Source organism: Salvia hispanica, chromosome 3 (assembly GCF_023119035.1).
Source record: "Salvia hispanica cultivar TCC Black 2014 chromosome 3, UniMelb_Shisp_WGS_1.0, whole genome shotgun sequence".
In the NCBI taxonomy this organism is placed as follows: domain Eukaryota; kingdom Viridiplantae; phylum Streptophyta; class Magnoliopsida; order Lamiales; family Lamiaceae; genus Salvia; species Salvia hispanica.
This window is the reverse complement of record NC_062967.1, coordinates 22549012-22604787: the sequence shown is the minus strand read 5'-3', so window position 1 is coordinate 22604787 and position 55776 is coordinate 22549012. Positions and strand designations below refer to the sequence as shown.

The 55776-nt window shown below is 36.5% G+C and overlaps 6 protein-coding genes, 2 long non-coding RNA genes and 1 pseudogene across 17 annotated transcripts; 5 read left to right on the top strand and 4 right to left on the bottom strand.

Moving 5' to 3' along the window:
- Nucleotides 1-3510: 3510 nt before the first annotated feature.
- LOC125213458 (protein phosphatase 2C and cyclic nucleotide-binding/kinase domain-containing protein) lies at nucleotides 3511-12833 on the bottom strand. 7 transcript variants are annotated; one of them, XM_048114019.1, is made up of 16 exons: nucleotides 12573-12833; nucleotides 11132-12274; nucleotides 10334-10465; nucleotides 9986-10216; nucleotides 9761-9886; nucleotides 8539-8601; nucleotides 8285-8367; nucleotides 6886-7117; nucleotides 6471-6793; nucleotides 6249-6336; nucleotides 6045-6111; nucleotides 5549-5826; nucleotides 5398-5463; nucleotides 5188-5309; nucleotides 4193-4346; nucleotides 3511-4112 (listed from the first exon to the last, which is right to left on the bottom strand). In XM_048114019.1, the coding sequence occupies exons 2-16, from the start codon at nucleotides 12164-12166 to the stop codon at nucleotides 3870-3872; spliced, it is 3243 nt and encodes a 1080-aa protein (XP_047969976.1). In that variant the 5' UTR covers nucleotides 12167-12274; nucleotides 12573-12833; the 3' UTR covers nucleotides 3511-3869. The 7 variants fall into 7 exon arrangements, 6 of the variants coding, with proteins under 6 accessions (XP_047969976.1, XP_047969975.1, XP_047969977.1 ...); XM_048114018.1 differs by having other exon boundaries at nucleotides 12610-12833; XM_048114020.1 differs by lacking the exon at nucleotides 12573-12833 and adding an exon at nucleotides 12453-12471.
- A 1075-nt stretch (nucleotides 12834-13908) lies between these two features.
- Nucleotides 13909-16614, top strand: LOC125210707 (putative aldehyde oxidase Art an 7). The gene is made up of 2 exons (XM_048110283.1): nucleotides 13909-14416; nucleotides 15204-16614. Exons 1-2 carry the CDS (start codon nucleotides 13919-13921, stop codon nucleotides 16536-16538), a joined length of 1833 nt encoding a protein of 610 aa, XP_047966240.1. The 5' UTR covers nucleotides 13909-13918; the 3' UTR covers nucleotides 16539-16614.
- A 190-nt stretch (nucleotides 16615-16804) lies between these two features.
- Nucleotides 16805-19685, bottom strand: LOC125209078. The gene is made up of 5 exons (XR_007174298.1): nucleotides 19291-19685; nucleotides 17615-17694; nucleotides 17451-17530; nucleotides 17208-17291; nucleotides 16805-17112 (listed from the first exon to the last, which is right to left on the bottom strand). It is a non-coding gene; the product is annotated as an uncharacterized LOC125209078 (long non-coding RNA).
- A 3494-nt stretch (nucleotides 19686-23179) lies between these two features.
- Nucleotides 23180-24155, top strand: LOC125209609. Its single transcript, XM_048109200.1, has 2 exons — nucleotides 23180-23230; nucleotides 23772-24155. The coding sequence occupies exons 1-2, from the start codon at nucleotides 23180-23182 to the stop codon at nucleotides 24153-24155; spliced, it is 435 nt and encodes a 144-aa protein (XP_047965157.1).
- A 3967-nt stretch (nucleotides 24156-28122) lies between these two features.
- LOC125210893 (2-oxoglutarate-Fe(II) type oxidoreductase hxnY-like) lies at nucleotides 28123-32627 on the top strand. 4 transcript variants are annotated; one of them, XM_048110519.1, is made up of 11 exons: nucleotides 28128-28325; nucleotides 29020-29149; nucleotides 29241-29339; nucleotides 29474-29525; nucleotides 30381-30502; nucleotides 30591-30691; nucleotides 30772-30830; nucleotides 31250-31306; nucleotides 31560-31605; nucleotides 32215-32294; nucleotides 32433-32627. In XM_048110519.1, the coding sequence occupies exons 1-11, from the start codon at nucleotides 28206-28208 to the stop codon at nucleotides 32509-32511; spliced, it is 945 nt and encodes a 314-aa protein (XP_047966476.1). In that variant the 5' UTR covers nucleotides 28128-28205; the 3' UTR covers nucleotides 32512-32627. The 4 variants fall into 4 exon arrangements, 3 of the variants coding, with proteins under 3 accessions (XP_047966476.1, XP_047966475.1, XP_047966478.1); XM_048110518.1 differs by having other exon boundaries at nucleotides 28129-28325; nucleotides 28954-29149; XR_007174422.1 differs by lacking the exon at nucleotides 31560-31605 and having other exon boundaries at nucleotides 28123-28325; nucleotides 28954-29149; nucleotides 32433-32460.
- A 3697-nt stretch (nucleotides 32628-36324) lies between these two features.
- On the top strand, nucleotides 36325-39578 carry LOC125216856 (ras-related protein RABA5a-like). Its single transcript, XM_048118628.1, has 4 exons — nucleotides 36325-36657; nucleotides 37760-37852; nucleotides 37992-38695; nucleotides 38892-39578. The coding sequence occupies exons 3-4, from the start codon at nucleotides 38359-38361 to the stop codon at nucleotides 39221-39223; spliced, it is 669 nt and encodes a 222-aa protein (XP_047974585.1). The 5' UTR covers nucleotides 36325-36657; nucleotides 37760-37852; nucleotides 37992-38358; the 3' UTR covers nucleotides 39224-39578.
- A 6145-nt stretch (nucleotides 39579-45723) lies between these two features.
- On the bottom strand, nucleotides 45724-46566 carry LOC125209607 (annotated as a pseudogene).
- Nucleotides 46567-48912: 2346 nt separating this feature from the next.
- On the bottom strand, nucleotides 48913-49950 carry LOC125216459. Its single transcript, XR_007175419.1, has 2 exons — nucleotides 49715-49950; nucleotides 48913-49139 (listed from the first exon to the last, which is right to left on the bottom strand). It is a non-coding gene; the product is annotated as an uncharacterized LOC125216459 (long non-coding RNA).
- A 2251-nt stretch (nucleotides 49951-52201) lies between these two features.
- On the top strand, nucleotides 52202-55551 carry LOC125216167 (heterogeneous nuclear ribonucleoprotein 1-like). The gene is made up of 5 exons (XM_048117808.1): nucleotides 52202-52500; nucleotides 52579-52715; nucleotides 53018-53250; nucleotides 53981-55088; nucleotides 55204-55551. The coding sequence occupies exons 3-5, from the start codon at nucleotides 53029-53031 to the stop codon at nucleotides 55215-55217; spliced, it is 1344 nt and encodes a 447-aa protein (XP_047973765.1). The 5' UTR covers nucleotides 52202-52500; nucleotides 52579-52715; nucleotides 53018-53028; the 3' UTR covers nucleotides 55218-55551.
- Nucleotides 55552-55776: the final 225 nt, after the last annotated feature.

Below are 55776 nucleotides of genomic sequence, written 5' to 3'. Positions count from 1 at the left end.
CATATATAGTAACTTTTTTCTCTTTCTTACTTTATTCTCTCTACTTTATTTCCCTCTGCCTTTTTTCTCTTTCTTACTTTTTTTATCTATTTATTTAACACACTAACATTTCTTTCTTAAACTCCAAATTATGAGGGAACGGAGGGATTACTATATTTCAGTATATCCGTATTTCAATATGCTATATTGAAATTTGACATACCGTGAAAGTACGATACACTAAATTTTGGAACTCCCTCCGTACCCATTAAGTTGAGTCAAAATTTTTGAGCATGAAGATTAAAAAGTTGTATTGAAAAGTATGAGAGATGAATAAAGTAAGAAAGATAAAGGGAGAGTAAAGTAGGTAATGGAATAAAATAAGAGTAATTGGGTGTTTTATTCTTTTTAAAAAAAATGAAATGACTCAACTTAATTGGAACATCCCAAAAAAGAATACGACTCAACTTAGTTGAGATGGAAGGAGTACACCATAATGAAAAAGCAGCAAATGTCATATTGAAAATTTTGTATTCCTAAGATTTCAATAAAGAAAAAATTATGATTTTTTTTCATACTAAATTTTCAGTACGACATACAATATGAAAGATTTGTTACGGAATATCGTAACACACCCTACTAGAGATGAATGCAGATGGAGCAAGGGGTAAGAGATGGGCAATGGTCTTAGTAGAGAGATCATATATTTTGATTGAGTATTTTGATTGAAGAGTGTCTGTTATAGGAGAACGACGAGCTGGAGACAGAATGACGGATGGGGATGGAAAACAATAGTGGTTATAATTGCTGTGTGCAAAAATCTAAGGTTAATTTTGTCCATAATTTTTTATTGATATTTTTTAATGAAAATCAAAATGTTAAGTATACTTATTTGCAATTATCTTAAGATTGTAGTAACAATAAAATGTTAAAATAATAAGATAATATCTAATAATTTTTAAATATTTTCACCATGACACACGAAAAAGAATAACAATATATCTATAAATTGAAATCTAAAAGAGTATCGGGATTGGATTTCATTTGATTTTGGAACAACTTTTGGTTTGCATTTTGTGTTAGAATATTGGAATCAAGTTGTGTTTAATCTACGTGAGGCTGAATCCTCAATTAATTGAATACAGGAGAAACATTTTTACAATTAAGCATAAAAACGTATTTTATCCTTTCACTTAAAATAGTATTTGCTCCGTCCTATATCAAGTAATCAACTTCTTTTCGGTACATAATTTAAAAAGTTACATTTATTTAGTTAAATGAAGAGAATAAAGTATGAGAGATGGAGAGAAATACTGTAAAAGAATAAAATGTTGCTCTTTTGTTAAGAAAAAAAGATCAGTCACTTAAATTAGGATAAACTAAAATAGAAAGTTGATCGTTTGGCAAAATGAGTTTTAAATAAAAAAAATTAATTAAAATATTGACGTGGAGAAGAAATTTTAACTTAAGTAGTGTTAGTAGTATTATGGGTGATTATACCTTACATACAAAATGTTTCACCAATGTTTCAATTGAGTACAAAATATTTTAAGTTAGCAAATATCATACAAAGAGTTTGATTAGTGTTACGAATTAGTACATTACGTCTAAAAATCACTAACATCGTTATTTTTTCTTATTTTTCATCCTTTCGACTCTAAAATTAGCTACAAATATTAGCTGAAAGTTAAATGTGAATTCACTGTTTGATAAAATGCCCATATGGGCAAAGCAAAAGGTATTATTTAGAGAAATAATATCATGTTTTTTAGGGTATAATTTTGGAGAAAAATAAGAAAAAGTAATAGTGTTAGTGATTTTATATGGAATGTACTAATTCGTAACACTAATCAAACTTTTTATATTATAGTATTTGTTAACTTAAAACATTTTGTATTCAGGAAAAATATTGGTGAAACATTTTGTAGGTAAATTGTAATTACCCCGTAGTATTACCAAATGTATTATGAATAAGTGAGTATTAAAGGTATTTACTGTGTTGTAAAATGAGAAACTAACCGCCAACGTAACGCAAGTTTAAACACACAAAATTTTATCAATATTGTAAACGAATATTTTCATATTTCTCCATTCTAAACGAAAATTAATTTGTATTAATAGATATAAAAATAAATTTGAAATTAGACATTGATTGTTTGAGCACACTTCTCCATTCTAAATTACCAAATCTCGATCTATCTTCACCGTCGCTAAAGATAAAAATAAATAAATAAATAAAATTACCAAATCTCGTAGTCTCAAAGTTTATTTATGGTAATAATAAAATAGGTAAAATCTGATATGTGACTGTTGGAAAGCGCGGACTAGTTAAAAGCTAGAGTGCTTGAATACAAGGTAATCACTCATTTATTTCCTTTTACAAACATAGCTTCCATAACTCCAACTCTCTCATTTTCTATATATACCTGCATTGTTCAATTCAATCGAACCACAAAACATTTCAAATTCTGTGTGATGATAGCAAATATGTCTACAGAGTTGCGCCCTTTCTTTCCGGAGATAAATTCCTGTAGCAAACACTTGGATCAAACCCTCACCTTCTCTTTCAAGGATGACAGCGTCGACACAACTCTCAAGCTTTCCACCGCTGTTTCCACAATTCAAAATCATGTTGTTGCCGGTGATCAAGAGGATGTGGATACATCTCTATCGCTGTTCCGCACAATTCCACCAGTTTCCGAGCCACGACTGAATTCGAATTCCTCGATCAATTCTTCGTTGAGTTTTAGCCCTCCTCCTTCTCCCACTTACAAGAGAAAACGCGGCGACGAGGCTAAAAAGAAGAGAGGAAAGCGCTGCAGTGACGAAGAAGAGCGACGTCGGCCTCCTCGTATAGAGGAATTTCCGGGGCTGGTGCTAGCCCTAGAGGGGAATGAAGCGGTTTTCTTGTATCGGAAGAGGCTGGAGGGTTCGGATGTGAAGGGAGACCTGAACAGGATGTTTGTGACGAGAAGGGAGAGGCTGATGGAGGCGTTGACGGAGGAGGAGACGGCGGGTATCAATGGCGGCAATGAAGGGCTTGTGGTTGTAGGGTTGGATGAAGGTGGGAGAATTTACAAGTTGGGATTGAAGAGGTGGAGGAGCTTGAACATGATGGTTATTAACTGTGATTGGAAGAAGATGGTTGTGGCAAACAATGCAGCTAAAGGCCATGAGGCCAACATTTGGGGTTTTCGTCGACTTGGCAAACTTGGCCTTGCTATCGCATTCAAACCCTAATTAACTTGATTTGTGCTCACTTTTTGACAGAATGTTAGTTAGATGTGTGAGTGAATTTAATTGATTATGTTTTCCCCAAAAGTGTACATTTTGTTTCATGAATGTATTGTCTTCATTAACATCATCTTCTTCATACTAGCATTTATTAAAATTATGATTTAAATCACGTTTGCATCTAAGAATTTTGATTGATTGATTTCGAAATAATCAAATAAGAGAAATTCAAATCTTCAACTATATTAAGGGTTGCAAATGTCATGAAATTTAACATATCGAAAACAAGCATTATGGTTAATGCAACAACAATGCTTCGATTATGTTCAATAATAATCTAGGATACAGAAACCTATTAATTCCGTAAATGGCTATAATTTTATGATTTTAAATAACTTAATTTACTCAGACGTGGTATGCAAACCAAAAGAGAGTTCCTTCATTTACATATATATCTACCTACTCACTAAACGTAGAGAACTCTAAATACTATCCTTCCTCTGTGTGCACTGAACAAGCAAGCGGCAGCTAATTTTCCCTCCGTGCTGATTGATTGATCATAGTGTGAAGAGGGGACGGACTCTTACCGAAGGTCTTTACAACAAGCAAGTTCTGCAATGTTGCAAACTCCACAGAGACAAATTTCAACTGCTCCCCTACCAATCTTCAAGCCATTCTGGCACATTAGGTTCTTCAAATTCCCGGAGAGGGGAAGATGGAGCAGCCGCATCATCAAAATGGGTTTCAAGGTATTGATTTATACGGAAGATAATATCAGGGGGAACCGCAACCCTGCGTTCTGCTAGTCCTTCCCAATCTATGTCATGGAACCATGGATGGGCTTTAATGGAGTCAATGCCTTCACTTCCAAGTCTTGCACTTTCTTCTACTTCAAGTAACTGAATACTATATTATCGTTAGAATTCATGTTCATATGCACTAACTGCAAAAGGTAAGGAAATGGCATTGATGATATAACCTTAGTGATGATATCAACAGCTTCATTGCTAAATTCTTGTGGAAGTGTCAATTGTCCTTTGACAATTCTTGCGAATGTGAGCTCACTCTCTCTCCAGGATCCAAAAGGCATTTCACCTTTCAGCATGAAGTAGATCAAAGCTCCCACTGCCCACCTGTACAACTAGGCTATTTTAAGAAAATTCTAGGATGGCCAATATAATTAATTAGCTGCACAAAAGTAATCAGACAACAGCACAAAATTAGCAGTTGCACAAAATTCCAGAATGCCATACATACAACATGCAAGTATACGCTGGGTCTACAACTATCCAACATGAGGGCAATACTGTGATATCATCTTTAATTAGTTTAGATCATTGTCAAAATTTATCTTTAGTTTATCCTTGGTTGTTTGATTTTATCTTTCAGGAGACTTTAGTTGGTATTTATCTTTTTCCTAGTTTTAGTATGTTCAGGAGTCTTTTGGTATCTTTAGTAGATAACTATATAATTGGGCTATGTTTCTCAGTTTAAATTGTCCAGAAATTTAGTTGAGTTTTGCCAAGCTGAGTGTTGCTGGCGATTGCCGTGTGTTGCACTCCTTAGCTGTGGCCTTTTCGAAGGCGCAATCCTGTGATTATTTTCAATTTATTGATATATAGAACTACTATACTATTTTGAGTCATATTCTTTTCTGTTTGGTGGTTTTACTGTGCTCCTTATTCTCTGCAACCGATTATCCATCTCCTCTGCCTTTACTCTTATCGTATACAAAACATAATTAGTCCAAGAAATAGTCTATCACTTGCTTATAGAAGGTGCAAACATACCAGAAGAACTAATATCATTCATTGACATGGCAACATCACCAACTAATGAGAGGCCTAAAAGGAATATTAGGCTGTCATCTTCGTATATTACGATAGCCACAGAGAATAAACATTTCACTGTCACATTTGAAAGAGTTTTTTTTATGGCAATTGTAATAAAAGAAATCTAATCTAATTGTCATACCAGTCAGCAGGGAAGCCATGGCCTTTCCCTTGGATTATTTCAGGAGCCAGAGAATCTGCTATACCACAAATTGTGAATGTTCTTTCACCAGATAATTGCTTCCCAAATCTGAAATCCACTAGCTAGATTGAAATATTGCAAACTCAGTATGACTTAATATTTCCTTAAAGAAAGGACGTGTAATGAATCTGGAAATAAATATCATCGAACCTGTATATATCCTGTATGATCAAACACCAGAACATCAGGGGACACTCCTCGATACAGAATTCCGATCTGAAATATGAATACCAATCACAAAAGCAGAATTGACACAAGGAAGAGTTTCAAGTAAGAAATCAGAATTTTCAGTCAAGCACACCTTGTGTAAACCTTCTAATGCAAGAACAACAGAGGCAGCACAAAATTGTGCAGATGTTTCAGCCAGTGGGCTGTGAATTATTGATTTCATACAGCAAGCAATACGTGTATCAAGAAGTATGCCAGCATATGATTCATCGGCAGAAGTGCATACAACTTGAGGCACGAAAACAGACTGACTTATAGACATCATTAGGTTCTTCTCCTTCAATACTGTTGCTTCTTTACCAAGGTTCCTAACCTTCTGCTTTGAGAATCTTTTTAAGGTAAACAACTTCTCTGCAGATGAAAATGTACAACTTTTTTAAGTTCATTAACAAAAAATCTTCCTTATCATGACTGTGTAAGAAATTTTCATACCGACTCCAAATTAGGCTGGTATAAGTATAAAATAATGTAAGCAGCTGGACAATAAGCGCGCCAGTGGGAAAATCCAGACTGATATCACAAACATTTGTAAAATGCTAAACATGCAAAACAAAGTGAATAAAACTAACCTGAGTCAGGCACACGTATGAGACCAATATCACTGCAATCTGTGCAATACAAATAGTTTCTCCACTCCTGGATAAAATAAGTAAAATTATTGTCTTCCATAGAAGTCATTAGAAAGGACAATGTTGCTCTCAGGTTCGAGTCCTCCGTGTGGCGGCCTTTAAATTTAATCCAAAAAAAAGAAAGGACAAATGTTGGCCACTTACCAAATCAGAAAGTTGAACCTTGTTTATGGTTGATGTATCTAAATCTTTAACAGGTTCAGGAGATAAACTAGTTGAGACTTCTTTTGACCTATAAATTTAAAGCAAAATAAAAAGTAGAGTTAGAAAACAGGTCTTTCTATCTGCAGATATCTAGACATTATTTTTAGACAGCTAGAATGTTACATGAAAAGAGTAAAGTATTTAGAGAAAATGATGACATACTTTTGATCATGATCATCCTGAGAAAGCTTTGTTGGAGGCCCAACAACTGAATCAAACTTTTCCTTTGTTAATACGGAGCACACCACGTCTCCAACAGCAACAGCACTCAAAGAAGTGATTTGCTCACCCAGAAGTGTCCATTCTCCAAAATAGCTGCCTTCATTCTTCTCCACTGAATAGCTCTTACCAGACATACTATCATCTTGCTCCTCAACTGCAGGCAAGATGAGACTGGACAGATTGGCACTTTTTACCAAATCCATCTCACAAGTAATTTTTATGATTCCTTTCTGTATGACATACAAACCCAAGAGTTCCTCATTCTGCATAGATGAGTCAAAGAGAATTTGAGAGAGAGTTGCAACTAAAAACCACAACATTTTTAGAGAGGAAAAAAAGGAAAGAGGAAATGTACCTTATCAACTATCTTCTGACCGTCACAAAAAGTCACCTCTAAAAGTGAATCTGCAATACTACTCAGCTGTAAGATTGTCAACCTTGAAAGAAGATCTACTGATCGAAGTAACTTTAACGATGATAAATTAGAAAATTCGGACATGAGAATTCCTCTAAAATCTTCTCGTTTAAGTGCCCAGAGAGTTCCATTGGTCACAGCTTGAACAGAAGCTTGGAGTGGCTTGTTGTACCTGCAATTCAACACAAACAATCTAAGTAACGAAATTAACTTATGTGTAAAAACAAAGATATACTGACTACCTTACAGATAAAGAAAAGGATTCTATTTCAATTGAAATGGGATACAATACCCATATTCCTTGGAGACCTTTCATTATCGCCCATTGGTGGAGACCATGTGTCACATTCCATACAGAATTATTTACTCATTTAAATTATTTTATAATACCCTAAGTTCAAACTACACAAAAGCCTAGGACCAATAACAAGCAAATATTGAAACCAAGAATGTTGCTAGCAAAAGAAAATAAACAGGGTTCAGCATCATATGAACTTCTTGTGTCTAAATAACGATCCTAATTTACGAAAATTTTGAAGTCCAGCAACTCAATGATGAAAAATATAACTAAGATACTGTCATGTTCCACATGCACCCACTTTTTACGGCATCTTGATAACTTGATGTAACTATGCCGCAGTAAAGATTAATGTGGCTTTTGTTTTTCTCACTTTCATCAATGATCAAATATTAGGATTTAATGTCTCCAGTTCATCAGCTCACTTGAGAAATTTCTTAAATACATATTTAGAACCCTCTTGAGGTATTCACTCTAAAAACTCTTCAGAATATGACACATGGTAAATTCCTTTAAAAATCTCAAACTCAACCCTGATTGATTTCATATCAATAAACAACATTCTTGAGTTGAATTGTCGAGAGCATTAAATTTGAGGAAAAAGATGAGAATGACATGGATGGAGGAATAGAAAGGATGAATTGGATTATTTAAGAGATCATAAAATGATTCTAACTGAAACATGGTTGGTTAAATAAGGAGAGCAATAAGAACTGAAGGACTTTATGGGCTTCCACAGGAAGAGGGATACGTACTACGTAGAGTAGAGTATGTACGGCATGTTACATAACATTAGTTATTACACAAATAAAAGTCATTGCTAAACTGGCGCTATGTACTCACTATCACAGAGGGAAGGTTTATAAGTCTTACAGGGAGTAGATAATATAAACAAGAGAAACTGATGCAATCTCTAACAAATATATGATCAACTTTTGGCTGGCTGAACCCTATATTAAGCCTTAACTTAAAAAAGAAATTCAAATGAGTGATTTAAAGATTTTATTTTAGTATGAAAAAAGGAGGTAATCGACATCTCACATCAGTGCCAACTCTCCAAAGGAAGATAGCTTTTCAGCGGTGTAGCGCTGTAGCACCCTGGGAATATTGCTATCTTTCTCTTCCTGGCATATAAGTTCAGAGTGAGAAAATTCACAACAAGAAAATTAAGATATTTGGTTAATGGTTTTAACCACAGACGAAAAGTCTGGTAACAATAAGACGGCTTTTTTTATCAGCTAAATAGCAATTAATAAAACACAATTCTTTCTGTACCATATAGCAAGTAAATTCACCTGAGTAGCCAAGACCTCAAACTCTCCATCACCAACAACAAAAAAACAGTCACCTTCTCCACCCTGAAAAATACAAATTAGTAACTTATACAAGCAGCAACAGACTAAAATATGTGCTAAGACAGATAGATGAAGGTGGCTGTTGGCTGCTGGAATCTTAAAAGAACGGAACAAAGAATAGGAGAGCAGCAAATATAGAACTGAAAATAGAAAAGGACTGAAATTAAATTGATATAACCGAACAGATTAAGTAACAAGCATAACGCCACCTCTGCTGAGGGCCTTCACAGCAAATTGCTGGACTCGATTATTATTTTCTGGACACCCTTCTCTGTAAACTCAAGAAGGTATTTAAATAGCAAGACAGACTCCTACTCCTACTCCTACTATAATACTACAAGATAAACCTAATCATATAATAAACTAAAGACTCTTAAAGATAAACTAGAATAGCAACAGAAAACAAACTAATTTAATCTTCTAAAGTATGACATCAGCATGTGGATTGATATGAACTGCCCAGCTGACAAAACAGTTTGGTCCTCAAGGCTGGAGTTGGAATCGTCCATGGGGGATCCTACTCATGCTTAATGACATAAGACAATGTATAGCACCGCAGAAAAACCAAAAGAGCAAGGAACGAAAACTGCCTAACAAGCGGAAGAGCAGCAGGCGTGGGCAGTTGGATGGAGGGTAATGAATAGAATGGAGACTAAAAATCTTCCGCTTGCTGCCCATCCAACCTCTCAAGCAGAAGAAGAAATCTCTCAAACTGCCCCACAAGCAGAAGATTTTCTAAATGAACTGACTAAAAATCTACAGGACAGTAACTAGATCAGTTCTTTCTCGCTCAATCTAAACCTCTCGGTGACTCGCTACCCACCTCTCAACACAGTTCCAACCTAAGGTAGAGTTTTATACTAGCTGGGCCTTAGGGTTTCATATACGTGTCTTTAGTGCAGGGATTTTAGTGTAGTGCCAGAATGAGCTTCTGCAGATTAAAAGTACTTTTATTTCCTTCCACCTGGTTTGATGCACTTTCAGAATGAAATTCTGTGTTTTTCACTGAAGTTGTAGATTTATTTACAAATCCAAAATTTGACCATTAGGTTTCATGTACATGAACAGGTTTAAATTATTGATGACGAATAGGGTACCAAAGCACCTCTGTTAAGCGCCTAAGTTAAGCACTCAAGGTGCTAGGAGTTAAAAAGAGAATCACCTGCTTTACCACTATGTCTCCTGCTCCAACTTCAATTCTTTGCATGCAGTCCAACAATACTTGACACTGTGAATCAGTAAGCTTTCTAAAGAGAAAATGGTCCCGCAATGCCTGTTCAATTTGAGCCTGCCATATATATGTTAAATGAGATCAAAGGACAATTGAATTTTAAAAAATGAACATTTAAATAATGTATAGGAGTAAAGTTCACAGAAAGGGATCTACTTCTTCTTCCCAGGTCTTTCTATGGGCTGGGGATGAAGGAACCCAAGCTTGACCATTCTCAAGAGAACTTTCAAGAGCACGCAGTCGTGCACGGGATATATCATGCCTTGCACGTTGGTTTTTGGATCTCCAGTTCATAAGAGATGGAGAATCGGATCCTGATGCTTCAACAACTTGAGGTAAAGATGGTCTTGAAACTGGATCCAAGTCTGCTGAGTGACCAAATGCAGCCTGCATGTACACATGAAGTTATCAGTAAGAGTTTAGAAAAAATAACAGAGATGAAAACAGAAACATTAGAATTACAATGAAGGTGGCACAACATAAGGCAGTAAAGTCCATGCTTACATCATTTAAACCATTTACATGAACAACTATAACAGTTATGTCATCTGTACGGGTTTCATATTGTAGCCAGCGACGATATGATTCAGCAACAATTGCAGCACAAGCATCACGCGGTTCCTTATGTTTTGCAACCTGAATGAATGACAAAAAGGAGGCATCAGTGGTAGAGAGGGGAAAGATTGCATAGAGCACTGTCAAATAACACTAAACAGCAATTCCTTTAAATTTGCTGGATACAATGGAACCTATTACATTTCTAACAAGTTTGTGTGATTATTCTACTTTAAAGATAAGGGTCAGAGGGCTAAACTTACGAACCAACATTATCAAGGAGCAAAAAGTTTTGCTTTTAGACACTGAATTAGGACAGTTCTCATAACGATATATAGTGCAAGAGGCAAATGAAAACAGAGCAGATATATTAGGGTCATGTGGTTACTGAAAGTTATTGTTAAATACTCCCTCCGTTTCTTCATAGTTGAGGCGGAATTTTTTGGCACGGAGTTTTAGAAATGAATGTTAGGTGTGTTAGATAAATAGATAAAAAAGTAAGAGAGATGAAAAGGTAGAGAGAATAAAGTATAAAGTGAATAAAGTAGAGAGGATAAAGTAAGAGAGAGTAAAGTAAGAAAGAGAAAAAAGTTACCATATAAGGAAACGACTCAACTATGAAGAAACTTTCCGAAATGGTAAAATGACTCAACTATGAAGAAACGGAGGGAGTACTGAATAATGTCACGATATATTATTCCGGGGTGAACTACTGTAGCATGACAAGGGAGGGAAGACATAAATTACCATGTCCACCACAGTTTGGCTGGAAAGAAACTCAAAGACACCATCACTTGCAATAACAAAGAAAGGATGACTCTGTGTAAGCTCCAGGACAACAATTTCAGGGTTTGCAACAACGCCTATAGTCTCAGCAATAGAATCACCAATGCTTCTTGTGAAAGCTGTACCAGGATACATACCATTCTGGACCCACAGTCTAGGAGGATCACCATCATCATCTTCTTCAGTTCCCCAACACTGCACGTGTGGATTCTTGAGTCCTTCAATCTGATCCAAAGTCAGAACTCTAGCTCCACAAAGCTTCACCCTTTCAAGTTCATCAGGCCGAAAAGGTGTTTGATCAATAGAAAGATCAACAGCTACAATGTCATTCCCCCTTTTCTCGCCTACGACAGCCCTCGAATCACCAGCATTAGCGATATAAAGCGTCCTACCACGAACCAGGATTGTTACTGCAGTTGTTCCGCTCATGCTGTCATCCAGCGTGTCAGCATGCAATTGGGAGTTTGTTGTCAAGAAAGCTGCATGGCAGGCTTCAACTGCATCCATGTGAAATCGACTATTCCTGAGCAAATTTTCACATAACTTCTGTTTCACAAACTGCGAGCACTGAGTTCCGTATTCGCCATGACCATCAAAAACTCCAAAAAAATGGTCATCTGGACTCGTTCCAAATGGAGCATGAATGCAAAAACTATCTTGGTTGGGCTTATCAAGAGCATCAGGGTAGTAACCTCTCTGAGACAGAAATGAGTAGTGTAATTCATATTCCCCAGATGGAACCTTCACATACTTGGAGCCATCAGGAGGTAAGAATTGAGCTGACACCCTAGACAGCCGAGTAATACCCACCTCATGATCACTGGTTGAATTAACCTGATTTAATTGACCTTCTTTCTCTCCCTCACTCTCAGAACTGGCAGGCGAGAACACTGCAAACTCACTTGCAGCGGTTTTTACAGCTCCACTTCCTTGCAGATTAACATCTCGAGGGGCACACAACTCACCAATACATGTCTTAGAATAAACACAACCCATCACTCAGAACTCCAAATCTCCAAAATCCCAGGTGCATTAGGTTTCCATAATACACAATTCTGTCACAAAGCCCCACAACAGTTGCCGACTTTCAATGGAAGTTTTTTTCTGTAGTCAACAAGATCAAATTCAAAATGCTATCAAAATCAATTGTAGCAGTACAAAAAATCGAACTGGAGGGTTAAAAAAGATCAGCACTAGTTCATTTCCTCATCAGAAAATCGCAGAAATTAATTAATCTTCAAACTAAGCAACATAACTCTTTTACTACATAAATCACAGTTACCATATTCCGCCAGCAATCAGGCATCACAACGAAACAGTGGCATATAACAGTAGAAAACAAAGCGCGATAAAATTAGTAATAACAGTAGAAAAGAGGCCTAATCTGAATGCGCGAGCATACAAGCAGTGAAGTAAGCAGAGTAGATGCGTATACATACAGGGGGAGTGGAGGAAGAAGGGGATGAGGATGTGAGTGATGTAATATGATTGATGGTAAGTAGATGATGAGGGAATTGAGGTGTACTGGATGTGGAGAGGAGTGAGGAGACGTAGCAGCAGTGCGTGTGTGAGTGTGAGTGTGTGGGTATGGAGTGAGACTGGGATGGAATGGGGTCCATTCTCTCTCTGGGTTGGATTGGAGAGCGATGGAGATAAAGCTGGACCCATGCCAGACTTCGCCCATTCCCCCCAACCGCTTCTATTTATACAGAATGTTTTATTATCAATTTCTATAAAGTAACTTTTTTTATTATATAGATTATAGCCTTCATTAATATTTAACAAGCATTATAAAATATAAAGGGAAGATGTGTATGTTTTGTTTTTATTTCATTTAGCAATTTTTTGGCACATGTGCTTTGTCTACATCCGTTGATTTTATTTTACTTGTTGACATTACTTGAATAGAAAAATTAGTAAAAAATAAATGACATGATAAAAATTGAAATGGATGTTACGATTATTTTAAATTTTCCATAATATATAGTATGTCTTTGTTTTTTTTCTTTTTTTCATCTTTTCCTCTCCAATGAATATAAATTCAAGCGTTCTATTTAATTCAGGGTTCTAAATGATGCATACTTTTATTTACTTGAATTCTCATAAGGACTTCTTAATTTTTTTACTTTCATATTCTAATCTTGATCTGTTATCCTTCATCAAATTTTGATATGAAAACTTATATAAGAGGGATATCTTATACTCTCTCGTTTAACCAGAATGTTAATCAAGCATAATTGTGTTACGATTGTTAAAGTTTGTAAAAGGATTATTTTCTACTCTCTCATTTAACTTCATTTTAGATTTTTAGTAGTCCACACATATTATCCATCGTAGAAATATTGAAATGCAAAATAAAAAACCACACTATAAATAGTCTCATTCTTATCCATTTTTATCGGTCCATCATATAAAGAAAAAAAAAAAAAAAAGAAGAAGAAGAAGAAGGGCAAAGAACGTTTACGAGTAAGTTCTTCTCAAATAAATATATACTCCTAGCTAGTTGGAACCCCAAATAAATATACCACCAAAAAAAGTAAAGACTCATATTTGCTGTTGATCAATAGAAAGAAAAGTAATACACTAGAAATAGCAACAACCAATCATGTTTGATTTTGAAGTAATAAGTGAGAGTCAATCCTCAAATCTAGGGACATCTTAAGTTATAATCTCCTTTTTTAGACATATATATAAACCATGACACTAATGAAGGTAACAAAAAACCCAGAGAAAGCAAACTACATTCACATGGGTAGGTTGTTGAAATCTCTTCTCATCCTCTCTCTCTTGCATGTCATACATAGTCAAGAAGATGAGGCATCTATAAAACCCCCAAAAATAAAATTTGGATTTTTCAAAGGATTCAGCTTTAGTATCCCATTTGGGAAGAAAGAGCCGGAGCCGGCACCGCCACCAATTGCAACAAGCGATGTCCCTGACCCTGAAGACGGAGGCGGAGGGACCTGGATGTATTATGGCATCGAGAAACTCGAAACCAAAAATGAAAGGCTTGGGAGTTGGGAGATCCATTCGCAAAATTCGGGTGTTTCTGCAATGCACATTCAATTGATGCCTAACAACAAGGCTGCATGGCACGATTCCACCAGCAATGGGCTGTCGGAGATCGATAATAGTCCGCCCTTTTGCAGACCTCGGGTTGGGGGGAGGCAGACAGATTCGAAACAGGACTGTACGGCTCATGCCGTTCAATATGATATCGAGACCGCTCATGTTAGACCCGTCAAGGTTCGTTTCTTCCATCAGCTTTAAACAAATAACTTGTGAGAGCATAAACAAATTTATTAGCTTTAAAAATGACTCCAATTAAGCTCGAGTAAAAGTTCTGTACATATTGCTGCATGGTGTGTCCAATCAATCACAATTGCAGAACTATGTCCTTTTATTGAAAAGCTTCCAAAAATAACTTCTGATGCAAATACTTCGACAACTTCCACTATATCACGCTATATAAACTCTAGATTCAATTTGGTGATAGGAGGTGTGGTTTGTTAGATTTTATAAAGTGATTTTATTTCTCTTTTTTACACTAATATGAAATGTGCGAACAACTTTCTTATCTAAATGTTTGGTTTTTATGATTAAATTTGTACTGAACAACTCAAGCTTTAACTCTATCTATCAGCCCAAAATATAATAGATTGTTTAATTATCTTTTAATTCATAATATAAAAAAATAAAAATATTCTCCCAAAATTATTATTGATTTTGTCTGTCTTGGCTTTTATGTATTTTTGCAAGAACATAAACAACAAATTAGAAGTTTTTTTTTTTTTTTTCATTTTGTTACAATAATTCTCCAATTTATCATAAGTAATTCAAAACTAAAACCAAATAATCCAAACAATCGAATTTTACTATCCTAGGAACGATACGAGTTTTAATACGAGAGAAACAGAAAAACAAATGAAGTGTTGTAATTAAGTGGATAGTAGGATTGATAGTTAAAATTATTTAAAAAAAATAGAAAGTGGACTAATTTTGTGAGACGGTTTAAAATGACAAAATGAATCAGGTGGACTCAAGCCCTTGGTGCTCATCCGGCGGGCTTTCGCGCAGCGGAAGCCTGATCTCCACCGGCGGCGACAAAGACGGCCTAAAATCCGTGAGAATTCTAAAGCCATGCAATGACTGCAATTTCGAAGAAAACAAGCGAGCCCTCTTCTCCAACCGCTGGTACGCCACTCAACATACCCTCGACGACGGCAACTTCGTCCTCGTCGGCGGCCGCAACGCCTACAACTACGAGATTGTCCCTCCAGACACCCTTACATTCACACCCCAGCTCTTCGAGCTCCCCCTCCTCGAAGACACCAACGATGACGCCGGCCGCGAGAACAACCTCTACCCCTTCGTCAACCTCCTCCCTGACGGCAACCTCTTCGTCTTCGCCAACCACAAGTCCATCATCCTCGAGCCCCGCACCGGCAAAACCGTCCGCCCTCTCCCCGATTTAGCAGGCGGCTCCCGCAACTATCCCGCCTCAGGGATGTCCGCTCTCCTCCCCATCGATCTTAGTACAGACAACCCTAGCATTGAAATCCTCGTATGCGGTGGGAACACCCGCGAGGCTTACATACTGTCAGACTTGCAACAGCCGAAAAGAACATTTGTGGAGGCTGCACGTGACTGCGGGAGGCTGAACCTCAACATGGAGGGAGCTGATTGGGAGAAGGAGGATATGCCTACGCCGCGGGTGATGGGGGACATGCAACTTCTCCCAACCGGAGATGTGTTGATGCTTAATGGCGCGAAGTCGGGGACTTCTGCTTGGGATGCAGCGGATGTGCCTAATCTCACCCCAGTTTTGTATAGCCCGAATAAAGAGAAGGGGGTACGGTTTCAAGAGTTGGCTCCTTCCGCTGTCCCGAGGATGTACCATTCATGCTCTACAGTGTTGCCTGATGGGAAGATCCTTGTTGCCGGTAGCAACACTAACGCCTTCTACAAGCTCGAGAAATATGGAGACAACTTCAAGTTCCCTACGGAGCTCAGGGTGGAGAAGTTCTCACCGCCATATTTGGCGCCAGATATGGTGATCAACCGTGTCGAAATCATGGATGGAGAAACCGAAAGGGAATTGAAGTATGGAGTAGAGTTTGATTTGGTGATTGGATCACGAGATGTTAAGCAGGGTGATATTAAGGTGACGATGTACTCGCCGCCCTTCACCACACATGGTTACTCTATGAACCAGAGGTTGCTGATTTTGAAGCTCGTGAGTGTGCAGAATGGGAGGATCAAGGTGGTTGCGCCGCCCACAGCAAGGCTTGCTCCGCCCGGGCACTATCTTGTCTTTGTTGTTCATCGAGAGGTTCCGAGCCGTGGAATATGGGTACATATTGAGTAGGAAAACTAATTGTATTTGGTGCTTGGTTATAATCTTGGACATGATTTCTTATGGGACAAATTAAGTAGTGCCAAGAAATGCCTCTACATCCTTTTATAATGATTGAATCTATATAATAAGAGAGTTTGGAAATTTAAAGTGTCATTTTTAGACTCTGAGAAACACTTCAGCATTATTTTTATACTTATTGACTCATGTTATTATGTCATTAACATCAATTAGTTATCCGTAAGTTATGAGTATACATAAGGTGTATAACTATTAACTAGCACCAAAAACAGAGGCCCAGATCTAAATCAGTTATATTATCATTACATGTTTTTTGTCAACCACCTCATTCGCTAAGGTTGCCAATAAAAAATTATTCTAAACATTGCTCAATTGATCAAGGGGCCTACAAATATCACAAGTAGAATACCACAATATCTTCAATTAATCATTTTCTCTTTTCTCTATATGGAACATCAAAGTCGTCAGACCCTTTATCCTAATGTATCATGAGCAAGGGTACTTACTGCCATGGATTCTTCTTTCTTGCTCCACTTCTTTTCGAGCTAGTCGGAGTGCCAGATTTCTTCGAATGATGGTACATGTCAGTCACTGATGGTGAAGTTTTGATATTGCATTCACTTTTAATTTAATTCAGGTAGTATGTATTGTATAGCATACCGATTTGGATTTCTTGGTTTTCCCATGGGGGACTTCAATTTGTATATCCGGACCATCCAGTGATGAGTGGTGTAGACCTACATACTAGACATAAAAAAACAGAAAAAATAAGAAAAGAGCGAGCTCCACTGATGACACCAACAAGATAGTGTTGCATAGCTCGTGCGAATGTATTCTCATTAGAGCTATCTCCATGTGAAAGAATAGCATCTCAGTAGGAAATTATGTGGGGTCGGAACTTACCTCTTCAAATTGAGTGAGTTTGAAATGCTTTTACCCAATTTCAGTGTTCCTAACCCTGTCTCCCTTCTGTCTCTACAAACCTACAAGACAAACAAAGTCATATAGCCAATTTTTATGTGGTAAGAGGGCACTATCTATACATAAAATCAACAATGAATTCACACCTAAAATATGAAAGTTTTTACATGAGGCAGTTGAGCATGGTTGGAGTAGCTTGAGAATCAATCAGGTACTGACCATTTCTCTGTTCAATGCAAGAATATAATTAGTGAAACAAGCATAGCAGGAAACACAAAAGTTTGATAAAAACACAGGCCATTGATAGCATGGTGATCCACATAACAATGAAAATGTATAATACCCCTTACTCCCTGGAAGGAGCTTCTGTACTGATAACAATAAATGCCAAAACTACCCTTTGAGAACCAGGAACAAGACGTCATTTGAATAACAACAAAGCACATATCATTGATCAATCAAGCATGTAATATCCTAGAGTTAGAAATCACATTCAACTTGCCACGGCATGCCGAATGATAAAAATTGTGCACATAAAGATAAAACTATCACATATAGTGTTTTCTTGATTGTATGGTCCATTATTACAGATTTAGTTTTTTTTTTTCCCGCTCATTACTCACTTAGGCTGAGAGATGCTGCAAAATACATAATCACGTTGCCACATTACAAATGTAAGTATATGATTATAAAAACAAAGTTAGATTAAAAAGTTGGGATATCCCAAAAACCATAAACTTTGGCGCCAAATTCTAGTATTTCTCATGAACTTTAAAATTGGTCTAAAATATCATAAACTTTATATTACGTTTGTTATTTTCCACGACGGGTCAATCACCATATTCGAGTAACGTACATGGATATTTTATCCTACTCGGCAAAACTAAATTAACATGGATATCTTCTACGTGGCTTTTTATCCTACTTGTCACAAACATAAAATGTGGTCGAAAATATTATAAACGTTTCATGGTTGCCCATGTAGAATAAGTTTTTGCCGAAAATATCTTATTTGGGTTGGTTTGGAAAATAGCAAACAGAATGTAAAGTTTGTGATATTTTAGACCAATTTTAAAGTAAGTGGAAAATACCAAAATTTGACCAAAGTTTATAATTTTAGAGACCAATATCTCTAAAAAGTTCGAACGAGTATATATACATACTAAACTCTCTTAGAACATACTGCTTGAAAGCATATACAATTTCATAAAAACAAGGAATTGTGAAAAATAAAAGGAGTAGGTATCTAATAAAGTATATAGTATAATAAACGCTATTAATTAGAAACAATGACTATCCATGCTATCAAGGTTACATGAACTCTATGTTCTTAGATTGGTTACATGAAGAAGAAGAAGTAATTGATTGTTAGGATTTAGATCTGCAAGTTGCTTTTGTTTCTTTTTGCTTTTCATAGCTTTCCTGCCAGGCTGGTTAGTTTAGGAAATGTGTCCCCATTTTACTTTTTCATATTGTCGGCCTATTTTAGGAAACTTTCCAGCATTGTCGGTGCTCCTAGTGGGTTAAGGTTTTGAACGCAGTCTCCGATAGCGCGTCCAGCGACACGCAGATAGGTCTAGGCTTTGCTTGACAAGTATGGTTCGGTGATTCCGCTTGACCTATTAGTGATTCTACTTGTTTAATTGCAAAGAATGCACACTGTGAGAATCCTGCGCTTTCATTACACAACTATTTTTCAAATACGAAACACTGAAATCGGAGTTTGTTTGTGAAAAAAAATCTTCAGACCCCACCCCAGAAAACGGATAAGAAATCACAAATCCCCACACCAGAAATATACATAAATAAACCACAAACTTACCATTTGCAGACGTTTCAACGCCGTCAGTCGTCGGAGGTTTCAAAATGTTGAGTCTTTTAGCCACTTCAAAACAAACTGAAATTGAAATTTAGATTAAAAACAACGCCGGAACTTCTGGGTAGAGATGGAACTTCGGTTCTGAATTTCATGATTAGTTTTTGACTCGGTGATGGAAAAAAAATGAAGATTTGCAACTACAGTTTGTCAAATTTGGTAGGAGTTGAGATATGTGAGCGATTTTGCAAGGAGTGGAAAGATTCAGAGAGAGAGTTGAGAGGTTCAATTGAATGTGAATTGACTGGGACGTGCATTGAATGACCCCTAAAATTCCACACCTTCAACTTAGAAGAAATCATTTTCATCCATGAACTGACAAATTTACTCATCCGATGCCACGAAATGAATAAGCGATGCAAGCCAGATTTATGGAATCTACTCCTCACATCTGGAAATCAAAAGGCTCAAATTGGATGGATGTTATATCTCTATAGGAGCATAAGGACTGTAATGCTCCCGAGAAGAGTATATTCATTTGTATTCATTGATAAACCCATCATTTAATATAAAATCATCACTTTGTTGCAATCAAAATTTCTTAATCAACGCAAAGATGAAAAATAAATAACATCTTAAATCAATAAAATTCCAACACAACCAAATAAATATTGTTCATTTGTATTATAGAACTCCGATACAATAACAATATAAAAATAATATAATCATATCCCAACAAACTCCATCAAACAAATATAAAAAGTTTGCATCATCTTGATTCTTAAACACAATGTCCTCCATCCAACCGAAACCATCTTGAACAATAACTTTCACCAAGAAATTAGAATTAAAAAATGTAAAATAATAAAGCCAAACAAATAGATTAAAAAGAAATTAGAATTAAAAAATGTAAAGTAATAAAGCCAAACAAATAGATTAAAAGGAAATTGGAATTAAAAAATATGAAGTAATAAAGCCAAACAAATAGATAAAAGTCCAAGTAAATGCAATGCAACGCGTACGAGCATTCACAATGGTTGGCCGATGGAGAGGCCTTTCCGATCGGCCAACCATTACACGGAAAGGGTCGATCAACCGCCCCCTCCCAAAGGCCGATATATTAGCCCAAGCCGATGGAATATGGTCGATGATAGGCCATCCATTGCGGGGGGATGGGCCGATCATCGGCCCATTCTTTTTTCTTTTTTCTTTTTTTGATTTTTTTATTCTATTTTATCTACTATAAATACCACATCTCATTCTTTACATTTCCCACACCAACATCTTATATTATCTCATTTTATACAATACTCTTTCACACTCTAGTAGAATATTAATGTCTTTCGGGGTAGTGATTCCGACGACGAAGTAATAAACCGAATGGTACAACGCGTGCTTGTGAGGGCGGAGCGACGTCGTGAAGAAGCGAACCAGGAGGCGGTTCCAAGCCAATCTGCCACCGTCAATCGATCGTCGTGACCACACTGAGGCTTACGACCGGCTGTATGCGGATTACTTTGCCGAGGACCCACGGTAGGGCCCGACGGTTTTCCGTCGGCATTTCAGAATGCGACGAGAGCTATTCTTGCGTTACCAGGACTTCCAGCAGCTTTGGGATGCCGCCGGCAAGCCTGGACTGTCACCACTACAGAAGTGCACAACTGCAATTAGGTAGTTGGCATACGGAGGATCGGCCGACATGTTCGACAAATATTTTCACGTCGCCGACACGACTGGTCCCGATTGGATTGTCTGAAGAAGTTTTGTAAAGGCGTGATCCAGACTTTCGGGCTCACCTATTGTAACACCCGCAAATTTTTGAGTAGTAAAATTTTTTATATTGAATGCGATATGTTGATTAAAAATGAAATTTTGAGAAAAATTAATATTTAATTTCTCGCGAATGGGGTCCAATGTTTATATTACAAAAGAGGCTTTGGGCCTATGAACTAAATAAAATTTACAAGTGGGGATCTCAACTAAACGAGTCCAATTAAATTAAAATAAGTGGGACATCTTAGAGCCCGTTATTTTTCCTCTTCACGGTAGATTCACCAATCTGCTCTCCAAGTGTAACTCCTCTTAGCAAAAATACATCAGATTTGTTCAGCTTCCATTCCCACGCTTGAGCCGTTACCTGCGGGATTAATTCATCCAATTAATCTCATTCATGGTGATTAATTACAAAATAAATCCACATCAATAGCCATTAAACCAAATTAATCACAATTAAGGTGATTAATCGCTAATCATTGCAGCCACCAATTACCCATTAAATCACCCAATTAAGTAGGAGTTAATCCTAATCAACTTCAGGTTGTTTCTCTTTTAAATTCACGGTTACTTCACCATCATTCTCACTTTCACAATATGTAAAGCAGTAGCAAGAAAAAGAGAGTGAGACAGAACCGATGGAGAAGGAGGAGTATTTTGGGCCTTTTTCTTTTGATAGAGGAGAAATAAGGATGAGAGTATAGTTGGGCTACTCTTTTGGGCCTCACTATTTTTTTGAATGGAGAAATAAGGGGGGCTAAGTAAAATGATATGTGTTGGGCCACTAATTAATATAAATTGTTGGGACGATAAATAAATTAACCGTGGAGGAAATACAAAGAGCCAAGGGAGGAATTTTAAGCGTGAGCGGCCTACCGGCGTCGCACGCGACACCTTGGGCGACTGCCGAATAATCGAAAATATGCGAAAGATGATAAGAGAGATAAAAGACTTTAATTAGGGTACATGCATTCTAACCAGTAGTTTTCTCGCGCTGATTGTTGTGTTATTACTTTGTGATCTAAAGAGAGTTGTTCCGTGAGACTCTAAGTTCGGAAAGAGGAAATACGCAAGTGTGAGATCTTTTAAGTGAACGAGGTGGGCTTTCGAACTAAAGTTTTACTGTGGGCTTTCGGTTTAAATACGAATTATGTGCCAAGTCTATCTTATATAGAAATTGGTGCTATGTGTGGGCTTTCTATTTAAGAGATGTCCTTTTAAGTACGATCGAAATTATTATTATTAACCCATACGATGCGATATATGTGCTTAAAGTGGAAGTGATTGTCATGTGTTGCTATGTATAGCTTCTCCAGTGGATTGTGAATCGCTTGGCCTTGCCGATATAATGTTATACGATGTTCGACTTGGTTAATATGATGTTATTCGATGCTCGGTGCCGACCGATAAACATGCGTTATGTTTCAAACTGGTTTTGAAAGGAAATGAGGATACAAATATTTTGTCATGCCATATTTTATTTTGAGAAATGTCTATCTGTTTGTCTAGTAAGGGGAGCGTAGCGTCCCTACAAGACCACTTATTTTATAATCGAATTTGGGGGTGTGGAGAGTGTGTCCACCCAGGCTAGTGTACACAACATGTGGATCGGGAGCCATTCTTCGAGTTGGTTGGTCTAGTGGACTCGGAATGTGGCCACATTCTCAGTTCATGTATAGTTTTGATGTGGTCTATAGGACCTATCTGAAGTGGTTGTTGCCACGTATAGTTAATCGAATTCGGGTCTTAGTGTGGGTAGCGTCCCTACTTTGACTAGTGTACACCTGGGACCGTGAGTCATCTAGCGGGTTGGCCGGTTATTGTGACCGTGGGAGGTTGCCACTTTCACGGCACCAGAAATAACAGATATGACAATTTTTTTCAAAGAACTCAAGGAGAAATGGTTGTGTTTTGAAATAATGTTGAGAAGGACTTGGAGATGAGTCGAAAGTTTGTGCTTGAAATGATTTTAGTGCTTTCTCGATAGTTTAAAGTAAAGACCGAGATTCACTCAATGGTGGCATGACATAAGTGTTTTTATAAAATCGTTTTGGCTTGTGTTCACTAAGTACATCAAGTACTCAGTCCTACATATGTTTCCCTATGTGCAGGTTGAGCAGTGATGACGATGGGCGGTCTTGAGCAGAAACGGCGTATGTTCTTTGATAGAATGGTGATTGGATGTATCGTGTCTCCATACATGATGTCATTCGCTCTTGAACGCTTCCGCTAAAACAATATTTCTTTTGAGTTTATGTAATTGATGAGACGATACTCTGATTTTATTCAAGTCATTTCTATGATTTCGAGCCAAGTCCAATTATCCCTTTGTTATTCACCCTTCTTCCCCGCTTCTTATATCCCACCCCAGTCGCGATAACCCTAGCTTTCTATCCTTAGAAAGGCGGGGCGTGACACCTATCTGCGAAAGCCGCCACACAAGATTGTCAGTTCCTGCTCGATTTGCACGGGAGGGTGCACGGCTTTCCGGGTATGCTAGGAAGCATAGATTGTATGCATTGGCAGTGGAAGACTATCCAACCGCTTGGAGAGGCTAATTTACAACCGGGTTCAAGGGCACGCGCCCAACCATCATTCTGGAAGCCGTTGCCGACTAACGGCTATGAATTTGGCATGCGTACTTCGATGTGGCCGGATCGAAGAACGACCTCATTGTCCTGCAGTCCTCGCTTTTGTTCAACGACCAATGCCAGGGAATAGGCCCCTTGGTTGACTTCACCGCCAACGGTAACCAGTATCATATGGGGTATTACTTGGCGGACGACATATACCTAACTTGGCCCGTTTTCATGAAGATGACCAGTTTTCCAACTGAGCTGAAAAGGACTTATTTTTCCCTACGGCAAGAGGCGGCGCGAAAGGATGTGGAACAGGCTTTCAGTGTGCTCCAATCATGTTGGGCATTGGTCAAAGGTCCGACGCAGTTCTTCTACGAAGGTGATATCACTGATATCATCTATGTCGCTATCGTATTGCATAACATGATAATGGATGATGAAGGTGAAGAAGTCGACAACGTCCCCGTTGAACACATTGCAGGACCAAGCTACGGTGTCGCTGATGCACTATTTATTTAGCACTAAAAATACCTGCAAGTATACAGGGTAGATCTAGTATAGCTAAAGGTCAGTACCGGGTTGTCGAACACGGGGAATATAATTGCAACTGACTATTATGTACTAAGCATCAAATACTATCTAGAGAAACAAGAGAATTTGGATGTTTGAAAATAAAAACAATTAAAAGCAAACAATCGACTAAATGCAATTATATCACAAAGATAAAATATGAGAGATAAGAGATAAGAGAATTCTAGGGATGTGCGTTCACAATTATGGTTATACAAATTCCAACTACAATACCCTAGCACAGTTTATTCTTCGATAAAACGAATCACACAAGTTATGCCCTTGCGATACACGCGTAGATTACTAACACTAGGGTTGTCAATCCTAGATTCGTAACTCAAAGCTCCTAAGACCCTTGAAAAGTCCTCACTCTCAATTAACAGTGTCGTTTTAAGGGAAGCTAATTGTAGTGTCTATTAAGTGGATCTAACTCGCCAACCTCCTCTCACGATTATGTAGCAAGTTATATTAAATCAGCATCGAATGTGTCACTCAAACATGCAGTATTACCGAACAACTTAAGGAAGAAATGAAGTATAAACAAAACGGATATTAAATAGAAAACAGAATTGTATAAACCAAATAAAAGTTACTAACACATCCCTAAAATCCTATGAATTTAGTTACACATGAAAGAATAAGATAAAAACATAGATTATAGGGAAGTCAATAAGAAAATAAGAAAATAAGAATGATAAGGCTAATTTCATGCATCGGCTATATGGTGAAAAGCACTATATTTTGCTGGGTCTAACACAGTTTTTAAGCCAGGTGTGTGACAAAATCGCTAGATCTAGGAGATGCTGGAGGAAACGGACTAGCGAAGGAATGAAGGAGAAGTGAACAGAATTTAAGGAAAAGAAGGCTAGAAGAAGGGAGTCAATAGCCGAGGGCAACAAAGTCTATCTATACCTCGCTGGGCCCCACTTCAACGCCTATAAATAGAGGAGCATGCAACACACAACATATACAACTTTTCGCTCTTAGCTCACACACAACACACACACACTTGGGGAAATGGGAGTTCTGGGGTAGTTTAGGTTTTAAGGGGTCCAATCTTCAGAGGAAGTCCGTCGTAACACCGTCCGCGTGAGGGAGAAGATACAATCTATTTACTTTCGGTTCTTTTGCACTCTATTTCGTTCGAACTTCACTTTTGGAAGTCGATTTGGTTGTTGATGTTACTGATTATCTATGCATTTCTTAGTTTTTTGTTATATTGTGTTATCTTGTGTTGATCTATGTTGATCCTGTTGTTAAAAGCTTTTATTTCGGCAAGTTACATGTTGATCTCTGTTTTTGTCACTTTGGTGCTTGATCTGGGGAATTTGGCTGTAGATCTGCGGTGTTGTTGTTGACCGGAGGTTGTTTGTTGAATCTAAAGTTATGGAATGTTTTTTTAGGCTGGAGTTTGTGTCGGATGCTTGGATCCGGAGTGGATTTAGCATCCGAGGTTGGATTTGAACAGGGGAAGTCGAGTTGTGCATGGATTTTGAGTTTTCTGTTTACTTTCTGTTTTGCTTCGTCTAGCAGCCATAGATCTGTTTAGTTCTTAATTGTTCTTCATTAAATCGTTAAAATCCAGTCTGCTCTGTTTTCCGATTACGTTTCATACCAGTTTCTTCTGTTTTGTGAAATTTGATTTGAAGAAGATGATGCGCTGTTAGTTAGTACTTTAGTTAGTTGTTTTCTCAGCTTTTCGTCCGTACTTGCTTTTTCAGTCATGGTCCCCACCGTCAGTTTATTTCCCAAATCTAGATAATTTAGAATAGTTTCTTAGATCTAGCGATTGTCTCTGTTCCAGTTTGCGTGCATGTTTCTGTTTTGTCTAGATCTAGCCGTTAGCTTAGCAGATTTCAATACCAGGTGTATTTTAATTTCCTCAACCCAAAAATGCGTGGCAGCAGCCAACCCAAAAATCATTTCCAAATCCTTGAGCATGTTCATTACGCATCCATCTCTGTGGGATCGATCTCTACTTTCCTGTGCTAAGTTTTAGTATAAGTGGTTGAGGGTTTTGAAGAAGTGATCTGTGTGTCCGACGACCGAGATTTTCCAACGACCAGTGAGTTCCTAGTCCTTGTGATCTAGTGGATTTGCTGGACCTAGGAAACTTGTTATTCTTTTCTGTGCACACTAGCAAACACTCGTGTCTTCAAAGAACTAAAGCAAATAAAACCCAAAGGTTGAATCCTTGTAGCCTTGATCTTCTCTTGATTCCTTCTTCAACCCCTTGCACAATGAAGAACTCTCAAATTTATGCTATGGAATTCATCGGCAAAAAGATGAAGGGTGAAAGATTAGGGTTGGAGGAGGAACTATGAAAGCTCCCCTTTTTAGGGCTATGGAATGGTTGAATTCTATGAATGAGGTTATGGGGTATATATAGGCTTTGGAGGAGGAGCTATGAAAGCTCTCCTTTTTAGGGCTATGGAATGGTTGAATTCTATGAATGAGGTTATGGGGTATATATAGGCTTGAGAAGGATTTAAATTTGGTAATAAATTTCCTCCAAGTATTAGGAAAGATGTAATTTTCATTCCCCATAGTAGAAGGAAAAGATTTGGCTTCATAAGGTAATATCTACTTTTCTTCTTTAAATTTTCGCCTAGACTGCAGCTGACAGCTTTGTGCGATTTTGGTAGAACGGCCATAACTCTCTCCACAGAACTCCGATTTACATGATTCTTGTACCATCTTGAAGCTCTTTTCAAGACAAAGAGAATGGTGTGTAGAACACTCTGATAAGACTTCAGGATCGCCAGAAAATTGAGTTTGAAGACAGTTGTCGCGCACTGCATTTTCCTAGCGGTCGCTGGCAAGGGCCCAGCGACCGCTGGAGAGAGTCAGAGTCTTCTGGACTCTTTGCAGCGACCGCTGCACATGTTGCAGCGGCCCGCTAGGCGTCCTTCAGCTCCTGCTTCCGGAAATTCACCTTTTTATGCCCTTTTTCTGCTCTATATTGCACATATCTCACAAAACACGTCAAAATACCAAAATGGATAAAATATGCGAATAATGACATGTAATGAAACTTTGACACTCAAAACGGACCAAATAATGGCCTTAAAATTGTGCAAAATCCGACGTATCAGTCGCCAGGAAGTCCCACCGTCAAGGTGTCCCTCATGGATACGCCGAGCGTCTTCGAGCATTTGTTGACATGCGCCTAAAACAAGCCCACAATCGTCTACAACACAATAAGATTGAAGAAATTTGGGCACAGAGGCATATGCACTGGTGCTTTATTTTGGTTTTATTTAAATTTGCATCTCGTCGTATTCTTTTTTCTAATATTGTAATACAACGAAGATTTGTGTATTAATATTTTTGCATTAAAATTTATTTAATTTGATAACATATTAAATATAGAAGTAAAAAAAATTAAAACAAAATAGTGATAATGTGAAAATGAAATGGAAAGGGATAGACTCTTAGGGAGGATCCTTCCATTGCAGGGAGATAAGCCCTTTAGGTAAAATGCTAATGTGGAATGGAAGGGGCCTTCCATTGTGAATGCTCAGTTTGTATAAACAAAATTATTTTTTTATTTCAATCTTTATTACTCATCTTTTTACGTTTGTCAAGGACCCTTTTCATTGTGCATGTTCAGTTTGAATAATTTGATCAAATCTAGTCCAGCTAGATTATTTTCATAAACAAAATTATTTTTTTATTTCAATCTTTATTACTCATATTTCTTACGTCTTCCCAACAAAGTCTGACTATATTCAAACGTTATCCACCCTACAAAATCCCTTGAATACTTATTTGAGAATTTTTATATATTTTAATTTTACTCACACATCTATGAATAAACCAAAGTCTTTTCTTGTGCTATGTGTATATATTGGACATGGGTTCAATAAAAAAGCTTATCTCTGACATACGTAGTACTCCTAATAGATAAGCTCATAAGCCACACAAATCTAAATACATTTTCTTATTAAAAAGAGAATTTATAATTTGGAATCTTCACTAAAAGAGAAAATAAACGGAATGACAGAAATGATGAAAGAAAAGAAAACACAGATTCCAGAATTTTCGAATGTATCAATACTGAATTGCATTGATCTCTCCAGTCCTGATGTTCAATCAACTGTCTCCCTCCTTAGACAGGTAGCTCCCTCTCTACCCTCTCTTGCACTCCACTTCTGCTTTTTTAAGCATCTTATTATTCATATATCTATTCTTTCAACATTAATTGATAACTGATTTTTCAAATATTAATTTTAAATTATGGTGCAGATTTATGTTTGTGATTACACAAGATTAGATATACACATATTTGTGGTTATTTGGATAAGTTATAGAAAAAAAAAAACCATAGTTAGGGAGATATATTGAAAATAACAAACCGTAGTAGAGTTATTTGTGTGAAAAAATTGTTGCTTATAAGATTATGAAAAATTATGTCGTGGTTGAATAATTTATTTCTTAGAGATCTTATTTTTTATGGTTTGTAAAATATGTAGGAGTTTATTTTGCTAAAAACTTTTTAAGACTTATAAGTGATTTTAAAGACAAAGAGGATAAATGCTTAAACCTTGTGACAATTGACAAATCCTCTATGTTTTTTGTAAGTTGTTTGTTTTTCTAATATTTTTTCGTAGGTCGTAACACAACTAAAGCCTTTGTTCATGTTAGAGGACATTTAGTATTTGTTTGATTTTTTTGGGTTTCATTTAGTAGTTTTATGTTAAATTGATGGTTCTGATTTCTGAATTACTTATCTTCTGAACCATAGGTATGCTTAGATTCTGGGTTCTTTTATGTGATCAATCATGGAATTGACAAGGAATTCATGGATGAGGTCTTCTCTCAAAGCAAAAGATTTTTCAATTTGCCCAATGAGGACAAAATGAAGCTTCTAAGGAACAAGAAAAATCGTGGCTATGCTCCATTGTTTGATCAATCTTTGGACCCCGCCAATCAAATGCATGGTTTGGTATCTCTAACCACCACACATGATATAGCTTAAACAGTTTCGGTTTTCCGGCTGAGTTAAAAAAAATATACGTTTAAACATTTCAGGGGACTATAAGGAAGGATATTACATAGGTGTTGAAGTATCCGAAGATCATTCTGATGCACAGAAACCATTTTACGGGCCAAACAGGTGGCCATCTGAGGGTAACTTTCTAGAAGATTTGATTTCATGAAGACTGAGTAACTGGTTTGAACTGCAGTTTGTGCATGCCAAATGCCTGTTGTGCTTGTGTTAAATATTATGAATATCGATATGTAAACCATTTGACTGTTGACAGATATGCTGCCCAAATGGAGGGAAACTATGGAGAAATATTTTCAAGGGGCATTGTAAGTTTCATCTTGTCATTTGTGTATAACCATCATTCTAGACACATATATATCCATGAAAGTCAGTCGTGTGCATCTTTTCCCTTACCCAAAACATATATGTCCTATTTATCTTAGGATAATCAGTGTTCTTAGTATTTCTTCATTAAATAATTTTGTGGTTGTCCATATATATGTAGTGCTAAAATGAGAAACATTAGAAAAATATTGGCTAGATTATCAAAAGACCCTACTTTGGATAGATATACAGGTGCAAAGATATATTTTTCCATGACATTCTATATTTTCGTTGAAGAAGGATTTAGTGATGTATATGAGATAGTTCCTGAATAATAGTTGTACCACTAACTATATGCTATCCATGTCCCACTTTAATGTTCACTTGGAGTTTTTATTCCAAAATTTCTTATGCTTTTAGGCCAGCAGATTATGCACCCTCTTATTTTAGGTGCATTTTTCTAGTTTTAGGAACAAATTACTTCACTTAACAGGAATGAGAAAAACAGATCCTGTTACAATGCCTTTTAGCAAGTAATAAGTTTACAAAATAGTGGCGGATTCAATTTCGAACTGAGATTATTTTTTTTTCATCTTTCCCTTACCCATCTCTATTGACTCTCCTCGCCTTAAATCTTTGTTGTGAATAAAATCTATAAATTACTTCAGTCAAAAAGCAAAGGTTCAGAGGATGAGAGGTTCATCTGATGGTTAGTCTGATCATAGTCATATTTTAGTTAGAGAATTCTGTTGCAGGGAAGACTGCTACAAAATTTTCTCTCATTTGAACTTTTTAGCTTAGGGTAATGGTGGATCTCAGGTAATATGTCTCATGATTTCAACTTTGGATATTAATAGAGATGTAGCAAAATCCATTTCACGGCTGTTAGCCCTTGCGTTAGGGCTAAATGTCGACTTTTTCTGTCAACCTGGAATTCTTGGAAAATCTATTGCAACTCTGAAGCTGCTGCATTATGAAGGTAAGGATTATTTTGATTCAATCAGTGCAAGTAACATGTCATAGCAGATGTTAATAGAGTATAACAGTGCTTCATTATTATAACTTAGATCAAATTTCTGAACCCGCCAATGGAATATTTGGAGCTGGTGCGCATTCTGATTTTGGTTTGATTACCCTTTTGGCTACTGACGATAACTATGGTCTTCAGGTATGTGCAAAGAAAAATATTACTGTCTTTTTCATTCACCATTTTCTCAATTTATATCTATAACTTAGAAATATCTACAGATATGTAAAGACAAAGATGCTAAGCCTCAGATCTGGGAGTATGTACCACCATTAAAAGGGTGAGGCTATATATACTGTTTTTAGTCTTTTTTCATAGCAAAACTTTATGCTGCTCATCAAAAACAGTTTTCATGTGTAACGATTAGTGCATAATTTTGACTATATGGTTAAGAACATTTAGTTTTATATTTTATGAAAGTTAATACATGTGGGTGCCAAGTTATTACTGTAAATATGCTGTCTCATATCATCTTTATTATCGAAAACATAGATAATTTACCGGAGTAGTCTACACTGATAGTAAATTGCTATGATTTTTAAGTCAGTTATAGTTTGGTTTTGACTTATGATTATTAAGTACATCTATATATATATCTAAGTATTTGAAATCACATGTAAAACATCGAGGACTGAATTTTATATGTGTCTTCTTTCTCTTAATTCAAACATTATAACTTTGTCATTTTATGTGATGTAGGGCATTTATAGTCAATATAGGTGATATGTTGGAGCGCTGGAGCAACTGCTTTTTCAGGTAGTTATACAATCACATACAAGTATGATCGTCGGTCTATTTAAATACCTTGAAAGATTGTGATGTGCTATGATCCTATTACATAATGTTGTACCCCTGCACCTGTTTGTGTCCATCAATGGGAGCTTTATATTGAGATCTTTTCTGTGACTCCCTGTCAGATAGTGTTCATATATACATAGACAACCTTATTTGACTCAATAAAGATCCACACTGATAATGTTTTGATCTGTATGTTTTGATCTTAATACAGATCCACACTGCATCGGGTATTAGGAAATGGCCAAGAAAGATATTCTGTAAGACTTTTTAAATCTTACGATGTCCTTCGAGGGATTTCCTTCTTGTCCTGCCCTATACCTTTGTTTAATCTACTTTTAGTTTTCATTTCCTTCATTGAGTGATCAACCATTTGTGTTAGAAAGGGGAAGAAACTAAGCATGGCCTTAATTAAAAGGGGAAAGAGAAGCTTTGTTAACTTGAGTTACAGTTAGTGTTAATGGTCAGAGTTAGAGGTCGGAGGGGTTAATTTTCGAAGTACAGAGTCAGCACAAGCTAAAATACCATTTATTTGCATCATAGTTGCTAGAGGAATGAGACAACAAAAGAATCCGCTAGTGACTGAAATCGTGACCAAATGGTTCATCTCAGTCAGTGTGAGATTGACGAAAGAAAAACATAGGCACAGCTTTGTCTTGTCATCTCTCTGGTAAAAGTAATATAGGAATTGGACCACATAAGTTTCTTTTTAATGAATGGTGGAAATCTATGGAGCCAAGGTTTTTTGTTGGACAAAAAGGGCTATTCTTGAAATCTTGTGATGGTGATATAACATGTGCCTTTTAACTATAGGCTTTGTATCAACACATCTGAACATGGAAATCTGACTCTTGTTTTTCCATTGGCAGATAGCATTTTTTGTTGAGCTTAACCATGACTGCGTTGTCGAATGCCTGCCAACATGTCAATCCGAGAAGAATCCTCCAAAGTGAGTCCATTGATTATCGCTTGCTCTTAGTACTTCAGATTTTCCCAGTGATTTGTTTCTCACAGATGATTTTGGATTTAAGCTGAAGTCTTACCGCAATAGAAATTTTACTTCTTCGTATACTAATTTCTCTTGTAGGTTCACTCCAATCAAATATGAAGATTACCTTCTGCAGAGATATAAAGATACTCATGTTGACCTCAATACCTACAAATGAAATGATCTAATAGTGTATGCCTACAAAACTAATGTTTTGAAAAAGGTACTGATGTTGAAGACCAAATGTTTTACTTTTAAATTTTCAATTATTTGATGTTTCGATTACTTCATAAAGTATGGGCGAGTGTTATTCTACTTGAGTTCTAATACTAAATGAAACACTTAAATACTCCATTCGTCCCACTTTAGGAGTCTCGGTTGGAGTATGTCACAAATACAGTATGTACCAAAATCTAATAACCCATCAACCAAACATGATAGGATGAAAGTACAACCATCTTTTCGTATTAAGTGTTAGAAGAGTTTTAGAGGTTACATCATTAACTAAATTATACTCTCTCCGTCCACGAAAAATATATCATTTTGTAAATGACACGGGTTTTAATGTAGAATTGGTAAAATAAGAGAGAAAGGAAAAAAATAGAGAAGGGGAAAAAATAAGAGAGAATTAGTGTTAGGGGAATGTGGGGTCCATACTATTAGTAAGAGAGAAGGGAAAAAAATAAAAGAGAAGTTGTTGAAAACTTTCCTTTTTTGGAATGTGCCCTATTTTTTATGGACAACCAAAAATGACAATGTGTCATATTTTTCGTGGACGGAGGGAGTAATAGTAAGTGAGAATTTTATAATTTAACATTAAAAAAGTCTTAATACAATATCTAGATTAATTAAGTTCTAATTGGATGTTACAAAATCCCAATTAGAATCGTAATCAATCGTAATTCGTTGTAAATTAATCTAGAATGAGTAATTACTACTACTTCCGTCCCTAAAAGTTTGTCACATTTTTCCATTTTCGTCTATCCCCCGAAGTTTGTCCCATTTCATTTTTTACCTTTTTTGGTAGTGGACCTCATATTCCACTAACTTATTCATACTCACATTTTATTATAAAACTAATATATAAAAGTAGGACTCACAATCTAATAACTTTTTCAACTCACTTTCTATTACATTTCTTAAAATCCGCGTCGGATCAAAGTGGGACAATATTTGGGGACGAATGTAGTAACTAATTAGTTAATCTACAATTAATTAGTAATTGTGGTTGTGTACATTGGCCACTGGCATGTGAGGAACACTTAAGTAGTCAAGTGTATTGGATGCAAATAAAGTTTCGGTATTATTTATGTTGAAGATCATCCGCTTGTACGTTAGATGCCTCTCTAAGCGAAAGTGGAATAAACATGGGAAAATGCAAGAATATGACTTTTTATACGACACGAAAGCACAATGCGCACCCTTACGAAATTAATAGGTTAATGTCAAGTCTTATTATGTTCGTATTTTTATCGGGTCGATCCATTAAGGGTAAGATACTTTCGGGTTGGGTTCAAGGTAACATATTAGCTATATCAACGACAATTTCATATTGGCCAAGCATAAGTCAACTTATGGATTTGTTATTCCACTATTACATGGTGAGAAGATGTGGCGAACCCTAGATGTATTGCGACAAATCATCCCTAAATCAATGCTCCGTAGTTGATGTATTGCGAAAATTCTTCTATCTTACTAGACAAACCCTAGATATAGGGATGATTCATACATGATTTATGGTATTTCACTCGACGAACACTAGAAAAGGGGGAGATCTGTGCGTGATTTATGCTTAATATTCTTCACCCTAAACTCGACGAATGTTCTTCCATCCCACTCAACTAGTTTTACAATCTTTGATTCAACATATGATTTATGCGTTTTCACCAACTAAACATCGTTGTATTCATGTTTTAAAACGGCTTTGTTTTCTTTATTTCCCCATACATCCACATAATAAACTTCATGATTTTGCCGATTATTATCCCTAATTTTGAAATAATGTGATGTGCCGTTTTCTATAAATTGATGATATGAAGTAAATCTAAGAGCATCTGCATCACTGCTCAATGCGGAAGACGGCGTCCGTGCCGCTAGCGCGGCATTGTGCTGTCCGTCGTTGTGCTCAGCGCTGCTTGATGCATCGAGCACGTCTGTGCCGCTGAGCAGGGCGACGTGGCGCGACGGGATTGGCCAACGGCATAGCCGTTGGCATTTTAATTTTTTTTAAAAAATTCAAATTTAATTAAAAAATCTTTTTAAAATTAAAAAATATATATATTTTCCCACTTCCCAATAAATTATATCTGTTTTCTCACCACTTTTAATTTATTTTTCAAATTTTTTCCAAAAATTCACATTTTCATCTATAAATACCCTCGTTTCCACACAAAAAATTTCCTACCACACTACACAATTCTCATCTAAATTCTCTCATCAATTCTCAATCTTTCACTCTTACAAAAAAAATATCCGGCTCCGGCGATCACCCTTCCGACTCCCACAGTGGGAACCACGAATGGTTCGGCTCAACACCATTCCCTAGTCTGGAAACGCAATTCTCGGCCCCTCCTCAAACCCAAGGTTCTCAAATTCCGGGTGGCTACCGGCCTTACCCGGTGGACGACCAAGATGCCCCCGAAGGGCGATATGGGTGGGCGCCCGAACAAGGATCGGGAGGGAGCGGCGGCACTCAAACTCCTCCTACTCCCACTCCTACTTCTCGTAGTGTTCGTGTTCAGGGGCGTGCCAGTGACACTCACGTCCGGGCCCCGTACACTCCGGAGGAGATGATCAGTTATTCAAAGCCTATATGGCAATATCCGAAGATCTGGAGGTTGACACGAACCAAAACGGGGATAGGTTTTGGCTCCGAGTCTCTCGCTGGTACAATGAAAACCTACTGGATGGAACAATCGAGCGCAATGAGAGTATGGTGCGCAATGCTATCTTCAGAGCCAACGAAGAAATCCAAAAGTTCCAGGGTATTACTTCCAGGAAGAGCGGTCGACGAGGAGCGGCAGGAGTGAGCTTGACATCATCAGTGCCACCATGGTGACCTACCAATCCCAACATTACAAACCATTCAAGTACCTCAACGCTTGGCAGGAGGTGAGTATGCATCCGAAGTATAAGGGAGGCGTATCATCCTCCTCTAGCTCCTCCAGCAAACGGTCGAGGTCGATATCCCTATCCGACGCCGGCGAGGATGAGGTGGTTAGCCAGCTTGCCGGAGCTAACTTGGGTAGCCCCGACGCCAGCCTGAGCAGTTCCCAACGCTGGCCGCAAGGAAGGAAACATGCGACGGCCAACCGCCGTCGTGCCTGCTCCTGCTCCTGCTCCCTTTGTGCCACCTCAAACCCCCCACCAACTCGTTGTGGACCCTTTTGACTCAACTCAATATGGCCGAGACGTTGTACATGTCTCCAGATTAACTTGAAGCACATTGGGCAATGATACGAGGTCTCCGACAAACATTGGGGATAGGCCAGAGAACTAGTCTTCTACGGAGGTATTTTTTAGTATTTAATTATGTAAATTTTAATTTGTAGGATTTTAATTATGTAATTTTTATTTTTTAGGATTTTATGTTTGTAATTTTTATTTTTTAGGATTTAATTTTTACTTTTATATTTTTTTAATTTGTAATAGTAGTTTGAGTATTTTTAATGTATTTTTATAAGGTAGAAATATTTTTAGTAAAGTGAAGAATTTAAATTAAATAATGGAATGATAGAACCTTGAGCATGAGCATGAATGTAGATATTGTGTTTTTGAAGAATAACAGAGAGTCAAAAGTTAATAAAAGTAAGTTTGGGCCCACATCCATGCTCTTGTGGAAGAGTATAGACGGGGATGCTCTAATGAATACTTGTACCTAAATGTCCATCGCTATTCTCTCAACAGAAGAGAGGGGACCTTCCTTTTCTGCATTTGTCTGTATTACCTATTGGCATCTAGCTATGGAGGTGGCACCCCACCACCCTCCCTCTCCCTCTATATAAATGTTTGACGGTTGAATGATTCATCAAGTGGAAGATCTTTCATGTAACCTTCTTGTGTTGATTAAAATATTAGGCTGGCAGACTTTGGTAGCCCACAAAGGCCAGCAATGCTCTGCTGCCTTTCCTCATCATCCATTTCTTTCTTCTCTCTCAACAACTTCAAATCTCGCATTTCCTCTCTCGTCAAATATTGAAATAATCTGCATCCCGAAATCCTCCACAACTCCATCTTCTTCTTCTTCTCTGCATTGTTCATCTTGATCTGCTCTTCGAAAGGATATGACTTGAGCTCACATTTCTAAAAATTAGGGGAATCGTCGGTATGGATTTATAATTCTTCATAATATTGTTGTAGGGACTATTTTTTGGTTTTTTTCCTCCAATAGTTGAAAGTGTTGAAGTTCTGTTTCTTCTTAGGTTTTCTGGTCAACAGAGAATTGAATTTGAGCGGACTTTGGAGGAAATGCTATTTTTTCTAGAAAATGTTATGCAGTAGTCCTTTACCACTTGCTTTTGCTTCTAAAATGCGATTCAACGGCGATGAATTTATTCTTCGACGAGCGTTCTTATTGTAAGAATGTGATGCTAGATTTTTAGTTTGAGATCGAATTGATTGAATGATCATTCAAATTTTAGTGAATTGATTGATATCTCAGATCTATCTTCACATTCCTACTTGTTTTATTAAAGACATTGCAACTCAAATAGTATTATGTTAAAAATCATGGAGGGTATTAGAAGATGCAACAAGCTGTAAAACTTGAGTGTTTTATTCTTGGAGATGAATAGTTTTGTGAATAATGTGTTGACTGTTATAGCTAATTTGTATAATGCCACTGTTCTAGACCCTTTACAGAACCAATTCCTTGCCCGGATTGAGTTCAATTGTGCAGTATGAGTTTACTTGGTGGACCGTAGGTCATTTGATATAGTTGCGCTTTGAGATATTTTGTGTTAGATTGATCTGATGACTTCTCGCCATTCTTCTATACCGTTGTAGAACTAGTTTGCCGATTTCTTTTACTCGGAATTTAGAGCAATGCTATTTAAGTACAGGAAAGCTTCACTGTGTATTTATATCATGCTTGTACTTATCGCTTGAACTTATTAGCTTTGACTTGTGGACTCATTTGTCTAAGTAGTGTGGTACACAAAATTATAGCATAATGTTCTATGCTCAGATTCGTTGCCCAGCTATCCCCATCCCTATCTCGAGTTCTCAACTTCTATATTTTTGTACACAATATAAATATTTCCTGTTATGATGCTCCTTTTCATATATCACACATTATAGGTTGGCAAACTTTCACCACTTCCCCCTTTTCAAATTCCCAATGCTCCCTTGTTTCAATGGATAGTTAGCAAGGACATGATAATGAGTTCACTCTTGATGCATCGATACTAATGTTACTTTTTCATCAGGTGTTTGTGTTAAAATGAAGAGGATGGATGCAGAAGCCTGACATAGGGAAGTGCTTTAGTATGAAGGCAGACTTGGGAATATCTATTTGAGAGGTATTGCAGTTCTTTATTCTTTTGGTATGCTCAAATTTCATCTTTTTCCAATATTATACATCTAAAGGAGGAAGTGTTCAATAAAGACTGTTGGGGTTTTGCATTTCTTATGCTAAATTGATGGTTCTGGTTCCTCCAGCTTTCAACTTTGCTTGTCGGCCAGACTGGAATCTCTAAAGGGACAAGTTTACCTGCTAACAATACAGAAGGTGCTTATACAAGAAAGAGTAGTGACAGATCTACTTCTCTCCATCTTTTATATGCCAACAACCTCATCAAAGATTCCTTCCTTCATTTCTATTCTTTATATCTATATACCTTACCTACCAAACAAAGCTTCCTCCGAGTGTCTTTATCCTCCTCCCTCTAGTTTAAAGTGTCTTTTCGAAGTGTGAACATCATATTACTTGGCATTTGGCATCCAAAACAGTCCCTATATTCTTTCAGTATATATACATTACAAACTATGGTTTTGTGCTCGGGACAGTGAAAGGGGGTGGTTGAACATGGCCTACATGGAGGATGAACAAAATGAGGATTATCTTTTTAAGATTGTCTTGATTGGTGATTCAGCTGTTGGTAAATCGAACTTGCTTGCTAGATTTGCAAGAGACGAGTTTTACCCTAATTCAAAATCTACTATCGGAGTAGAGTTCCAGACGCAAAAGATGAACATCAGTGGTAAGGAAGTTAAGGCTCAGATCTGGGACACAGCTGGGCAGGAGCGGTTTCGGGCTGTAACATCTGCATATTATAGAGGTGCAGTCGGAGCCCTCGTGGTGTACGACATCAGCAGACGCCAGACTTTTGAAAGTGTCACCAGATGGCTTAACGAACTCCACAGTAAGCAATGCGACACTTAAATGAACTATATTCGTTTCTATTATTGCTCATTTGCTTTGTTAGTTCGTAATAAAAAATTATTCTCTCATTGTTTTTGTTCTTTTTTGATTGATTTCTAATTGCATGAGAGTTGAAAATTGCTGATAGAGTGTTGATAAAGAAATTAACTTGATGAGAATGGTTGAAACTTCAACAGCTCACTCGGACATGGATGTGGTGACGATACTAGTGGGAAATAAGTCGGATATTAAAGATGCACGAGAGGTGACAACTGGCGAAGGCAAGGCCTTGGCGGAGGCACATGGTCTGTTCTTCATAGAAACATCAGCGCTAGCTTCGTCGAATGTGGCTGCTGCGTTCGAGACGGTTGTGAGAGAGATATTTAGCATTTTAAGTAGGAAAGTGATGCAATCTCAGGACCTGAAGCTTAAAGGCAGCGGCTGGTTGGCAAATGGGAAAACTGTAGTTTTACAGAGTGATGAAAAGCAGGAAGCGGGAACTAAAACAGGTTGGTGTTGTTCACAATGATTTTCATATTGCATTTAAATTTCCAGAATCGAATTCTGATAATTTTACTCCAACTCAAAAGCATAGGCCTCTTCTTTATAGTAATTGTGTAAATGAATTGGATGGCTTAAGATTCTTCATTTTTTGGGTTGACTGTCACAAAGCCCCTTCTCTAATTGTACTATTGATATTGTGAAAACCTTGTTTATTTTGAAAGTGATATATTCCCATCCTACTTGTTGATGGGCGTGGGTATAAATCGGTGCTCTTTTCCTTGTGATTTGTACATTACTTTTATCTCTAAGGCTTATGTGGTCCTATCTAATCCAAGGCATGCATTTGCCTTGCATTCATGGGACCCCATATTTTGATCTTACATTTAGTTTCCATTGATATCATGATGTGACTGGAAAAAAGACCCTATATTTTTACACTCCTTCCGTCACCGAGCGAAGATTGACTTCTTTGTGTGGCATGATATTTTATAAATTACTACCGCCGTCTCACGATAGGAGTCACACTTGGTGTGGGCACGGATTTTAAGAAGTGTAATGAAAAGTGGGTTGAATAAGTTAGTGGAATATGAGTCACATTTATATATATTAGTTTTATAATAAAATGTGATTGAATAAATTAGTGGAACGTGAGCTCTACTTACCATTTATGGTAAAAGTGAGATGTGACTCTTAATCTCTTATTGTGGGACGGACTAAAATGGCAAAATGTGACTCTTATTGTAGGACGAAGGTAGTATTATGGTATGCACTGTTATTTTGTATGATATGCGAAAAGAGAATAAAATAGGAGAAAATAAAGTAGATATAGGCGATTCTATTAGTTATGGATCATCTTGGAAATAAAAAAGGAAACTGGCAAGTGCATGTTGCAACGGAGAAAGTAGTATTTTAGAGGATTTATACCTCGTTTTTTTAATGTATCATCCTTCTCCTCATTCTGAGTAGGGGTGGGTCGATACGATATATCATATCGAAAACGTTGTATCGTGTATCGTATCGAAAATATCGATATGAAAGAATTTCATATCGTTATCGTATCGAAAGTTTTGATATATTGAACTTTCGATATAAAAAAATTTCATATCGTTATCGTATCGATATTTCGATATATTGTATCGAAATTTGATATATCGTTAAATATCGATATATATCGAAAATTTCGATATATATCGATATATATCAAAAATAAAATATCGATATATATCGAAAATATCGATATATCGAAAATTTTCGATATATATCGTATTTTCGATATAAAACAATATATCGCGATATAAAGAAATTCATATCGTTATCGTATCGAAAACTTACGATACGATATCGTATCGTATCGAAAATTACGATATATCGAAAATTCGATAATTTTTCGATATTTTTCAATACGATACGAGCGATATATCATTTTTTTGATATTTTTCCCCGGCCCTAATTCTGAGTAAGACCACAACTTGTAACTCATATATCTAATCCAACAATTTTAATTTTAATTTTAATTTTAATTTTTCATTTAATCATTATCAAATTTTAAATTAAATAATACTAGTATTATAAATAATAAAATCATTCTATTAAAAATTGTTATACAATTATAAAAGGGAAATGTATTTGTTTTAATAGATGTCTCAAATTTCTATTTTAGGATGTTTAAAATTAAATATTTCATTTCTATTTACTATTGCTATTTTTGATAAATTAACCACACATTTAATTATAAAACTTATATTTAAAAGTTGAATCAATATATTTTTTTCGTTTACTTTTCTTCTTTTTGATTGAACTAACTCTTTGGATTGAACTAACTCAAAATGGACTAAGCATCTTTATAAGGAAAAAGTTTTCTAGGCCCACCAAAGCCATGGATGAAATCTCTGTACGTCCAAAAAAGCAAATTATGTATACTATAATTGTTACACAATATACAAAAAAATTGGGGAAAACTAGTCTAGTAAAGATCTGAATGTTTTTTAAATGATCACGACTTCACGCTCCTCTTTGCTTTATTTTGACTCATAATTGCTACCAATAAAATAGTTATAACACAGAATATTATAAGTAAAGTTTCATATTGTGGCCTTTTCTCACCACATTAAATTTACAACACACTATATTACTATCATTTTGTGGCCTTTTCTTATGACATGTAGTACGTCTACTAGCCTAATCTACGTTTTACATTCCTAGTTTCAAAACACCAACTATTGCCAATTGTTTATTCAAAATAAATGATCAATTTTGTTGTTTATATTTTCATTGTTTTTAAAATGTCATTAATGCCACTAAAATACGTATAGAATGACACTTCGGTACAATTCCACATCCCAAGTAAATAACGTATTTGAAAATCTAAACGTAAATATCAAAATCAAGATTGTGCATACTATTTGGCCTTTCATTATAATATAGTCCCTCCATCTCATAGAAATAGGTCCTTTAGGATTGACACGAGTTTTAATATATAATTGGTAAAATAAGAAGGAATGAACAAAGTAGTTGAAATTATGTAATGCATGGTGAAATCATAAATGATAAAATAAAAGAGAAGGAGAGAAAAGATTACCATAAATAGATATGGACTATTTGTATGAGACTAATGAAAAAAGAAATATGGCCTATTTCTTTGGGACGAAAAGTAATACATAATCCAGCTTGATTAATAATTAATACTAGTAACTAAATCATTTTTTAAAATAATCCTTTTGTGAGCGACTTTAGAATTTTTATTATTGGGGAAAATATATTTTATTATAGTTTAATAATCAAAAAGGTTTTATAATTTTTGTATACTCTTGAATCATCTTATTCGTGTAATAATTCAATGTCATATTCTAGTTTAATACGATTATATTGGTATTTTTTTTGGCTCGGTATGATAGTATATGGTTATGTTGGTGTTTTTTTTATCAAAATAAAACTCTACGTCCAACTAACTTGTAGGAAAACTTTCAACATCTTAGAGCACTCCCAATGGTTTGGGGATAAACTCCCTTATTTCTCCCTAACTCCTGCCACATCAGCACCAAAATTTATCCCCAGTTTTTAGCCAACTTTTAGCCAACCTCTGCAATGGTTTCTCCCTTATTTCTCCCAAACTCAACATTTCATTTTTACATCATCACTAATTTAATTGTTTTATTTTTATATATAATAAAGCTAGCTTATTTAATTTATAAGATAAAACAAATAATAGTAATAAAGTTCGTTGTATTAAACACGGGTACACATTACAACGAAGAAAATTAAAAAAAAAAAAAAAGTACACGAATGGAAAAAAAAAATCAAAAAAAAGAATGTGATCTGCTGCTGCTGGGGGGGTGGCTGCTGCATTCGAGCGATCTCGCTTTGTATGTAGCGGGAGATATAGTTGTTGATTGGGTTGTTGGCGAAACCCGCTACATCCCATCCGTTGGGAGCGGGAGGTACCTCTTCTTCGGAAGAAGAATGTGATATTTCCTCGTCGGACTGAGCACGAGACGATGAATCAGAACTCATTTAATAAAGATGGAGAGAAAAAAGATTGAAAATTTGTGTGAATGAAGTTTGTGGGTGATGAATGGAGGAAGATGATGAAATATTTATAGGGGTGGAAATTAGAATATGACCGTTGAGGAAAAAAAAAATTGATCATCGCCGAAAAATCGCCGAACAGCTCCCCACAGTGGCCGGCGATGATCCGGCGATAGCCCGGCGTTAAAACGCCGCTTGGCGTAAAATCGGTAGGAATTTCGCCGAAAAATCGCCGAACTCCTCCCAATGGCCGGCGATAAGTCGGCGATATCCGGCGAAAAATCGCCGGATTTTCGCCGTCGCCATTGGGAGTGCTCTTAGGATGTTATGCTGTTTTGAATTATAAATATAAAGAATACTATGAAATCAATAATCATGATGATTTTATCCAAGCAGCGTTCGTTAGTACAATTAATTTTAGGATTGCTCATAAAAATAATCATTATTTCATATCTTACACGATATTATTTGATATACCAAACACTTCCCAATTTTATAAACACACTAATATTCATTTTCAGTATCGTAAAATTGTCAAACTCTCGAATCTCAACAGCCCACGAACTAAACCCCACTCAAATTTTAAATTAACTTGAACTTTTGACTCGTACACCAAAGCCTCAAGCAAATTCAAATATTTACATCATTCTATGCTTAATGTGAAAATGTTGATGAAATTTCAAGTTTCATATTCATATAATTAAATGTTTTTAGCTGTCGCAAGTAAATCATTAGCTGAAAAGTTGCATCCACGTTACTACTAACAAGATTAGCCTCATTTTCACCCACAAACATAGTTGAAGATTCACGATAAGTTGAGTACGTTGATTTCGTTGTTTGACTCGATCATTTATAAAAAAACATCTTTGAGCATGATGGTCCATTGTTAATCCTTGTATCTGCTCGTATACACGCATCTCCATGCAGTCAGACAATTTTTCCAAGCTCAATACACATAATCGATGCTTCGAGCAAGACCGTGACCTCACGTGAAACTGATCAAGGAATGGGCATCGGCAGTTCTAGGCATTCGCAAGTATGTGTCAAATAACTAACGTCTCCACAATTCAACGACAAAATCTCTTTACACATTCGCAGCCGATATTACCTGCGACATGAAGGTATTTATCAAATTGATTAGGCGTCCCTCCATAAGTTAACGGTCTAATTGTCGTCATAAAGCAACTTATTTCTTGTTTTTTTTTCCTTCCCAGTTGGCAGAACTAGTAGATGAAAATATATTAATTGTTTTTCCTTCTACCAAACTAGCATTTTCGTTTTGTTTATTTCCTTTTAGTTAATTCCTTTAAGTTTTATTTTCCCATTAGTTTAGGATTCCTATGCTTATATAAAAGGCCCCCATTGTTAGACTAAAAAGATAGACTTTGAATATTAATTTTAGGGCAAATTGCCTCTAAAGTCATGAACTTTCACAATAGTTTGGTTTTTCCTGTGAACTTTAAATGTTGCATGAAAAGTCATGAACATTATCGGACTGTGTAAATTTGTCATCCGACCCGACTTGATAGTTTTCCGGCAAAAACTTATCCTACGTGGCATCCCTCCGGCGTGACTTGGCAAATCATCGACATTGCATAAAACGACGTCGTTTTTGCACAAATAAAATGACGCCGTTTTCAGTCGCTGGGAGAACATCACCACTACTTTTCGTTGGCCGTCACATGTGTTGTTGCTCCGGCAGCCACGACTCGTCAGACCCAAAGTCGTTCGAACAACCATGATTTCACATCCTTTTCAGAGGTTTGGCAATTTGCGACGTAAATTGGAAGGGGAAGATGAATTGGGGATCTTGTCCTTGAAAATTTGGAGTGAGAGGTAAAGAGAGAGAGAGAGACGCGGCGGTGGTCTCTGGAGGAGAGAGAGGGGCGATCGGCGGTGATGGTAATAATGAGGGCTGAGCCAGCGAGAGGAAGGGACAGAGGGTGACAGAGCGCTGCCGCTCCCACAACAGCGGTGGCGGAGGCGCGAAGAGGCCGAGAGTGGGAGAGATAGAGGGAAAAAGAGAAAAAGAGAAAAAGAAGAGGAGAGAAAGGAGGGAGAGAAAGAGAAGAAGGGGAGGAGCAGGTGGTGTGCCGAAGTGGCGGCAGGCGGTGGCGCTGGAGCAGATTAGGGTAAATGAAGTGGAAGAAGAGTGACTGGAATGGGAGTAAACACACCCAGCATCCAAATCATCTTCCATGTCAGCATAAATACAAACATCATCACACTACTTAGCCGAAATACCCGACTTGGGAAATCGGCACACGGGGGTAAAGTTCATGACTTTTAACGTAACATTTAAAGTTCATGGGAAAAACCAAACTTTTATGAAAGTTCATGACTTTAGAGGCAATTTGCCCTTAATTTTACTTTGAGTTTTTATACTCTGGAGTTCTCAATAAGTTGAGTTCTTTATTACTACCAGTTCAGTCAGTCATTCTCTATAAGTTTATGCATCAATGGTAGTAATAAAGAACTAAATTTATTGACAAGTCCAGAGTATAGAAACCCATAATAAAATTAATAATCAAAGTCTGTCTTTTTAGTCCAGCAATGAGGCTTTTATATAGACAAATGGAAATACTAATCTTATGGAAAAATAAAATTTAAAGAAAATAACTAAAAGAAATTAAACAAAAACAAATCCTAATTTGGTAGAAGGAAAAACAATTAATATTTTTCCATTTACTAAATCTACTAACTACTCCTTCCGTTCCATAGTAATAGAGTCATTTTGCCATTTTGGTACGTTCCATAGTAATCGAGTCATTTCCCTTTTTAGTAAAAGTCAACACATTTTTCCACACCTACTTTACTCTCTCTTACTTTTTTCTCTCTTCATCTCTCTACCTTTTTCATTTTCCACTTTATTCTCCCTTTACTCAACTCACCTAACACAATTTTTCTTAATCTCCGTGCCGAAAAGTTTCGCCTCCATTACTATGGAACGGAGGGAGTAGGAAATACATAAAACAAAAAATAACTTGCTTAACCTCCAAGTCATGCTAAAACTGCATCATACTCCCTTTCTTGAAAAAGATTCGACCTCGAGTCTGCTTTGTCTCCATCATCAGGATCCCATTCGACTTTGTTGTCAGGGCGAACTCTCACACATGGCATATCCCTAAAGTTTGCACCCTCCTTTTTGGTATTTGACAAACACGCTCATAATCATCTTGATTTAGAAGAAGGGGTGATGATCACACAACGGATGTTCAATCACCTCAGATTTGACATTCAAGTAACCTGACATTTAATCCCTTCTTAGCCTTATGAATCATTAGAATTCAATTTGAGACTCCGAGTCATAAGGTATTTCATTACGCCCTTCATCATTCTCAACATGAGGGAGGTCAGAGATAGCATCACCAAGAACCGATTCCTTCTTTAAATCCAATTTACACCCTTTTTTCATATGCAACCATATTAACCTCAAATTCAAGTGGAGTAACTCCTCTAACAACGATATTATGGGTTGGTAACATGTACGAGGGTAACTCTTCTGGAAGAGCACCCCACAAGAAAACACACATGCGAAATTGAGGCAGTATGCACTAGCTGCCATCATTCTCATTCTAGCTTAATAACCCATGCCCACAAGGCAACTCATTGAATATCTACCAAGAAAACCATCTGCAAACTTCACAAGGTCAACAACGTTCTCCACCAACACAAACTTTGGCCTGAGATGTGACACAATATCCATGAACACAACAAGTTGTTTATTCTTGGCATCTTCAAGTGGTGCATCCTTGTTCCTAAACCTATTAAAGTCACTCATACCTTGACAAGGTGGACCACCACATGCGACATCAACAGTTCCCGGTAGTGGCAAAATTCTAGAGTTATAACCTCTTAACACAAATTCCTTCAACATTTCAGGGCAAGAACTCAGACCACCAAAGGGCTCACACGTATCATAGTCAGGGCTATAACCTTTCCACTGTATCTTAAAATGCAGTTCATAAGATTTTTTGCTATTGGGGTCTCCACAACAAACTTCCAGAATCTCTTCAACTTCAAACACTTCAGAGTCATCTTTATCTTCCTCTTCCCCACCATCATCATTAGGCATGTCGAAATGGGTAACGGGTATCGGGTATTTTCCAACCTGACAGGATACCCGTTACCCACAAAATTCGGGATCGAGTAGTAAAATTTTTAAAATCTTAGATATCGGGTATACCCGTTACCCGATCGGGTGTACCCAATACCCGATTGTAGAGCATGATTTATCCTATATTTATATTGCACAAGTCCTCTATCATTTTATCTCACTTTTCAATGTGGGACAACTTGGTTAGCTACCACCTCTATTATCTCGATATCATTCAATCATTCAAATAATATAAATTTGAATCAAGTTAAAATGAATAATTTTGGACAATTTATTCAACCAAACATAAATTTTTATTGTTAATTTTGAATATTCAAAATGAAACAACTATTAAAAGAGTTTACAAAATTTTTTGGACTTAGACTAAAAAAGAATGTATCAACTTACTTAATAATAGAAGGTTTGTTGTGTTGTTGAGTGTTTATTTCATATTCAAATTTTTTTTGTTAAAATATTAATCTTCATGTGTGATAACACCAGATTGTCGTTAATTGATGTTGAGTGTCTCTTGGCATGCTCCAATTTCAGAAAATATAAAAGAATATATGAGTTGTGTATAAATCATAAATGTTAGTGAGCTTATTCACAAGTTTAAAAACTATCACAGATCGCCGAGTACTTGATAGTAGTCCTTAACCAAATCTATACAAATATAGGTAGATTGGTAGATGCACATGCATTAAATTAATTAATAATTAATTTTATTAACTGCGTTTGCGGGTACGGGTTACCCGATGCGGGTATCGGATACCCGCAATGCCTTGCGGGTAGGGTGTCGGGTACCCGTGAAATCAGGTGCGGATACCTGCGGGTACCCGTTTTGACATCCCTAATCATCTTCAACTTCTTCTTTGACATGATACTGGATGCGTCTTTATTTTATGAGGATAAATAAGAAACGAAAAGCTTCTCCCACTCTACAAGCAGGTTATAAAAATCATCTGCTTTTTCATTTCTTACCTGTGTAGAGCCCAGTCGACATTCCACCACGTCCAGAAGTACATGTCCAACAGGGTTCTCTCACCATATTCCCCTCGAATCTCAAGAAATACATGAAGAACAGAATTTGCATCAGCATCACTAGAGATGGTAGAACCAGATTCATTGATATTTGTAATACTCCATGTCTATGATGCCAAGCTTACAAAAGAAGTATATGGAAGTAATTACATCTTGTCATAATAATAGTCAGATGTTACTCTAAGTTTAGAGTCTTTTGACTTCAAAATATTGTCAACCTTAAAAGGTAAAAACATAATTCTAATCTTCTTTTCAAGATAGTGAAGTGGATTATCATCCTTGACTTCAGAAAATAAATCTTGCTTGTTATCAATAAGGTTGACGCAGGTTTTAATAGCCGTATCATCTGGCCTATAATACCACTGAGCCGAAAAAATTTGTTTCCCATCATAGCTTAGAACAACTCTACAATCTTGCATGTGTAATTTTCCTTCCCGTCCGCAGCCTTAAAATGGGCCACATCATCTGAGAAGTAAATTTCTTCATCAACCTCCGCTTGAAGAAAATGGTATTTTGCTTGGACGATTTCCATGGATCGGTCTTCCCGTTCAGCCTCATTGTACTCCTTACCGTCATTGACGGCAATGCCTTCGTCTTCGGCAGGGTCGTCAAATTTCAAGGAAGGAGGTGGGGATTTTCTCATCAAGCCGGGGAGCTCAAGAATATATCATCGTCGTATATGGGCTTATCATACACGAGTATCGACAATATGTTGTTGTTACTATTCGTTAGCGGTTCAGCCATATCAAATGATGTGAAGATTAAATCATAGTCGAAATCGCTCTGCTTGTTAATGTCGCTGAAGTTTTAGCTGGACTTTGGTTGGCCACTGCAGACGTTGCTAAATAATGGATCGTCCATCGAACGACACTCTGGCGTATTAAACCCCATCTAGTTGGATTTCACCCGACGCTCCTCCAATCGCCCCAATCGTAGCTGGAGGTCTCGAGCATGTTGTCCCAGATTATCGTTGTCACACCTCAACTCTTATGACGTATGCACTTGCTATAAATAAATTTTTAAAAATTAAATAAATTAACCCACGCTTCAAGTACATAAACGCACATATTATATCATTTCAAAAATCACATTTATCAGGTACATATATCAAAACATTCTAAACCGTAGTGGGACCCTCTCACCACTCTATATACAATACATTTATCTAAATGCAAAAATGATGAGGAAGAGAAGTTGCCAAAACGTATCAGCCGCCGACCTATAACATGTGCAATTCCTAGGACCTATATCAATGAAAAACTTCACTGATATCTTATTCCTGAAAAATATTAGTGGTTTATATAAGCCACAACTCAGTGCATATAAACCTTACCTTTAATTTCATTGTCCATCAATCAAACATATTCTTTAACCAATATATAAAACAATAATCAACAAATATTAAAATAATTTCATATAAATATGCATATGCCACTCTGTTCATTTTATTATTCTGTGACAAATCAAGCCTGGTATCTGCCTGGGATTTCCATTGTATACGACCCGAAGATCCCTTTTCATTATTTGACCTTTCCACGAAGGCCCCTCTTTGCATTTTGACCTTTCCACGAAGGTCCCTCTTTGCATATTTTCTTTGACCCGTAGAACCCAGGGCAAGACTGTCACATATCCTCTTTAATCCTCGATTCAAGATATTCTATTGTCATATAAAAACATATTAATAGCACCACACACATATTCATTGCACCAATCACATATCCATATTAAATTTCATAAAATAATTCCAAATAAGACAACTATATCAAATTCATATCATATAATCCAAATATTCACTTCACTCATAGCAATCAATCACATAATATATGTAAAATTAAAAGTATGATTTATACACACCTGATTATATAGTCTAACTGAGAATATGACTCTGTCCCTTGATTTACAACCTTCGATCGTGTAAACCATGAATAACTCTTCTTCTAACCATGTATATTCTTCTCTCACATTCCTCCTTTTTCTTTCTCTAATTCTTCCCCCTTCTGTACTATTCTCTACTTGTACATATAAAATTACTATGTTAACGTCGGCCAACTCAACCACTTGTATATCATTTATTTTGAAATCCACCTAGATGTAAGACATGCACTATTTCATATAACAACACGTGTCCTCTCCTATCTTATATATATCAATTCACTTATTATTTTAAAGCATAAAGAAAATGCAAATAAAACAATTTATAAGTTCATGTTTATCTACTTTTTACTATGTAGCCTTTCAAAACTTGGCTCTTTTTCCATACGTACACACACACAGATTTATAACAGTACACTTTCCTGCACACACACAAATTTAATATTAATATTTAACATTTATGATCACATATTACCCGTACTACATGTATATGTTTATATCTATTACTATAATTTTCAATAATTCAAACTAAATATATAAAGGCACGATTTAATAAATACTAGTATTACTCTAACAATACTGATAGAATATACTTATAACTTAACTGATAATAAAATATACTAAAATATTAAATAATACTTATATTTTTTATTTAAACCTATTTATATATATTCAACTATCATCTTAACGACTAATATATCCTCTATAACACACTTAGTATCTCTACACTAAGAATGACGATATAATGTGTAATGATAATAAAATATGCTAATATGCAAAATAATACATGTTTCGGGTTAGGGATGTCACAATCGTTCTCAATGTCGTGCAAATCACGTTGTGGTACAACCTCTTCGTTTGGGAGATCTCCACGTCTCCTACCACGAGCATCGCCACGTCTACATTAAGCCATTGATAATCAACCTGATCGTGATATCAATTGATGCAGAAGCGTATAGAGAATGACTGAACTAGTAGTAGTAATAAAGAACTCAACTTATTGAGAACTTCAATGTATAGGAACTCAAAGTAATGTTAATATTCAAAGTTTGCCTTTTTACTCCAACAATGGTCCTTTATACTCCCTCCGTCCCCCATTAAGAGTCACACTTTTCCATTTTGGTCCGTCCCCAATTAAGAGTCACACTTCATTTTTACCATAAAAGGTCCCACATTCCACTAACTCAATTCACTCACATTTATTATAAAACAAATATAAAAAAATGGGTCCCACATTCCACTAACTTTTTCAACCAACTTTTCTTTACATTTCTTAAAACCCGTGCCCGGTCAAAGAGTGACTCCTAATAGGGGACGGAGGGAGTATAAGTAAAACTTAAATGAAATAACTAAAAGAAAATTAAAAAAAAAAGAGGAAATCCTAATTTGATAGAAGAAAAAATAATTAATACTCCCTCCATCCATGAAAAATAGGACACATTGTGAATGACACGGGTTTTAATGTGGAATTGGTAAAGTAAGAGAGAAGGAAAAAAAGTAAGAGAGAAGTAGTGTTAGTGGAATGTGAGATCCATATTATTATTAAGAGAGAAGGAAAAAAAGTAAGAGAGAAGTTGTTGAAAATTTTCATTTTTCTAAATGTGCTCTATTTTTCGTGCACAATAAAAAATGGTAAATGTGCTCTATTTTCATGAATGGATGAAGTATTTTTCCATCTACTAATTACCCTAACTATAAAATAAATAAAAACAAAAAATAACTTGCTTAACCTCAAGTCGTGCAGTAACTGCATCATATACTTTTGCAGAGTTGAGAAACCAAGTGTTTCAGAACCATCGTGATACGCCTTAAAATAATCATCATGTCCCACTAACATGTTTGTAATGAGCATAATAAGAGACCAACACATTTTGAAATGACAGAGTGCGTTAAAATGCTAACTTTTCTTAAATTGATAACTCATCAACGTAGTGTATTGAAAATGTCAACACGATCACATTAAAATGTCAACACATATTTGTGTTGACATTTAAATATCAATGTCAACATAATGTATTAAAATGTCAACTTAAGTTTATATTGACATTTCAGAATTGACGTTTTAATACATTGCATTGATGAGTTAACAAGTTAGCAACTTAAGAAAAGTTAACAACGGATCACACCCTACTGTGCATATAATTAGTTTGAGCATTTTAATTATGCCAAGTAAATTAGAGATTAAAAAAAAATAAAAATGCAATTAGGCCTTAATACATGGCTTAGATCACTACACGTCGAATATTCAACTTGTTGTTGGGTGCAATTTGAAATTCATAACTCATTAATCCGATTTTAATGATCATAAACCACTTTTGCAATCAATCTTGCAAGGATATAGGCCTAAAATGAAATTACAATCAATATGATGGGCTGAATTAATAAATCATCCTTCATTTTTACGATATTTTTGAAAATATATAAACGCCGATTCATGCTTTCTTTCTTCACCATTTTTTACAGGAGAGAGGATAGCCAAAGTCCCTCTCCCTCTCCCTCTCTCTCTCTAGAATACAACTATATATGCGCAGGAACTCAATCGCGTACAACGTAGGCAAATAGTATATCTAAAACCATCGTTGCCCATGTTTCGGTTGTGATGAACATACTATAAATATACAATCTTCGGGAATTCTAACAAAGACTGAATTTTGGTAAATAAGTAGTAAAAGGAAAGAGGGAAGAAAAAGAAGAGGGCACTTCAGCCTTCCTGCTTCTCTCTATAAAGCATCTCAGATCTTGAATCCGATATTTTTCTCTTCTGTTTGGTAAATAAAAGTTGATGTTTTGTGATGTATTTTTGTCACCGTTTCTTGTCAAAATCTGAATCTTATTGATTTGTTCAGGGGTTCTGGATTTTGGGGTTGCTGTTAGTTTCGATCTGTTGAAGATCAGATGCTCTCTTGTTGAATAAGAAATTTTGCAATTCATTGTTTTGAAGTAGGAAACTCTCCTGGTTTCAGTTCAAGTTTTTGTCTTTAAGGTATTGCCTTCTTTATTCTTTCCACATTGCACCGTTTCTTAGTGAATGAATTCTGTTGTGTGATGGCTGATTTTTCATTCTATGTGGAATGCTGAAATTGAATTGTGATATGAAATAGATTAGTTGTATGGTTTAGTTGCTGATTGATCTCTTGCTTGCACTTTCCTTTTGCAATTGTGCTCATTCGATGCTTATTGATCATTGTGAAAGTATGGAGTATTGTTAGCTGTTGATGTAAACACTGTCTTTGTGTTTGAGTTAGAGATATTTGGTGTAATTTGATGGTGTTGATTGGCTATCAGGTGAGCTGAGGATGGAAATGGATGCTGGGAAGCTGTTTATTGGTGGGATTTCGTGGGACACGAGTGAGGAACGTCTGAGACAGTATTTCCAAGCTTTTGGTGAAGTGGTGGAAGCTGTGATAATGAAGGATCGTGCTACAGGCCGTGCTCGTGGCTTTGGTTTCATTGTTTTCGCAAATGCTTCAGTTGCTGAAAAAGTTGTGAAGGAAAAACATGTCATAGACGGCAGAACTGTAAATCTCACGCCCTTATTTCTTATAGAATTTAAATTTTAACTCTTGTCATATGCAAGTGTGATGTTTGATGCATTTTCCTCTTATTTGGAAAGATGGGATATAGTGTTTGAATCCGGAATCAAGAACCAGCTTGCTGCAATGGCTATTTCAGCTTGATGATGCTAACTCATTAGTTGTGTATTAATGATATTTTAATAACAAAGATACTTGTGTTAGAGAATTCAACATTTCAAGAGGACTAGTGCATTTACGTCTTCTTTTACCACTTGATCTTTGCCCCCTTCGAACGTATTCCCAATAAATGAAGTATCCTCTTAGGCTTCCTTAAACTGCTTTAACACGGTGTACTAAACCCTTATTTGGAATTTCTCAGTTTTGACAATAGATACATAACACATATGTATATTAGTCGGAATTTGTTCAGTAAACAATTACTACTAAGTTATCAAATTTTGCTTGTTGCATTAAGTTAAGTTGGTTTATACTTGTTTTTGTTTATTCTTTTGCAATAGTTCTCTGTCCTGCATATAATGGTTACTATTGTTTTTATTCGTGTTTGTATTTTTCGCCACAACTTCCCTTTCTTGTCATATTCAAAATCAGCATTTACTCCTCCTGAGAAAAGTTTCTTCATTTTATAGCAACAATTTAAAAAATATTGAACTTCAACACTTTCGTATATAAGTATCATAGTTGGTATATTTAGTCAATGTCTTTCATTTATCAGGTGGAGGCAAAGAAAGCTGTTCCGAGGGATGACCACCAAAACTTCAACAGAAATAGTGGCAGCATTCAAGGGTCCCCTAGTCATGTCCGCACAAAGAAGATTTTTGTCGGAGGTTTAGCATCAACTGTCACCGAAAGCGACTTCAAGAAGTATTTTGATCAATTTGGAATAATCACTGATGTAGTTGTGATGTATGATCACAATACACAAAGGCCTAGAGGCTTTGGTTTTATAACTTATGATTCAGAAGAAGCAGTTGACAAAGTTCTATTGAAAACCTTTCATGAGCTTAACGGGAAAATGGTTGAGGTTAAGAGAGCAGTTCCCAAAGAGTTATCTCCAGGACCAACACGAAGCCCTTCACCCAGCTATATCTATGGCCTCAATAGAGCAAACAGTTTCCTTAATGCTTATTCGCCCGGATATAATCCAAATTCTACAAGTGGATATGGAATGAGAATGGATGGTCGCTTTAGTCCTGTAACTGCTGGTCGAAGTGGATATCCTCCCTACAGCCCCAGCAACCATAACTTAGGACTGAATTTGGATTCTGGCCTCAGTTTGAACTATGGGGCTAGTAGGGATTCTGGTTTAGGCTATGGAAATGGGACGAACTCTTATTTTAGTGGAGATATAAGTCGATATGGCAGTTCCAATGTGTATGACTTAGTCGGCGGTGGAAGTAGTTCTTTGCTGAGTAGTACGAACCGGAACATGTGGGGAAATGGTAGTCCTAGTTTTGTTACAAACTCTGCAAATTCTAATGATTATGTTGGAACTCGAACTGGAAATGCTGGAATAGGTAGTGGTTTTGGAAGTGTAGGAGAGATTTGGGGCAGTTCGCCTCTTTCTGTTAAAGGCGCAGAAGTAAGCAGAGAAAATGGAGGCATTGCTAGCTCTACACCTTTATATTCTATGGCAAATAATCTCCGTGAGGAGAATTTTGGGAACTTATACGGTGGACCATTTAATGGGGATCAGGCATGGCCGCGTTCATCATCTCTAGAACTCGAGGGATATGGTTATGGGCGTGAGAGTGGTGCAGCTGAGGTCATATCTGAAAATCCAGCTGGTTATGCCGGTGGTTATAGCGTTAGGTCAATTAGAGGTAAGCCTTGGATTCAATCTCTCCACTCTACTACGTATTTACTTTGTTATGAACATTTTCTTGAGACATATAGCTACTATGTGATCTCACAAGACTCTGTTTGATTTTGAAACAGGGATCGCAGCCTAGGAAAATTTGTATGTGGATACGCCAAGAGTATATAGTTACTCCAACACCTGACGTTCCATGTGCAGGAGTACATTCGATAGAGCTAGTTCGTGTACTTATTCAAGTGAACTCGTTACCATGAGCAGTTAAGAAATGATTTCTAAAACTCGAGTAACTTCATATAGGTTTTATTTCTTGTGATTTATTTGAATGCATCGCTCGTTTTCATTGACATCGGGACACCCCCTTTCGTTTTGTGTACTCTCTTAGTTCTGAGTTTCAGTTTCTTGCGGTCTGAATATACATCTTATTTAACATTCATTCAAGGAAATGAGTACTCTTTTTATGTAGCTTATCTATTTTTGCCTAGTCTGCAACAAAAATGTTGAAGGTTAAGTTCAGTCTTAAATTCTATCATAGAATTAAAGAGTATTTCTAAGTTGTGGAAGCATGTTCTCACCTTAAATTTTCACTTCTACTCTTAATTTAACCTTGAAATATGTTGTGCGTTGAAATTTTTGGTTGCTGTTGAATCATTAATTTAATTTCAGACACATGTTAAAATGTTCATGGTAATAAA

Excerpts from the sequence above, each read along its gene's own strand:
- LOC125213458 (XM_048114019.1), bottom strand. The coding sequence starts at position 12,166 with ATGGGTTGTGTTTATTCTAAGACATGTATTGGTGAGTTGTGTGCCCCT. Across the intron at positions 8,602-9,760 it reads GAGACATAGTGGTAAAGCAG|GGTGGAGAAGGTGACTGTTT; the intron begins GTGATTCTCTTT and ends TGTATTTTTCAG. Across the intron at positions 7,118-8,284 it reads TTTGGAGAGTTGGCACTGAT|GTACAACAAGCCACTCCAAG; the intron begins GTGAGATGTCGA and ends GTTGAATTGCAG.
- LOC125210707 (XM_048110283.1), top strand. The coding sequence starts at position 13,919 with ATGGGTAGGTTGTTGAAATCTCTTCTCATCCTCTCTCTCTTGCATGTC. Across the intron at positions 14,417-15,203 it reads CTCATGTTAGACCCGTCAAG|GTGGACTCAAGCCCTTGGTG; the intron begins GTTCGTTTCTTC and ends AAAATGAATCAG.
- LOC125209609 (XM_048109200.1), top strand. The coding sequence starts at position 23,180 with ATGACGATGGGCGGTCTTGAGCAGAAACGGCGTATGTTCTTTGATAGA. Across the intron at positions 23,231-23,771 it reads GTATGTTCTTTGATAGAATG|GGAATAGGCCCCTTGGTTGA; the intron begins GTGATTGGATGT and ends GACCAATGCCAG.
- LOC125210893 (XM_048110518.1), top strand. The coding sequence starts at position 28,206 with ATGACAGAAATGATGAAAGAAAAGAAAACACAGATTCCAGAATTTTCG. Across the intron at positions 30,692-30,771 it reads ACGATAACTATGGTCTTCAG|ATATGTAAAGACAAAGATGC; the intron begins GTATGTGCAAAG and ends AAATATCTACAG. Across the intron at positions 30,831-31,249 it reads TATGTACCACCATTAAAAGG|GGCATTTATAGTCAATATAG; the intron begins GTGAGGCTATAT and ends TATGTGATGTAG.
- LOC125216856 (XM_048118628.1), top strand. The coding sequence starts at position 38,359 with ATGGCCTACATGGAGGATGAACAAAATGAGGATTATCTTTTTAAGATT. Across the intron at positions 38,696-38,891 it reads ATGGCTTAACGAACTCCACA|CTCACTCGGACATGGATGTG; the intron begins GTAAGCAATGCG and ends AAACTTCAACAG.
- LOC125216167 (XM_048117808.1), top strand. The coding sequence starts at position 53,029 with ATGGAAATGGATGCTGGGAAGCTGTTTATTGGTGGGATTTCGTGGGAC. Across the intron at positions 53,251-53,980 it reads ATGTCATAGACGGCAGAACT|GTGGAGGCAAAGAAAGCTGT; the intron begins GTAAATCTCACG and ends TTCATTTATCAG.